This window comes from Triticum aestivum, chromosome 5A (assembly GCF_018294505.1).
Source record: "Triticum aestivum cultivar Chinese Spring chromosome 5A, IWGSC CS RefSeq v2.1, whole genome shotgun sequence".
NCBI classification, from domain to species: Eukaryota; Viridiplantae; Streptophyta; class Magnoliopsida; order Poales; family Poaceae; genus Triticum; species Triticum aestivum.
Window position 1 is genome coordinate 7,759,904 of NC_057806.1, and position 70,687 is coordinate 7,830,590.

Genomic DNA, 70,687 nt, shown 5'->3' on the forward strand with positions numbered 1-70,687 from the left:
CACAGGTCACATCGCCATGTGACCAACATCCAAGAGTCTACTAGACTCAATGATCTAGTTCACATCACTATGTGATAAACACTCAAAGAGTTCTGGGTTTGATCATGTTATGCTTGTGAGAGAGGTTGTAGTTGAACAGCACCATGGATATGGCCAGCCGCAGCCGCTTTCGACAACATCGCGGACAGCGCATCAACGACGAAGTTGAACAGTAGGGGTGACATCGGGTCACCTTGCCTGAGTCCGCGCTTGTTCCTGAAGAAATGCCCTACTTCTCCGTTCACCGAAACTGTCGTTTGGCCTCCCGAGACCAGTTGCATAACGCGATGAACCCACACCGCAGAGAAACCACGACCCAAGAGCACCTGACGCAGGAAATCCCAATTTACCCGGTCATAAGCCTTCTCGAAGTCTAGTTTCAGTAGGACAGTCGGTTCCTTCGTGCGTTTGAGCTCGTGCACAATCTCCTGGAGAGCCAGCGGACCCTCGAGGATATTGCGCCCACGAATAAAAGCGGGTTGATTACGATGGATCGAGCGTTGGGCTATCGGGCCTAACCGTGTGGCGCACGCTTTAGCGCAAATCTTAAAAGGGACATTGATGAGCACAATAGGACGGAACTGTCTAATGTTATCGACCCCCTGAACCTTCGGAATGAGCGATAAAAGTCCAAAGTTAAGGCGGGCAATATCTACCGTCCCTCGCATAAATCCAGATCTCAAACAAAGGGCCTCTAAGGATGGGCCAAAACCGCTTGAACATCGCCACCGGCCACCCGTCCGGGCCCGGCATTGTGTCCGCTTTCATCCCCATTAGGGTGGCGTCAATTTCTTCGGGTAGAAAGGCGAGCCCCAGCTCATCGTTCTCACACTCCGGGACGCATTGTGAGCCCTCCCACACATCCGCTCGAAGGCCAGCTCCCTGGGCCTCGCAAGATCCCATCAAGTTGATGTAAAACTCATAAATGTGTCGAGAGATGTCCTCTTGCCGCAATAGAAGCCCCTGCTCCGATTGCAACCTGAGAATAGCGCATTTACGACGACGACTGTTAGCGTAGGCGTGTAAGTATTTGGTATTGGCATCGCCCTTAAGGGTCCACTTGAGCCCACTACCACGGCGCCAATATTCTTCCTCCGCGCGGAGTAACGCCTCGACCTGTCCCTCAAGAGCATATCGATGTGCCCACTCCTGCTTCGAGAACACCCGGGCATCAGCCTGCGCATCAATCCTGGCAATCTCCTCCAGGATCACTGCTCTATGCTCTTTGTCATTCCTCCCTATGTTTTCGCCCCACCCCTTGAGGCTAGCCCTGAGTCGCCCCCCGATCGCGTTTCAAAATTCCATCGGGCCCCGCTGGGCCCAACCTGATGAACGCACGCCTGCCATTTCTCTTTGAAGATTTCCTCGAAGCCTGGCACATCAAACCAGACCGTTTCGAAGGAAAACCGCGGGCTACGTCGCAGCCTATCCTCCCCCGAGGAGTAAACTAGCGGGACATGGTCAGACCCAATGCGGGTCTCCGCGACCAACGTGAATAGAGGATAGCCAATTTCCCACTCCGGCAACATAAAGACCCTGTCCAGCACCGAGCAGACCGGATCAAGTTGTTTATTTGTCCATGTGAACCGCGCGCCCGTCCTAGTTAGGGCCATGGAGGCAATAGCAGTGTTGAACATTGACGCCATATCGCTCTTTAGATCTTCATTCTGTTATGAAGACGCCACTTTGTTCTATCTTCTCGACACACTGTCTATCTTCTCGACACACTGTCCGAGGAAGAGTTAGAGTCTTGCTCCAGATCACCGGTCTTTTCCCTGTACATGTCTTCGGTCATTGGTTTGAGCGTTTATGAGCCAATTCAAAATCTGGAAAAGCATGAAACCATAAAATGAGCAAATCGTCCAGAACACACAGATAACTACAGTTGTTGTGCAATTTGCAAGGTTCTATGTTTTGCATTGTACAATGATAGAATCTTTGAAGACAAGTAACAATATTTGCCATTTGTGTGAACAGCTTCTAGCATTTTTATTCGTGTTTCATGTACACAAGTGTATTCTTATGTTGTCAAGTTTATACGTATTGGGATATTTTTTGTCAGGATTAACATCAAGTATAGATCAATGATTCTACATGGGGAAATACAAAAGTATTACGTGACTCCTTGTCAAACCAGTGTGTCTTTCTAGCATTGACTTTTCAGAATCTTTTGGATAGTACCTGCAAAATTGTTGCGAAGAGCGATAAGGGCATCTCCGACGATGACCCGTAAATTTTCTTCCGCATTCGTCCTTGGACAGTGGGAATCAGTCCATGGACACGGATGCGGGAGGCTGCTATCCAACACTGTCTACATATATTTCAAACACTTTGGCAACAAAATGGACGAGTTCATACAAACACGATGGATTTCATACATACCGGACGACATTAATGTAAACACAGTGGATTTTAAACATGGACGTGACATGGCGAGCGAGTGACTGGTGCAACGCTCCGGCCGGCCGTATGTAAACGTTCCCATGTAAAAAGGCGTGGCGGCGGCTGCCTGCGAATAGTCTGTGTGTGTGTGTTTTCAGAAACACTAGATCATCAAAGGCGCGCGTTGCTGCGCCCGTTCATTTTGATGCTATAATGTTAGTGATTGATTCAATTATATGTAAGGGTAGTATTTTAATCATGTGGTACAATTATCACACTATACGCAAGGGAAGCATTTAAATCATAGAAATATATGTTTTTTGCCTGAATTTTAAAACCTGAAATTTATGGTGGTTTTGTTCCTATTTATGTTGACATGAGAATGTTAGCAATTGATAGAAAAAAACATCTAAGTTGATTAGTATTATTATTAGGGATATGTTAGATGGTAAGAAGGCTGGTAACAGTTTGATTTTTCATAAGAACAGCAAGGGTTCTCGACCACACAAGGGGGAGGAGGCAAGCAAGGTAAATAAAGTGTGGGTACTCATTATTGTAGGCTATATCAGCTATAGTAAAATGGCTGGCAATTATTTTTGCCCACAACACTGTAAACACACCACTATTGACTATCCTAATTGGCACCTCGTGTAGCAGAAATGGCAGCCATATGAAGTTCATATCACCGGCTGCAGTCCAGGTATAACTTTGGACGACTTCTGCTCCAGTTATTGAATTTCTTCGCAGTAGACTAAAGGCTGTGCCTCCTTCCAACAGTCTGTCATTTTATGTTCAGTTAAACAAGTGTTACCTTCCCAAGGAGCACATCCTACAGAAAGCTCATCTCCGCGGATACGGTCAAGGTACTGCTCATTTGTTATAACCATCGCTCCGCCGCTGCAGAAATAGAAACAGAATGAATTCTCAAAAGGAAGGACTGCAAGCTTTGCATTTTTCATGTAAAAGCAACTAGTATAAAACAGAAGAAAGACTAAGTAAAATGATAAAGGGTACATAATGTAAAAGAAAAATAATATCATCTGACACAGCTAACATCAAGAAAATTGGACAAATGAAACCTATAGGTTAAATACAACAGGATAGGAGATGTGGCTAACACCAAGAAAATTAGAGGCATGAAACACTTTAAGAATAACGTCAAACATCTAGAAAATGGTCTTTCTCGACTAACAAATACCTTTTGTGCAGTTTTTGAGTTTCATTATCTGCCAGGGCTATCACCGTGCTATGAAAAAATGGTTATAGAATATATTTAGTTGGAGAGGGTTGAAATCAAAAAACTGGTAGCATCAAACATGCACATGGGGTACTCGATAAGCATGTACAACCAACATGAATTCATGTCAATTCTACTAATTTACTAAACCATAGGATAAGCCTATTAGGGGCTACATAAAAGAACAACATCAGGGAACTACTGAGATTAGGCGGCTCCGCCATCTAAACATTCTCGAGCAAAAAATGCCTGTTCAAAGAGAGAATGCTATTAAATCCATGCAAACCTTGGAAGTTAACAGGGTCAAATGCACAGAAAGGCAGCAGTATTCAACTTTTTGGAACCCATGCAGCTCCCCTCCATATTCAACCAACAAATCAAATAAAACAATAATACCATTATTATCACCAGACAAACTTCACTCGTCCAGGTGGCTGGAAGCACCACGACAATTCGAAATTGTTCAAGTGATCAGGGCCAATATGGTTTGTGAGGCAACAGTCCCTGAGCATCGTTATTTCATTTGTAAATCAAGTGACTTGAAGCATTGTGCATTACTATAACTATGTGCTTACAAACTGGGTATATTGGTATTATTCTCTCAAACATATAAATGAATGGTTAGCTCTTCTTCCAAAAACTTTGGAGGCAAGCCTAGAATCTACAAAATACTCCCTCTGTTCATTAATATAAGACGATTTAGAGACTTGTATGGTCATTCTAAAACGTCCTGTATTGGTGAACAGAGGTGTGATATCAGAAATTTGAGAAGGATACAGACATCTTGCATTATTACTCCCTCCGTTCCAAAATAGATGACCCAACTTTGTACTAAATTTAGTATAAAGTTGAGTCATCTATTTTGGAACGGAGGGAGTAGTTGGTAACAGGAAAAACTATTTCAGCAAATGAAAAGTGAAAACAGTTCCACATAGATGTCTCGACATCTTAGAACAATACCAAAGTTCATAGCTTAGCACAAACAATAGATATACAGTTTAGCTGCAGGTTAGATACATACCAGAATTGTATATTTCTCTCAGTGCATCTGCACATAAATTGAATCACAGATTTTTATCATTTTCTCGGTAGCTTATTTTGTATTGAAATAACCCAAACACATTGAATTTCGGGTGTAGTTGTTGATTTATATGTACCACTAAATCTGCTAAGCATTCACAGGATGATGATTATAAGACCTCTAGTTTTATCATGTATCCGCTAAGATGCCCGTTCTATCTGTTCTATATAGCTTTTTAGTATAATTCTCCTTCTTTTGTAGTGTTACTTGCTTTCTGAAAAATGGAACATTATATGTATATAATATAATTCCAAGTCCAGGGAAAATTGCAGATATAACATCATTGTAAAATAATTTCTAGTTGTACTGGACGACCCACCTCCTCTACCTACTCATTGAGGCTATTTAAGATATGAAATATCACATCTTTCCTCTTCCTACAGCCACCATGCATGTGTGTAGTCCTACAGATTCAACTTTTTTTATGCAACCAAAAAGATTCATCCCATGGATCGAATTAATACACAATAATTATATCAGGACGGTTAAGGAGAAGAGGAGCTGTGGTGCCACGTCTGATTGTAGCTCACTTGGAGGATGCACTGTAGGCGTTGTATCTTCACCTTGGTTGTCCTCTCATCATCCAGCACTGGCTGTCCTTTAATGAGACAATTACAGAAGGCCCTTGAAAGCATCTTCGTTGAGGGGAGTTTCCGTACTGCTAAAGATAAATATGCTATGTTTAGTAAAAAAATGTTCCGACACCCTATAGGGAGAGTAATTTTTTAACACTGCACACTACATACAATCTATTCCCTATATATACTTTCTTTTGCTCAAATAATAATTCAAACATCAAGGTGATCTGAATAATTTCTGAAGTTGATAAAATGAAAAATACAGATAGTGTATGCATGACTTGTACTCCCTCTGTTCCTAAATATAAGTCTTTCTAAAGATTTCAATATGGACTACATACGGATGTATATAGACATAGTTTAGAGTGTAGATTCATCCATTTAGCTCTGTATGTAGTCCATATTGGAATCTCTAAAAAGACTTATATTTAGGAACGGAGGGAGTATAACAGATCGACATAACATCCATGGAAATCAAGTGAACATCCGTGGAAATTGGAGCATTCAAAATTCAGTTAAATGATAGACCATTGTACACTATGAACTTAATAGCATCAACCCTAATCATTGAACACTACGGGTATGGAAAATCCTAATTTATTACCCTAATATCTAGCATCTCAGACCGACGAACAGATTATTTAGCACCTTGATTTGTGGAGTTATTTATGCATTATTTTTTCTTAAAGTATCGGTCAAAATCAACACCGGACAATGTACATGAGTAGTAGAAAGTTGCTATGTCTAATCAACATTAGTGATGGTAACTTGATCACACATCATTAAAAAATAAAACCACCCAAACATCATTAGGGAGAATATAAGCTAATTTATGAGAATGAACCTCAGGGATTGACCAGAACCAGGATGGACACTGTCTGCACAAAATTCAGATTGGAAACATATTATTACAATGGAGTCATTGGATGAAAAGAGGGGGTTGCAAGGAAATTGTGCAGGAAAAACGAAGATAAATGGGTAACCTAGCCAACAACTATCGTTGTCATTCTGCAGCCTAGTTCAGAAGGGGAACGGGAGAGTGTGAGGCGAAGCAGTTGTAGGTTACAAAGACAGTAATGTATAAATCTGAGGAAAGAAGCACCAGGATCCTAATTTCGTTGATGGATCAGCTTCCCGCTTCCAATCTACCTGCCGCGTCATCTGCCCAAGCATGCTGCCTCGCCCTGCATGCCATAGATCTCAATCGCTCGACCTCCTGGTCGCTGGATGTTAAGCGTTTCCGGCCGGTGAACTCGGACTCCGGAACCAATCGCCGAGCAGGAAGGAGAGGAGGCTTAGATCCTGAAGCGAACAGGGAAAGGATGAATTTCGAAATAGGATTCAGATTTCTAAACCGGATAAAGGGTAGATGGGTAGCCCTTACCTGATTGATCTGGAACATCGTAGTCGTCATCGCCATGGTGCACAACACCACGGAGAGAGAGCAGTTGCCGCTGCCGCCGTCGTCGCCCACCACTACGTGCGTTCCTCTGGGAGGGGGTAGGGGCACCTTCGCTCCAAGTTGCTTTCGCCGGCGGCGGTGTCAGGAGTCGTAGCCCAAGAAGAAGTCGGGGAGGGGAGCGGAGCCGGAGGGGGCGCTGCGAGGGAGATCGTGCAGTGGAAGGGCCGAAGGAGGTCGAGGAAGGTCGTTACATGGGCTTGGTGCGGTCGACAGCCCAGTTAACCCCAGAACTCCGATTTTTCTACCGGAGTAGCGGCCCTCAAGGGAGGTAGCCCAGTTTGTAACTTAATTAGATGGACGGCCAGAAACGAGTGAACCACGAGATCGGACGATTGACATTGCTAGGGGCGTGAGAGGCCTCCTAAGGTGCACAGTTATAATGTGAATCGGGCACCGAGGCCATTTGCTTATGGGCCTTTCGGCCTTTTTAGTCTATCCACATTGCATTATTTATTTGATGGGTCAGCCTAATTTTTTTACTGGGTTCAAGCCTAAGAGCACCTCTAGCTGACCCCGTATAATGCCGACCCGTAAAATGCGTTTACAGTTCGCGGAAAAACAAATTTGCGGGTCGACGCGGGTTGCGACCGAGCAGACCCTCGTAGCCTACCTGTAAAAGAGCAGACCCTCGTGGCCGAGCAGACCCTTGTAACCGAAAAACCCCGGTAAGCGTTTGACAGCGATTTCAACAACTGAGTTCAAATCCAAACAATAAAATATAGTTCACGCGTAAATAAAATCATAGTTTTGTATGACAAACGCAAACCAGGGTCCACGGGCAGCCCAGGTCGAGTCAGTGACGGAAACAAGTCCCGCATCCATTGGTACAGCTTCTCGTCGCGGCAGTCTATAAAAGAAGAGGAGAGATTGAAAATCAAGACACGCACGCAGCCGCAGCCGCCTCAACCCCAAACCGTTGGACGATGCCGAAGGACAGGAGGAGGCGCAGGAGGGGGAATCCGGGGACGGAGACGGAGACGAAAGCGAGGAGGAAGAAGAAGAAGAAGATCAAGAGAAGCCTGGCAGTGATGTTCGCGGCCTTTGAGAGTGAAAAAGCCCAACCCCAACCAAAATTAGGTGCCCAACCTCCGCCCGATTCCCCTCCTAATCACGACATGAGTAGTACTACTACTAGCAGTATTGGTGTTTATATTTTCTGCATGTATGCAGATCGTGCGTACGACGATGATGTGGTCGAGTCCTCGGCGGAGGAATCCTCTTATCCACCCAGCCCTCTGCTCCACAAACCCTACATCCCCGACGAGCTAGCTCATAGGCCAGACATACGTGCCGCCTACAAGCATGCCGAAGCCGAATACCGAGCAGACAAATGTATTGATCCCTCTTTTTCTCGTCATTATCATCGTCGTTACCAAGACACTAATCTAGCTGAATTTTTTCCCCAGTGGTTCGAAATTTTCCTCCTCATCGTCGTTACCAAGACACTAACATAGCTAATTTCTTTTGTGTATGTGTATGTAGCTTGTCGGTTTGTCTTCACCTCGGACCGCTACTCTCCCCGTTCGTGCCTGTCCAACGACCGAAGCCTTCTTCATATCCGTGAGCCTGCAAAGGATGCCGTGCTTTTTGCCGCCAACTCTGTCGTCGCCCTTGTTGGAAATATACCCTAGAGGCAATAATAAAAAGATTATTATTATATTTCCTTGTTCATGATAATTGTCTTTTATTCATGCTATAATTGTGTTATCCGGAAATCGTAATACATGTGTGAATAATAGACACCAACATGTCCCTAGTAAGCCTCTAGTTGACTAGCTCGTTGATCAACAGATAGTCATGGTTTCCTGACTATGGACATTGGATGTCATTGATAACGAGATCACATCATTAGGAGAATGATGTGATGGACAAGACCCAATCCTAAACATAGCACAAGATCGTATAGTTCGTTTGCTAGAGTTTTCCAATGTCAAGTATCCTTTCCTTAGACCATGAGATCGTGTAACTCCCAGATACCGTAGGAGTGCTTTGGGTATACCAAACGTCACAACGTAACTGGGTGACTATAAAGGTATACTACGGGTATCTCCGAAAGTGTCTGTTGGGTTGACATGGATCAAGACTGGGATTTGTCACTCCGTATGACGGAGAGGTATCACTGGGCCCACTCGGTAATGCATCATCATAATGAGCTCAAAGTGACCAAGTGTCTGGTCACGGGATCATGCATTACGGTACGAGTAAAGTGACTTGCCGGTAACGAGATTGAACGAGGTATTGGGATACCGACGATCGAATCTCGGGCAAGTAACATACCGATTGACAAAGGGAATTGTATACGGGGTTGCTTGAATCCTCGACATCGTGGTTCATCCGATGAGATCATCGAGGAGCATGTGGGAGCCAACATGGGTATCCAGATCCCGCTGTTGGTTATTGACCGGAGAGCGATCTCGGTCATGTCTACATGTCTCCCGAACCCGTAGGGTCTACACACTTAAGGTTCGGTGACGCTAGGGTTGTAGGGATATGTATATGCAGTAACCCGAATGTTGTTCGGAGTCCCGGATGAGATCCCGGACGTCACGAGGAGTTCCGGAATGGTCCAGAGGTAAAGAATTATATATATGAAGTGCTATTTCGGCCATCGGGACAAGTTTCGGGGTCACCGGTATTGTACCGGGACCACCGAAAGGGTCCCGGGGGTCCACCGGGTGGGGCCACCTGCCCCGGGGGGGCACATGGACTGTAGGGGGTGCGCCTTGACCCATATGGGCCAAGGGTACCAGCCCCAAGAGGCCCATGCGCCAAGAGATAAGGAAGGGAAGAGTCCCAAAGGGGGAAGGCACCTCCTAGGTGCCTTGGGGAGGAGGGATTCCTCCCTTGGCCGCCGCCCCCCCTAGGAGATTGCATCTCCTAGGGACGGCGCCCCTCCCCCTTGGCTCCCTATATATAGTGGGGGAAGGAGGGCCTCTCACCCACGCCTTTGGTGCCTCCCTCTCCCTCTCCAACACATCCTCCTCTTCCATAGTGCTTGGCGAAGCCATGCCGGAGTACTATAGCTCCACCACCACCACGCCGTCGTGCTGCTGCTGGAGTCATCTTCCTCAACCTCTCCTTCCCCCTTGCTGGATCAAGAAGAAGGAGACGTTACGCTGATTGTACGTGTGTTGAACGCGGAGGTGTCGTCCGTTCGGCGCTAGGATCTTCGGTGATTTGGATCACGTCGAGTACGCCTTCCTCATCCCCGTTCTTTGAACGCTTCCGCGCGTGATCTACAAAGGTATGTAGATGCAATCCGATCACTCGTTGCTAGATGAACTCCTAGATGGATCTTGGTGAAACCGTAGGAAAATTTTGTTTTCTGCAACGTTCCCCAACAGTGGCATCATGAGCTAGGTCTATGGTAGTTCTCTTGCACGAGTAGAACACAATTTGTTGTGGGCGTTGATGTTGTCAACTTTCTTGCCGCTACTAGTCTTATCTTGCTTCAGCGGTATTGTAGGATGAAGCGGCCCGGACCAACCTTACACGTACGCTTACGTGAGACCGGTTCCACCGACTAACATACACAAGTTGCATAAGGTGGCTGGCGGGTGTCTGTCTCTCCCACTTTAGTTGGAGCGGATTCGATGAAAAGGGTCCTTATGAAGAGTAAATAGAAGTTGACAAATCACGTTGTGGCTTTCACCTAGGTAAGAAAACGTTCTTGCTAGAACCCTACTTCAGCCACGTAAAACTTGCAACAACAATTAGAGGACGTCTAACTTGTTTTTGCAGCAAGTGCTTTGTGATATGATATGGCCAAAGTTGTGATGAATGATGAATGATTTATATGTGATGTATGAGATGTTCATGCTATTGTAATAGGAATCACGACTTGCATGTCGATGAGTATGACAACCGGCAGGAGCCATAGGAGTTGTCTTTATTTTTTGTATGACCTGCGTGTCATTGAGAAACGCCATGTAAATTACTTTACTTTATTGCTAAACGCGTTAGCCATAGTAGTAGAAGTAATAGTTGGCGAGCAACTTCATGGAGACACGATGATGGAGATCATGATGATGGAGATTATGGTGTCATGCCGGTGACAAGATGATCATGGAGCCCCAAGATGGAGATCAAAGGAGCTATGTGATATTGGTCATATCATGTCACTATTATTATTTGATTGCATGTGATGTTTATCATGTTTTTGCATCTTGTTTACTTAGAACGACGGTAGTAAATAAGATGATCCCTCATAATAATTTCAAGAAAGTGTTCCCCCTAACTGTGCACCGTTGCGACAGTTCATTGTTTTGAAGCACCACGTAATGATCGGGTGTGATAGATTCTAACGTTCACATACAACGGGTGTAAGACAGATTTACACATGCAAACACTTAGGTTGACTTGACGAGCCTAGCATGTACAGACATGGCCTCGGAACACAGAAGACCGAAAGGTCGACCATGAGTCGTATAGAAGATACGATCAACATGAAGATGTTCACCGATGTTGACTAGTCCGTCTCACGTGATGATCGGACACGGCCTAGTTAACTCGGATCATGTTATACTTAGATTACAGGAGGGATGTCTATCTAAGTGGGAGTTCATTGAATAATTTGATTAGATGAACTTAATTATCATGAACTTAGTCTAAAATATTTACAAATATGTCTTGTAGATCAAATGGCCAACGTAGTCCTCAACTTCAACGCGTTCCTAGAGGAAACCAAGCTGAAAGACGATGGCAGCAACTACACGGACTGGGTCCGGAACCTGAGGATCATCCTCATAGCTGCCAAGAAAGATTATGTCCTACAAGCACCGCTGGGTGACGCACCTGTTCTCCCTGCAGAACAAGATGTTATGAACGCTTGGCAGGCACGTACCGATGACTACTCCCTCGTTCAGTGCGGCATGCTTTACAGCTTAGAGCCGGGGCTCCAAAAGCGTTTTGAGAGACACGGAGCATATGAGATGTTCGAAGAGCTGAAAATGGTTTTCCAAGCTCATGCCCGGGTCGAGAGATATCAAGTCTCCAACAAGTTCATCAGCTGTAAGATGGAGGAAAATAGTTCTGTCAGTGAGCACATACTCACTATTCTGGGTTGCATAATCGCTTGACTCAGCTGGGAGTTAATCTCCCAGATGACGCGGTCATTGACAGAATCCTTTAGTCGCTTCCACCGAGGTACAAGAGCTTTGTGATGAACTTCAATATGCAAGGGATGGAAAAGACCATTCCTGAAGTATTTGCAATGCTGAAATCAGCAGAGGTAGAAGTCAAAAAGGAACATCAAGTGTTGATGGTGAATAAAACCACTAAGTTCAAGAAAGGCAAGGGTAAGAAAACCTTCAAGAAAGACGGCAAGGGAGTTGCCGCGCCCGGCAAGCAAGCTGTCGGGAAGAAGCCAAAGAATGGACCCAAGCCCGAGACTGAGTGCTTTTATTGCAAGGAAAGTGGTCACTGGAAGCGGAACTGCCCCAAATACTTAGCGGACAAGAAGGCCGGCAAAACGAAAGGTATATGTGATATACATGTAATTGATGTGTACCTTACCAATACTCGTAGTAGCTCTTGGGTATTTGATACCGGTGCAGTTGCTCACATTTGTAACTCAAAGCAGTAGCTGCGGAATAAGCGGAGACTGGCGAAGGACGAGGTGACGATGCGCGTCGGGAATGGTTCCAAGGTCGATGTGATCGCCGTCGGCACGCTACCTCTATATTTACCTACGGGATTAGTTTTGAACCTCAATAATTGTTATTTAGTGCCAAGTTTGAGCATGAACATTGTATCAGGATCTCGTTTAATTCGAGATGACTACTCATTTAAATCCGAGAATAATGGTTGTTCTATTTATATGAGAGATATGTTTTATAGTCATGCTCCGATGGTGAATGGTTTATTCTTAATGAATCTCGAGCGTAATGCTACACATGTTCATAGTGTGAGTATCAAAAGATGTAAGATTGATAATGATAGTCCCACATACTTGTGGCACTGCCGCCTTGGTCACATAGGTGTCAAATGCATGAAGAAGCTCCATGCAGATGGACTTTTAGAGTCTCTTGATTACGAATCATTTGACACGTGCGAACCATGCCTCATGGGTAAAATGACCAAGACTCCATTCTCAGGAACAATGGAGCGAGCAACCAACTTATTGGAAATCATACATACTGATGTGTGCGGTCCAATGAGTGTTGAGGCTCGCGGTGGCTATCGTTATGTTCTCACCCTCACTGATGACTTGAGTAGATATGGGTATGTCTACTTAATGAAGCACAAGTCTGAGACCTTTGAAAAGTTCAAAGAATTTCAGAGTGAGGTTGAGAATCAACGTGACAGGAAAATCAAGTTCCTGCGATCAGATCGTGGAGGAGAATACTTGAGTCATGAGTTTGGCACACACTTAAGAAAATGTGGAATAGTTTCACAACTGACGCCGCCTGGAACACCTCAGCGTAATGGTGTGTCCGAACGTCGTAATCGCACTCTATTAGATATGGTGCGATCTATGATGTCTCTTACCAATTTACCGCTATCTTTTTGGGGCTATACTTTAGAGACTGCCGCATTCACTTTAAATAGGGCTCCGTCGAAATCCGTTGAGACGACACCGTATGAATTATGGTTTGGGAAGAAACCTAAGCTGTCGTTTCTAAAAGTTTGGGGATGCGATGCTTATGTCAAGAAACTTCAACCTGAAAAGCTCGAACCCAAATCGGAAAAATGCGTCTTCATAGGATATCCTAAAGAAACTATTGGGTATACCTTCTACCTCAGATCCGAAGGCAAGATCTTTGTTGCCAAGAATGGGTCCTTTCTAGAGAAAGAGTTTCTCTTGAAAGAAGTAAGTGGGAGGAAAGTAGAACTTGATGAAGTATTACCTCTTGAACCGGAAAATGGCACAACTCAAGAAAATGTTCCTGAGGTGCCTGCACCGACTAGAGAGGAAGTTAATGATGATGATCAAGATACTTCTGATCAAGCTCCTACTGAAATTCGAAGGTCCACAAGGACACGTTCCGCGCCAGAGTGGTACGGCAACCCTGTCTTGGAAATCATGTTGTTAGACAACGGTGAACCTTCGAACTATGAAGAAGCGATGGCGGGCCCGGATTCCGACAAATGGCTAGAAGCCATGAAATCCGAGATAGGATCCATGTATGAAAACGAAGTATGGACTTTGACTGACTTGCCCGTAGAGCGGCGAGCCATAAAAAATAAATGGATCTTTAAGAAGAAGACAGACGCGGATGGTAATGTGACCATCTATAAAGCTCGGCTTGTCGCTAAGGGTTATCGACAAGTTCAAGGGGTTGACTACGATGAGGCTTTCTCACCAGTAGCGAAGCTGAAGTCCGTCCGAATCATGTTAGAAATTGCCGCATTCTATGATTATGAAATATGGCAAATGGACGTCAAAATGGCATTCCTTAATGGTTTCCTTAAGGAAGAATTGTATATGATGCAGCCGGAAGGTTTTGTCGATCCTAAGTATGCTGACAAGGTGTGCAAGCTCCAACGCTCGATTTATGGGTTGGTGCAAGCATCTCGGAGTTGGAACATTCGCTTTGATGAGATGATCAAAGCGTTTGGGTTTACACAGACTTATAGAGAAGCCTGTGTTTACAAGAAAGTGAGTGGGAGCTCTGTAGCATTTCTCATATTATATGTAGATGACATACTTTTGATGGGAAATGATATAGAACTCTTGGACAGCATTAAGGCCTACTTGAATAAGAGTTTTTCAATGAAGGACCTTGGAGAAGCTGCTTATATATTAGGCATCAAGATCTACAGAGATAGATCAAGACGCCTCATAGGTCTTTCACAAAGCACATACCTTGATAAGATATTGAAGAAGTTCAATATGGATCAGTCTAAGAAGGGGTTCTTGCCTGTGTTGCAAGGTGTGAAATTGAGCTCAGCTCAATGTCCAACCACGGCAGAAGATATAGAAGAGATGAGTGTCATCCCCTATGCCTCAGCCATAGGTTCTATTATGTATGCCATGCTGTGTACCAGACCTGATGTAAATCTTGTCATAAGTTTGGTAGGAAGGTACCAAAGTAATCCCGGCAAGGAACACTGGACAGCGGTCAAGAATATCCTGAAGTACCTGAAAAGGACTAAGGAAATGTTTCTCGTCTATGAAGGTGACGAAGAGCTCGTCATAAAGGGTTACGTCGACGCTAGCTTCGACACAAATCTGGATGACTCAAAGTCACAAACCGGATACGTGTATATTTTGAATGGTGGGGCAGTAAGCTGGTGCAGTTGCAAGCAGAGCGTCGTGGCGGGATCTACATGTGAAGCGGAGTACATGGCAGCCTCGGAGGCAGCGCATGAAGCAATTTGGGTGAAGGAGTTCATCACCGACCTAGGAGTCATGCCCAATGCGTCGGGGCCAATCAAACTCTTTTGTGACAACACTGGAGCTATTGCACTTACCAAGGAGCCCAAGTTTCATAAGAAGACAAGGCACATCAAGCGTCGCTTCAACTCCATTCATGAAAATGTTCAAGATGGAGACATAGATATTTGTAAAGTACATACGGACCTGAATGTAGCAGATCCGTTGACTAAACCTCTCCCTAGAGCAAAACATGATCAACACCAGAATTCCATGGGTGTTCGATTCATCACAATGTAACTAGATTATTGACTCTAGTGCAAGTGGGAGACTGTTGGAAATATGCTCTAGAGGCAATAATAAAAGGATTATTATTATATTTCCTTGTTCATGATAATTGTCTTTTATTCATGCTATAATTGTGTTATCCGGAAATCGTAATACATGTGTGAATAATAGACACCAACATGTCCCTAGTAAGCCTCTAGTTGACTAGCTCGTTGATCAACAGATAGTCATGATTTCCTGACTATGGACATTGGATGTCATTGATAACGAGATCACATCATTAGGAGAATGATGTGATGGACAAGACCCAATCCTAAACATAGCACAAGATCGTATAGTTTGTTTGCTAGAGTTTTCCAATGTCAAGTATCCTTTCCTTAGACCATGAGATCGTGTAACTCCCGGATACCGTAGGAGTGCTTTGGGTATACCAAACGTCACAACGTAACTGGGTGACTATAAAGGTATACTACGGGTATCTCCGAAAGTGTCTGTTGGGTTGACATGGATCAAGACTGGGATTTGTCACTCCGTATGACGGAGAGGTATCACTGGGCCCACTCGGTAATGCATCATCATAATGAGCTCAAAGTGACCAAGTGTCTGGTCACGGATCATGCATTACGGTATGAGTAAAGTGACTTGCTGGTAACGAGATTGAACGAGGTATTGGGATACCGACGATCGAATCTCGGGCAAGTAACATACCGATTAACAAAGGGAATTGTATACGGGGTTGCTTGAATCCTCGACATCGTGGTTCATCCGATGAGATCATCGAGGAGCATGTGGGAGCCAACATGGGTATCCAGATCTCGCTGTTGGTTATTGACCGGAGAGCGATCTCGGTCATGTCTACATGTCTCCCGAACCCGTAGGGTCTACACACTTAAGGTTCGGTGACGCTAGTGTTGTAGGGATATGTATATGCAGTAACCCGAATGTTGTTCGGAGTCCCGGATGAGATCCCGGACGTCACGAGGAGTTCCGGAATGATCCGGAGGTAAAGAATTATATATAGGAAGTGCTATTTCGGCCATCGGGACAAGTTTCGGGGTCACCGGTATTGTACCGGGACCACCGGAAGGGTCCCGGGGGTCCACCGGGTGGGGCCACCTGCCCCGGGGGGCCACATGGGCTGTAGGGGGTGCGCCTTGGCCCATATGCGCCAAGGGCACCAGCCCCAAGAGGCCCATGCGCCAAGAGATAAGGAAGGGAAGAGTCCCAAAGGGGGAAGGCACCTCCTAGGTGCCTTGGGGAGGAGGGATTCCTCCCTTGGCCGCCGCCCCCCCTAGGAGATTGCATCTCCTAGGGCCGGCGCCCCTCCCCCTTGGCTCCCTATATATAGTGGGGGAAGGAGGGTCTCTCACCCACGCCTTTGGTGCCTCCCTCTCCCTCTCCAACACATCCTCCTCCTCCATAGTGCTTGGCGAAGCCCTGCCGGAGTACTGCAGCTCCACCACCACCACGCCGTCGTGCTGCTGCTGGAGCCATCTTCCTCAACCTCTCCTTCCCCCTTGCTGGATCAAGAAGAAGGAGACGTTACGCTGACCGTACGTGTGTTGAACGCGGAGGTGCCGTCCGTTTGGCGCTAGGATCTCCGGTGATTTGGATCACGTCGAGTACGCCTTCTTCATCCCCGTTCTTTGAACGCTTCCACGCGTGATCTACAAAGGTATATAGATGCAATCCGATCACTCGTTGCTAGATGAACTCCTAGATGGATCTTGGTGAAATCGTAGGAAAATTTTTGTTTTCTGCAACGTTCCCCAACAACCCTCTCGTCCTATCTTGGTACATAACTAAACATAAATATTGATAATATTTTTCTAGGACATCGACCGAGTGTTGTGACTTCCGGTTTTTCTTTAATTGCAGACGATGAGCCGCTGAATAGGTGTTCTGGTTTGTGGATTCAATGGGACGACAAGAAGAATACCGCCGTGGTTTTGACGTCTGCGCATCTCATTCGCGCAAAGGAATACGATGAGTGGAAGAATGAGTGGACGGATGAATATCATCGCGAGGCTGAGGTGAGCTTCCTAACACTAACTCACTATTCTAAGTATATGTCATCTTCATTCACTAGTTTTTTTTGTTGTTGCCCTTTTTCCTTTCATCTCAAAATTTAATCATTTGCAATGCCTCAATCCACAACGGTTACCATTAATTGTGGTCTCCCCAATTTTCGTAGAAGAAAAATGAACTAGCTAGCTAGTATGTATGCACACTCCGTACTTCCAATAATAGACTTGATTTGGTGTGGCGTTTTTTTAATAGTTCATCTCTCGAAAATGGTTTCATCAAATATTATGAAAATTCTATCATTGTGTCATAATTTTTGCGGTTGTATTTCCAGGTCATTGTTCGCTTGTTGGACGACACAACCGCAGAAGCCAGTCTCCTCTACCTACAGGAGCATTATGAATTTGCTCTTTATGAGGTTGTAGTGGACAAACCGGTTCAGCTATCCACTTTTAACGACAATGTAAACTCTGGTCAAGACGGTTTCCGACTTGGAAGAGATGAAAATCTTGATCTAAGGATAACCCATGGTAGGGTGGAATATAGGATTCCAATCCGTCATGAGAGATGTCACTACATGTATTTTTCCAACGATGAACATAGAGTACGTACTATGATTTAATTCTAAATTTATGTTTTCTATTTCAATGTTGCTATTTTCCTAGTACAAATTATAATGTCTGTTATTGTTACCATGTTGTAGTTCCGTGACGATGGAGGCCCCATCATTGACTTAGAAGGGAAGGTTGTGGGAATTGTCAACAATCAAATCAATGAGACCTTTTTACCCTCATCTATATTGCATAAGTGCTTGAATTCATGGAGAAAGTTGAAGTACGACCCTTATTCCCAATTCCTTTTTTGTGTTGTTAATTAAGATAATGCATTCTCTTATACTCCAGATTACGATTGAACAACTACAAAGTTATTATGTCCGGATTACGATTGCTTAACAATTACTACGTTTGAAAGAATTGCTAAAATATGGTTTATAAAAATCATTATGTTTAGGTCTAGGTGCTATACATAAAATGGGTCTAACATTATAGAGAAAATGTGTGTTGACCACCTTATCAAATTATGAAAGAATTGCTAAAATATGGTTTATAAAAATCATTATGTTTAGGCCTAGGTGCTATATATAAAATGGGTCTAACATTACAGAGAAAATGTGTGTTGATCACCTTATCAAATTATGCGTGCCTTCCCAACTATTTCTATGCAGGGTATAGGAACTCAATTTGGTGTAAAGATTTAGTTTTTCTATTTAACCTAGTGACTTATTTTTCAAGCTTAATCCTCTTTGAGAAGGGCGTGAACTAATGTCTTATTATGGTATTAATTCTATAGTGGTCTTGCCTAAGTTTTGTGTGATACTCAATTTGGTATCTTTTCTAATGAATATGTTGTTTTACTTCTAACATAAGCCTGTAAGACAATTACAATCTTAGTGATTATATTTTTTATAGGTGCGTCCCTCGTGCCCACCTTGGAATGACCTTTACTTCCATCAAGCTTCTAGATCCTATTTGTATTGAGAGGATAAGGCGTAAGCATAACATTTCATCCGGTATTATTGTTGAACAGGTATATTGTGTTGTTTAACATTATCTATATATTGTCACACTTGCTATTAGTTTTCATAAAAAAATGTTCCTCGTGCATATTATGGTTTAATGATGGTCAATTAAACATTAGGTGTCAAAAGAATCGAATGCTGAGAAACTTGGAATCCGCAAGGGTGATATTATTGAACGTTTCAATGGAGAGTATATTTCTAGTACAACCGAGGTAAGGTATTTTTTTAGGTAAAATGGAGAAAATATTTTTTTTATGTGACACTTTATGCTCTCGACTTTTGTACCTTGTTAGTTGGAAAAGATGTTGCTAGATATAGGCGGGGACCAATTTGATCAAGCAAAAGTCTTAAATGCTGAAATAGGTGTTCAAGTAAGTTACTATTATGCTTTAACTATGGAATGCTTAAATTTATGTCGACCATAGAAATTTGAAATAATATTGTTGACTTTACAGATTCAAATATTTCGTGCCACGAAACTTTGCCGAAGAGTTAGAAACTTGACCGTAATTGTATCGGATTGTGGAGAGAATATCATAGAAGGTAATCATCTTCCTAATGTAGTAGTAGATTTTTGTTATGATGAATTTAAGTCATCACATTTCTCTCTTGTGTCGATTCAATTTGTCTGTTCCCCCAATTTCCCTGAGCCTTTATTATAGTTTTTTAAATTTCTTGAATTCTTCCTGCCCCTTGCTTCATTGAATATAAATGTGATAATCACCAATATACCTGGCGTATTTGTTTGAACCTTGATGTTTTTATTTGTGTAGGCACTTACCCTATCACTGATGGCCTTTGGAAATGAGTGAATCAACACATACATTCGATTAACTGATTCTTTCATGAAGCAGATGGAATTAACACAATGCCAATTAAAGGCATAATTTTCAAATTATTTGTGTATCCTCAATCAAAATTTTAGAATCATGGTTCCTATTTAAATGTAATTCATGGAACGTGGAAGGAACATGGCTATAGTAGAATCTAGCTACTTCTTTTGAGTTTTGTGAGACTCGCAACTTGTACGATATGGACGATGAATTGAACTTCATAATCATGTTAGAGTTAAATGTTTGGCACAAGATTAATGTATTTACATAAAAATGTATATGTATGTGAACAAATATATAGGGGCTGTTTTGATGGTAGCCCACAGCCGCCCTACCAAATTATGGGCATTGACTGATGGACTATGCCTTTGCTTGGATGTTACCCAAAAATTCTGATCTTGCCAATATGTTTGTTGCCACTCCTAATTTTGTGCCCAGGCCAATTCTTGGCGGCGAACTCGCTTGCCAATAATTTTGGGACACCCACATTTGGTAAGGCCTATATTATTACTTTAAAGTGGCCCTTCTTTAGAATATTATGCTCAAATCACAAGCTAACACATATAGTAATTGCATTTATCCTTACAAAATATTTCTTCTTCGACCCCATCACCCACCATCTAAGCTTTATATTGCATTTCCTGCTATACCTCCTCTCATGTATCAAATGTCAAACTATAAGCTATAACCCCAACCTCTTTAAGGCATGTTATTCTTCTGCCACTATGAGTTTTACAAATGATATCACCCCCACCAAATCATGTGTTAGTGGTCTTGGATCAGATGTACCATCATCTAGTCATCCGGTTCACGGATTCATAGTCCGAAGATGTCATGTTGTCGTTGAGAGGGGCACCGACACTATAGATGTCATCGTCGTTGACGCGGAGGAAGTTTGCATAGGCATTCAGAACTGAGAGGCTAATGTCGGGGTGTTGTAGGCCCAGCGTCAGCAATCATCATCTGGTCCACTCGTTCTGGAAGCCAACAGGCACCTGACCAACATTCATAGTCCCAATACTAGCTAGCTCTCGACTCATTTAGCTGGCTGGTATCGCAAACCCAAGCCATAACGCCCTTTAGGTCTTCAAATCTCTTATGAAGATGGCACTTTTTTCTTGCTTCTCGGCACATTGTCGGAGGAAGAGTTGGAGGCTTGCTCTAGATCACCGGTCTCTTCTTTGTACATGTCTACAGTCACTGGTTTCAAAAGGCGACACGTGCGTTTATGAGCCAATCCAAATCTAGAAAAGCATGAAACCATAAGATGAGCAAATCCTCGAAGAAACACATATAACTATATATGTTTTACAATTTGCAAGGTTTTATTTTGTGCACTGTGCAATGATAGAATCTTTGAAGACAAGTAACAATTTTTGCCATTTGTCTGGACAACTTCTAGCATTGGCATTCAGGTTCATGTACAAAGATGTAAATAATTATTACTCCCTCCGATCCAAATTAATTGTCGCAACTTTAGTTACGACAATTAATTTGGGTCGGAGGGAGTATGATATTACCACTTTATACAAATTGGAAGAATGTTTTCTCAAAATTAACGTCACATACAGATCTGATGTTCTTGAAAGAAAAAAAGAGAACAAAAGAATTACTATAAAGAAATTTATGTGGCCACCTTGCTTCGATCTGCTTTGTTGTGCCCTAGGAGCGCCAGCCTCCTCTTTCGAGCACAAGATCTCATTAAATTCCACAAAGATCAGTCATGCCATGTCCATCCTAGCTTGCAAATCACAAATGTAATCCCAAGATTTATTTTTATCCTCCCACTTGGGCTCCGCATAGAACTTCATAGTGGCGGAGGCAGGGGGGTGCTGGCAGGGGCCAAGCCCCCCCCCCCCCCTATGCTCTCACAAATACATCTATATGTACTCCTAATCTTCCATTTGTCAAACAAAATTAGCTAGGTTTAGGTGATTTGGCCCCCTCTAACATTATATAACATGTTTTGGCCCCTTCTATATTTAGTTTCTGGCTCTGCCACTGGAACCTCGTGAGCAGCCATTCAGTCCCATTGTTCACAATCGCATCAATAAATTTTGTTATAGTGTCTTCACCACTATTTTGCAATCCTTCTTCCTCCACAACAGTAACAAACCTCCACTTCTTCCATCACTCTCATGGATTAGCATCTCATCAAACTTATGTTTGTGCATCATTTCCCGCCTTGGTCTTCCCAAGGTATGATTCAGACAGGAATATCACATCGGAGTTTGATTGCCTCCGAAGATCCATAATGCGACCGAAGATCACCAATCGCTCTCACCACATCAAACCCGGACTAGGCCCGATCACAACTTCACGATCCAGCAACAAATCCCACAACACATGCTTCATCGGCCGAAGATGAGGAAGCAGTGAAATAGTCTACTCCTGGGACATGGTGCAAAACCAACATGGAATTTTGCAGTAGAGATTGGAGAACCAGCCGCGACGACACAAGGTTGCCGCCCTGGAACAAGAACGCCAACACCAATGCCTCCACCGGGAGCCGCGCGATGTGGACCTGTAAATCCTAGTCGCCTGGGTGATCACCTCTCATTAGAATAAAAGATGGTTTGGTAGGTTATGTTTGATGAATGTCAACTTTTCTCCAACTTAGGCTACTTCTTCCTTCTCTTAGATGGAATCCAAAACCTATTCATATTTGGCGGGGATGGATTTACACGGGACTAGCAGGGAGGAATCCCGCGACAATTATATAAGAGAGAATGTGAGACACGGAATTCGACTGACAACGGTTCGAACTCTAGTCGGCTGGGCGGCACCGCTGTGCTTCCACCACCGGAATATTCATGCACCTTGATCCTATCTCAGGCTCATGCCATGACTTCACGCCAACATTTATCGAGGCATCACTTTAGTTACTTTGTTTTTGCGTAGAGATCTCTTTAGTTACTTTATTAATGGGATTCGTCTTCGGAAAATTGGACTCAATTTGGTAGGATAGTGGATGCATTTCTTCCCAAAAGGGGGCATACATAATCGCCGTCGAAGAGGAAATCAGTAAATCAAGTTTAAATTCAGAATTCAAAACTTGAATTGAAAAGCAAAGCAAGGGAAGGGAAGGGACGACGGCACCCAACCCCAACCCCTCCCTTTTCCCGCCCTTCTCCAGAAGATTCCCTCGTCCTTTGCCTTCCTCCGCCACCGCCGCCGCCGCCGCCGCCGCCGCCGGCGGCGGCGAAGGAAGAGAGTGAGGGGAGGATGGGGAGCCGGGAGTGGCCGCTGCCTCGCCTGTACGAGCTCTTCCTCGGTAAAGGCGACTGACACCCCAACCTAACCTAACCCAATCGACCGTCGACCCTCCCTCCGCCGGCCGTCTCATCGTTCGATTTCGCTTGCTGTGCAGAGCGCGACCGGTGGCCGCCGGAGGCCAGGTTCATCGAAGCCGCCCACCACGGCGACGTCCTCGAGATCAAGAGTAAGCGCCGCATTTCACCAAATCCCCGCACCTCCCTCCCTCCCTCTCTCTCCCCGGCGTCCCGGGTCATTTCGCTCGCTAGATCTGGCCGGAGGCTTAGGGTTTGGCTGTGCTCTGCTTCCGATTTACCGCAGATTGTGGGCGAGATACGGCTCCAGGGGTCTCAATTTTGCTTGTGATTTAGGCTGGAGCGCTGGGGCTTGGGGTTTTTTCTGGTCGCAAATGGGGGTTTACAGACCAAATTCTTGGCCCCCTTCCTAAGAATCAGCTGCGATTTTTTTCCGATTCTGATTGCAGTATTCACATACCACGTTCTTGTCCCAATTGGTAACTAAAAGTGTCCCCCTTTTTTTGTATAAACTGAAGAGATTGCAAAGGAGCTGGACGTGGAGGGACATGGGATCCCAGCGACAGTGGCCAACACTACCTACATGGGCATGAATGCCCTCCACGCCGCCGGTGGACTCGGCAGGCTGCCAGTCTACCGGTACCTCGTCGAGGAGGTCAAGATGGACATCCACAAGCCTGACACCCTTGTTGGTAATCTGCTTCCTGATCCTAATGAAAATGCATTGTCCTCTCCACTTGGACAATTTGCGTGGCTTTAACTTATGATTATGATGACTTGACCATCGACTTTGACCTGGCCATGTGGATCTTGCTGCTAGATTTTACGCCCGTGGAGCATGCTGTCAAACATGGCCACCTCCCTGCCATCAAGTACCTTCTTGACCATGGTGCTGATCTGCATCTGCAACGCGGAGATGGCACTCTTCTTCATTCAGCTACATCTCGTGGTACAAACAAATATGAAATTGCTGCTGTGATAAATATCTCTTCTTCCACGTCTGCATATCAATCAGTCTAATGATGTGTTGAGCATAGTTTTTTCTTTTGCGGGGAAGAAAGTTTAAGCATGTCACATTAATTCGAAATCCTGCTCAGTTATGAATGAAAAAACATTGTAGACATTACATTTACGAATTTGTCCGCTGATCTTCTTATATGTTGTATTTTATTTTGTTCTAGCCATTGAAACTAGTTACCCCAAAATGTCTGTTTACTTGGTATTTAAATATAACTATCTTCTTATGTAAGTCTCGCTTGATAAGTAACTATTTAATATACCATCTAGTTCAAGCTGTTAAAAGTAGTCTGTTTCCCCCTAAATGAGTATGTATTCAGTATGACTACCAACTTATGGTAACTGATCATAGTAATTCTTTGTTTTCCTTATATTTATATTCAGTGAAAAGTGAACCATCAAAGTTGCTTTCCTCCTCTAGCTATTGAAACTTTCTTGCCAAGAAACAGTCGTAGAACACTACAATGTAGTAGCAGATATTATGTTAGAGAGCCTTCCATTGAATGTGGAGAGGAATGCAGTAGCGATGCAAGTGGATTTATTTTACCAAGAGCTAAGCTAACCTACGATAAACAATTTTATTTGTTGCTGTAAAAAAGAAACAGATTTTTGTTGCCATAAATCAGAACAACACCAACCTTAGTTGCTTCTCATGTTCATGAGCATCTGCATATTCTTCAGTCTTAAGAAACTTCTAAACATAGTTGTTACATTAATTCGGGTTTCTGTCTCACAAATGTGAAAATAGTCCCTGTGCCGTCAGGTTGGTACCAATTTTTTAAGGCACTGTATATACTCTTTTAGTCCGTGGATCTTCTTGCACGATATCTATTTCATATGCTATTTTGTTCTAGCCATTGAAACGGATTTCCCAAAAAATGTCTGTTTACTTAGTAGATTAACTGTCTTTTTATGCAAATCTCCTGAGATAGCTATTTGATACACTATCTTGTTATGGCTGTTAGAAGTAATTTCCCCTTAAATGACTGTTTACTTAGTATGACTACGTCTTATGGTACTCTGATCATGGTAATTCTTTGTTTGCCATAAGTTTATTCAGGGAAATGTGGACCAGCAATAATGCTTTTCCCTCCTAGATATTTTAAACTTCCTTGCCCAAAAATGTTTTCTCGTGTACTATTAACACTGTTATGATCTTTGTTTGCCTTCTTTTTCTCCAGGGCAATCTGAAATAGTAAAGTTTCTCCTTTCTAAAGGAGCTGATGTTGATGCAATATCAGATCTTGGGACACCACTCCTTCTTGCTGCTCTTAAAGGACATCCTAGTACTCTCAAGATCCTTTTGCAGCACGGTGCAGATGTACTATTCAAATGTTTTGTTGATATGTTGTCTTTTTAGTCCAGTTCTCTCTTTGCCGGGTCTTTGCTACATTCTCCAATTGCACACACCTGTATTTGAGGGTCTTTTTGGCCGGTAACTAACCATGCCACGCCAAAAGTTAGACAATTTGTTTGGCAACCGCACTTGTGGCAAGATTCTTTGCCGCAACATGGGTACCACGTGTCACTGACTCACAAAAATTGGGTAGGGTTCCTTAGGCTTGGCAAAGTATGGCAATCATTTTCATCATCCAACCATAGACATGCTTAGGCAAAAGTGTGGCAAATTTTGGCAACCTTCAGAAGAGTGGCAAATTTTGGCAACCTTCAGAAACCAACTAAGCAGAAATTGCTCATAGCTGTTACTGTTTGAGCCACATCAGGCATGGTGGGACTGGTGAACTACACAACAACTCTGAAAAATCACTGGGAACAAAGGGATATATAACTATATAAGCTATACTCTTAGAAAAGAAGTATCAGCTCAGCCCATTTTCCCTTCCAAATTCATTTTTCTCTTGAAACTGTGTCATATTTTGTCATGAAAATGAAGTACTTTGTTTAAATTTTCCAGCCCAACAAGGTTGCTGGTCTGTTTGGAATTATAGACGTGGCATTACACAAATCTTCTGTGTCCTGTGTGAAGCTATTGATTCAGGTATGGCATCCTTTGTTTATTATACTTCAGTAGGAATGTAGGATATCTATAAACTTATGTCTGATCTAGTTATCTCTGTATTAGCAACTAGACAACGGTATGATGGCTTGCCTTCTATATTTGATCTGATAGGGTGGAGCTAATGTGAGCGGTATTAATCATTTGGCAAAGGCTGCAGAGAAGGGCTTAACTGAAGCTATTAAGTGCTTGTTGGAAGCTGGTGCAAACCCAAATGTTGTTGACAGGGTGAGAATGCTTCTTTTTTTCACATATTCTCGTGTCTTGCTTGGCTATATAGTTTCAGTATACGTCTTATACTGATGTGCAACAACCATACGAGTTATGATGTAAGTACAGCTGCATCATGCTATCTGCAAAATAACAATAGAAGGCTGTGCTAAGTTACCTTTTTTTTTGCATAACTTGTTGCTGTTTCGCCTTTTCCCCTTGGTGTCGTGTCTTTGTTATTTTGGTCAGGTGAATAATATGGTTTGCATTAATCGTGCCTGGAACATTGCTTATTTACCTTTTTCCTCAACAGTTTGGTAGATTGCCAATAGAGTTGGCTGTTGAGTATGGTACACGGGAAGATGTCGAGATTCTCTTTCCTTTCACCTCTCCCATTTCAACTGTGGCCCATTGGAGCGTTGATGGAATCATTAGTCATGTGCAGATGGAAATCAAGCAACTTGAGGTATGTCAGTGTAGCAATTTTCTTGCACACCCAAGGCGATTTTGATTCCATGTTAATTCTCTGAGAAGTTTTGGCATCAAGTCGATGTTTAACTAAACTTCATAGATCAAGAATTGCCCAAGCTTAGTTTCCTCATCCTGCTAGTCAAATGCACATGTATTTTCTTGCATATGCATAGCTGTTAAAGCTCTGCTCTGAAAACTCTTTTATTTTACTTATTTTGCTCAAATGGTAATTCGCAAAGTCGTTTTATTTGAATGACGCTTTATTAAATAACATTTTGTTTGAATTATAGTTCATTTAATCTGATTCTGTTAAAAATAACGAGGAGACAAATTCATTTTTTAAATAGTGATCTCCTTCTAAAGTCTGAGTAGCAAGTGAAAACTGGATTTTCAGATCTTGCATTGATTAGAACATTTGTTTCTTGTATTCATTCACTTCACCTTAACATCTTGCTAGAGTACTGATTTTTCCCTCACACGCATCTGACCTCTTAAGTTATGTATATATATCTGACTCATGTTATTGCGAGTTGCCCAGGATGATAATTTTGTGGAGAAGAGGATCTCTGACCTAAAGCAACAAGCAGCTGAAGCATTTAAGAAGCAGGATTACCTAAATGCATCAGTGTTCTACACACAGGTACGCTGCTGAAGTATTTTTTGTTTCTAGACTGGAGGCACAACCATGAAACATGCTCCTCCATTACAATTTAGTTGATTTATTATGAAAATTGATTGGCCTTAACCATGTGTAAAAAATGACCAGTTACCTTGTAATGCTATCACATGTACTTGTTGAAAGACTAGTCACTAGTGTGTGCATCCTGTCGCACACACTAGTGTCTAGTCTGGAATGTCTAAACTGATCAGTGCTTCTGGAATGTGGCAGCAACAACAATTTTCCTCTGTTTTGTCTGTTGCAGGCACTGAAGATGGATAACTTTGACGCAAAGTTGTTATCAAACAGGAGCCTCTGCTGGCTTCGAATGGGTGATGGAGAAAGGTCTTATGATGATGCAACTGAATGCAAAAAGCTGCAGCCAATGTGGGCAAAGGCGTACTATCGGCAAGGAGCAGCTCAAATTTTAATGGAGGTGCACCGGGATGGTTCAAACTGACAATTTCATTGCTCCTTTCACATGTGCCGTGTCATTTGATTCCACCGTGCGCTTGTGTTCCGTAGGATTATAATGATGCTTATCACTCACTCTTGCGTGCTTTGGAGTTGGACCCGGGAAGTCAAGAGATTGCGAAATTACTCTTGTAAGAGATTTCATCTTTAATCTTGTTTTTCCTTGACTGATTGATAACATTGTCAGCTGTTTCGGATTCTTAACAGGTATATTACATGTTTATATCCACTGATTCTTGCAGGGAGACTATTGAGGTGGAACTGGTATGATCAACCCCGCATGCATCTGCGGAGAGAAGTTCCTTTTTTTGTGGGTGTGTGTTCTCGGATTAAAACCCTGAACTTCAAATTATGGCGCCTTTCTGTACGTGATCTGTGGATTGTAGCAGCAGCTTAGAGCAGAACATCTTACTGGCTACCTATTTTGAGTTCTCTGAAACTCGCATCCTGTTAGTATGGAAGTGTGACAGTGGATGATGAACTGACTACCTATCCTATGAAAAGTGTAGCAATGTACTCCCTCCGTTTCTAAATATAGGTCTTTTTAGAGATTTTAGTACGGACTACAGGGGCATCCCTAAATGCTGCCATCCCCCAAATATTGTGTAAGTGGTCCTGATGTATCACCACTGAGGCTGGAAAATCATGCACAAGAGGTGATTGCTCGAACCATTGCCATTGATCCGTTCATAGATTTTGGAACCTTGGCTTCTGCCGTTTGGGTTCCCTAGGGATATGGCCGCGGGCATGCTGGGCACGCCCATGAGCCACCTTGGTAGGCTTGGGTACGAAGGTTCGCTCTCGAGATTCGACAAGTTTTTGGCATAAATGAAGGTAGCCATTGTTGGACTTGAACTCTAATCCAGGCTGGCGTGAAGATTGGAGGGACGGGTGTTGGGCGAATTGGTATAGCGGGAGGAAAATAGGAAGATTCTCTCAAATCTTTATAAGGAGAGAGTAATGAAAATAAAAATTATGTTGTGATACTCATCTTGTTGCTTTCATTGCACAAACCTGATATATTCGTCCAAAGACTACTTTTTATTTAGAGAAACGGGCCTCCTCATCGTCACTAGTGGCTGGAAAAAAATTACACGTTTTTTCTTGTTGAGGGAACTACGGCGGGCAAATCCATCCTGAACTCATTTTATTGATTTTTGTATTACAGAAAGTATTTACAAAGAAGGCCAAGGGAGAAAGAGGGAAATGAAAAACTTGTTGGCACATAATAGGTTTGTCCTTGTACCCAAAAAACACCAATACGGTCCTCGCTTTACACCACCAATCATTTGTCATTTGTCCACAGTATACTGACCCAAGAACAAAAACTGGTAAAAATAGCATCTCCCACCTGAAATTTCTCCCAATGAAATGGCAGACCGACACCAATGCATCCTTATTTTACTTTGAACAAAATTATCACCATGTTTTAATACCACTGACTCTAGGCATGCAATTTGTCCAGTCTGTGCTGTCCAGATAACCCTGTACAACAAGCTACTTAACTAGCATCTGCCCTACAACTTTCAGCTTGTCGCAATAAGGTCTAATTTTTTTCCCATGCGATCCAAAATGGACCAAAAGATAAAGGAACACAATAAGGTCTGAATATACTGATCTTCTGCCAAACATTTCACTCTAGCGCAGTTAGGAATTTCATCATCCACTGCTGCCACACTTCGGCATACTAACAGGATGCAAGTTTCAGATAACTCAAAATAAGTAGCCAGCAACATGATTTGCCCTAAGCATCTGCTAAGGTCCTCCATGAATCGCGCACAGAAAGGCGCCATAATTTAAAGTCCAGTATTTTGTCTGAGAACACACACACACACACACACACACACACGAAAGAGCTCCCATTCTGCCTGAGCTTCCCTCCGCAGTTGCACGATGATCACTTCAGCTCCATCGCCTCCCTGCAAAATTCGGTTGACCAAAACATTTAAGCAAGGAACAGATTCTACCAGTTACAGCAACAACAAGAATCTGCAGCAGCTAGCAGTGTTAACCTCAAGAAAGCACAAGATGGAAGATGGATTCCTTACCAGAATAGTTTCTCGATCTCTTCGCTTTCCGGGTCCAACTCCAGAGCCCGCGACAGTGAGGAATACGCAGCATCATACTCCTGCGCAACACAAGAGCACGGTGGAATCAAATGACGTGACACATGTGAAAGCAGCAATGAAATCGTCAGTTTCAACCCTCCCACTGCATGCACCTTCATGAACATTAGAGCTGCCCCTGCCCGATAGTGCGCCTTTGCCCACTTCGGGCGCAGCTTTGTGCAGTCAGCTGCATCCTCATAAGCCCTTCGCCCTTCACCCATGCGAAGCAAGCAGAGGCTCCTGTTTGATAACAGCTTGGTGTCGAAGTTATCCATCTTCAGTGCCTACACCAGATGATACGGTGAAAACTTGCTCTAGTTGCCACATTCCAGAAATGCTTGGATCACTTTACACGACCAATCATTTGTCATTTGTCCTCGTACAATGACCAAGAAACGAAAACAGTGATAGAAGGCCATCTGCCACCTGAAATTTATTGGCCCAGACAACGCCACCGAATACTTTCCGATGACACGCGACGACCGACACGAAAGACAACGAACGCTGAGCTTTATTCCGCTACCGATCAACCTCGCTGTTGGTCGTGCACGTAAACAGCAAAAGCAGCGCACCAGATTGATTAGTCCGGCAGAAGCTCACGTACGTATAGCTAACTGATCAATTGAAGTATCGATCTAACAGTAGCACTAGTACTCACACACACGGAGGCTTGGCTTATTGCCACAGGCTCGTCTAGCTCTTTACCTATTCGGAGTTCTAATCGACACATAGTATGAGTCAGGTTTAATTCCAACAAAATTCCTCCCGACGAAATGGAAGATCGACATCAATGCATTCTTGTTTTATTTTCAATGAAAGTGTCCCCATTGTTTTTTACCACTAGCTCTAGAATGGAACTTCTCAAGACTATGCTGTCCAGCTAATACTACATACTGTGACAAGATGCACACACCAGTGACTAATCTCTCAACAAGTTCATGTGATAGCATTACAAGATAACTGGTCAGTTTTTACACATTGCAAAGGTCAATCAATTTTAATAATATGGATCAGCCAAATTGTAATGGAGGAACATGTTTCATGGCTGTACCTCCAGTCTAGAAAGAAAAAAATAGCCTGACAATATACCTGTGTGTAGAACACTGATGCATTTTGATAATCCTGCTTCTTAAATGCTTCATCCCCTTGTTGTTTTAAGTCAGACATCTTCTTTTTCACAAAACTACCATCCTGGACAACTCACAATAGCTTGAGTCAGACCTCTTATATACATATTCAACTTGGGAGGTCAGATGCATTTGAGGAAGAATCATTACTCTACTAAGATGTTAATGTGAAGTGAATGAATCCAAGAAATAGTTGTAATCAATGCAAGATTTAAAAAATCAGTTCTCACTTGCTAAGCAGACAGGAAATGGAGAGAACTATTTAAGAAGATGAATCTGCCTCCTTGTTATTTTTGAAAAAAAAAACAGACTTCATGAATTACAATTTGAGCAGAGTGACATATGAGAAAAACAAGATATCCAATAAACATCATTCCAATAAAATGAGTTTTCAGAACAGAGCTTAAACAGTGATGCAGATGCAAGAAAATACATGTGCGTTTGACGAGCAGGAATAGGAAACTAAGCTTCGGGAAATTCAGATTCTTGTTCTATGAAGTTTTAGTTAAATGCCTACTCGATGCCAACATCGTCCAGAGAGTTAAGGTGGACAAAATTGCCATGGGCATGCAAGAAATTTGCCACAACTACGTACCTCGAGTTGCTTGATTTCCATCTCCACATGCTTAATGATTCCATCAACAGTCCAATTGGCCACGGTTGAAATGGGAGAGGTGAAAGGAAAGAGAATCTCGACGTCTTCTCGTGTACCATACTCAGCAGCCAACTCTATTGGCAATCTACCAAACTGGTGAGGGACAAGCGAAGCTTTAGCAAAGAGATTTTCAACATTTAGGAAATAAGCAATGTTGTCGACACTACTACTTAAAACCGTATTACTCAACTGACCAAATTAACAAAATACATGGCACAAAGGGGGAAAGGCGAAACAGCGACAAGCTTATGTAAAAAAATGCAGCTTAGCATAATGTTGCTGTACTTATGTCATAACTGGTAAGGATGTTGCATATCAATTTAAGACATGTATACTGAAACTACAAAGCCAAGCAAGACACAAGAATATGTGGCAAAAAGAGAGCATTCTCACCCTGTCAATAACATTTGGGTTTGCACCAGCTTCCACCAAACACTTAATAGCTTCAGTTAGGCCCTTCTCTGCAGCCTTTGCCAAAGGATTATCGCCGTTCACATTAGTCCCACCCTATCAGATGCAAACATAGAAGACAAGCCCATCAAACAATTTTCTAGTTGCTAATACAGAGATAACTAAATCAAACATCGGTTTATAGAAATCCTATATTCCTACTGAAATATCATTAATAAACAGAGGATACTGTACCTGAACCAATAGCTTCACACAGGAGACAAAGGATTTGTTTAATGCCACGTCTAAAGGTACAAACACACCATTACCCTTGTTGGGCTGGAAAAATAAATAAAAGAAATTAATGCCATGTCAAAATATGACCCAAGAGAAAGACAACATTTGTAAGGGGAAAAAAAAGCTGAGCTGATACTTCTTTCTAAGAGCATAGCTTATATAGTGTGGGTCACCAGTGATTTTTCAGAGTTCTTGTGTGGGTCACCAGTGCCACCACGCCTGGTGTGGCTCACACATAACAGCTATTAGCAGAGCATGCTTGACTGGTTTGCGAAGGTTGCTGATATTTGCCATACTTTTTACTAAGCATGTCGATGATGAAAATGAGTGTCATACTTTGCCAAGCCTAAGGGAAGCCGACCACACTTTTTTGGAGTCAGTAACATAGGACACATGTTGCAGGAAAAGAATAATGCGGCAAGCGCAGATGTCGAACAAACAGGTAAGTAACTAAGTCAAAGTCACTAACCAAAAAGACCCTCAAATACAGGTGGGGCAATTGGACAGCATAGCAAAAACCCAGCAAAAAAGAGAACAGGAGTTAAAAGATGACATAACAAAAGATTTGAAAAGTACATCTGCATTGTGCTGCAAAAGGATCTTCAGAATACTAGCATGTCCTCTAAGAGAAGCAAGAGTGAGTGGTGTCCCAGCATCTGATAGTGCATCAACATCAGCTCCTTTAGAAAGAAGAAACTTTACTATTTCAGACCGCCCTGGAGAAAAAGAAGGAAAACAAAGATTATACCACTAATAACAGTACATGAAAATGTTTTTGGGCAAGAAAGTTTCAGTATGTAGAAGGGATAAGCAATATTGCTGCTCCACAATTCCCTGAATAAGCATATGGCAAACAAAGAATTACCATCATCGGTTACCATAAGACATAGTCATAGTAAATAAACAGTCATCTGAGAGAAAACTACTTCTAACAGCCAGAACAAGATAGTGTATCAAATAGTTATCCCGAAAGACTTGCATAAATAGACAGTTAACATACTAAGTAAACAGACATTTTTTGGGAACTTGTTTCACTGGCTAGAACAAAATAGTATGTGAAATAGATATCCTGCAAGAAGATCCACAGACAAATAAGGTATATACAATGCCTAAAGAAATTGGTACCACCATGATGACAAATGGAGTATTTTACATTTGTGAGAGACAGAAACCCAAATTAATGTGACGACTATGTTAAAAGTTTACGGCTAAAAAGACTCAATATGCAGATGCTGATGAACATGAGAAGCAAATAAGATCTGAGTTGTTTTAATTTATGGCAACAAGAAAGCTATTCTTTTACAGCAGCATTTTTTTTATCTTAGGATAGCTTAGCTCTTGGTAAAGTAAATTCAAGTGTATCCCCACAGCATTTATCTCCACATTCAACAGAAGGCTCTCCGACATAACGCCTGCTGGTACATGGTAGAATTCTACTCCCTCCGTAAACTAATATAAGAGCGTTTAGAATACTAAAGTAGTTATCTAAACACTCTTATATTAGTTTACAGAGGGAGTACAACTGTTTTTGGGTAACCAGGTTTCAATTGCTAGAGGGGGGAAGCAACTTTGTTGGTTCACATTTCACTGAGTAAACATTCGGAATACGAAGAATTACTATGAGCAGTTACCACAACTTGGGATTTCATACTTTTGTTGTTATACCTCTCAGGTCTCATCTATGCTGCTGCTAACAACATATATTTCAGAAACAGACATTCATAACATCGATAAGAAACATAATAAGTAAACAGACATTTACTAGTTTCAATGGCTAGAACAAAATGAAATATGACATATATATATAAGAAGAAAACAGACATTAGCAAGTTTCAGTGGCCGCTAGAACAAAATAAAATATGGCATATAAGTACATCAACCGACAAATGTGGTAAATATACTGCCTTCAAAAACTGGTAGCAATATGATGGCACATGGATTTTCATTTTCGCATATCTGAGAGCAGCAGAAAATTTTACAAGATTGGCCCTTATGCAGATGCTGATAAACATGAGAAGCCAAAAAGATCAGAGTTGTTATAATTTAGAGCAACAAGAAAAGAAAAAGTGTTCGGTTTACAGCAGTAGGAAAATTGTTTATCTTAGGTTAGCTTAGCCCTTGTAAAATGATTTCACTTCATCGCCACATCATTCGTCTCCACATTCAACTAACCTCTGCTGCTACACAGTGCAGTTCTACGACTGTTTTTGGGCAACAAAGTTTCAGTAGCTAGAGGGGGAAAGCAGCTTTCAAGCTTTGTTGGTTCACATTTGACTGAGCAAACATTCGGAACGCGAAGAATTACTATTATCAGTTACCATAAGTTGGTAGTCATGAATGCTCGTTTAGGTAGGTGTAAACTGCTTTTAACAGCTTGAAGCAAAACAAGGACAGATATCTCAGAAACCAATCCTGGCACTGAAGGAAGGCCAGATATATAACAACAAAGGGAAAAGATCCTCTTGTCTGTACCATGAACTGCAGCTGTATGAAGAAGAGTGAGGGTGGAACGTTCCTGGTGCAGATCGGCGCCGTGGTCAAGAAGGTACCTGACGGCAGGGAGGTGTCCATTCTGGACAGCATACTCCAAGGGCGTAAAACCTAGAAGCCAGTTGATGGTTAAGTCATAAATTAGACCCATTTTCTCACATTGTAGTAAGTACCCACCATGTAGTGATCTAAACGATCTGATATTTCTTCACAGAGGGAGTACATTTTATCTAAGACGAGAAAGGAAATGCACGTGTTCATTAGCACAGATTACCCTGAGCGGTGTCGGGTTTCCCGGCGTCCATCTTGAGCTCCTCGACGAGGTACCGGTAGACCGGCAGGCTGCCACAGCCGCCGGCGGCGTCCAGCACGTTCATTCCCATGTAGGTGGTGTTGGCCACCGTCGCCGGGATGCCGTGCCCATGCACGTCCAGCTCCTTTGCGATCTCTGCAGTTCAGACATGAAAAAGGGGGCACTTTTTTTAGCTACGAATCGTAGCAAGAATCCCATGGTATACTGCAGTTCCATCAAATTGGAGTACTAATTAAGAAATGTCACTGCTCTGCAACTAGAAAAGCCCCCCAAATTCCCAGCTTCGCTGCTAATCGTAGAAATCGCAGCAAGAATCCCGTAGCAAAAAAAGAAAGAAATCGGCACTGGTCTGCAGCTAGAAAACCCCAGCATCAGGCACCCGGAGCCGCCGCATGTCGGCCAACGAAATGGGAAGGCAGCGGCCGGCGCGCGCACGTACGGTGGCTGAATCGACCCTATGCGCCCGGCCCGGACAGATCTAGAGCAGACGGACGGCGGCGAGGGCAGAGAGGGGGGGTGGGGGGGCTTACTCTTGAGTTTGCGGACGCTGCCGTTGTGGGCGGCGCAGATGAGCCTGGCCTCCAGCGGCCACCGGTCACGCTCTGCACAATAACAAGAAAAATCAATCGAACGGTGAGACGTACGGCCGGCCGGCGAAGGGAGGCACAGACAGAGCGACGGATTCGGTCACCTTTGCCGAGGAGGAGCTCGAAGCACATCGGCAGCGGCAGCTCCCGGGTCCCCATCCTCTCTCTTCGCCGGCGGTGAAGATGGCGGTGGGCGGCAGAGCCAGGCGAGGAACTGAGGAAGGGAGGAAGCTTCTGGAGTCGGGGAGAAGGGCGGGAAACGGGGGAGCGCGTGGGTGGGGGACGCAATGGGAGGTCGACACGCGCCCTCCCGCTGACCGTACGATCTGACACTCGTGACACAAGCCACGGGCACGCCCTCTCCCCTCCCCTTTGCTCTGCCTCTTCGGTTCAAATTTCGAAATTTGAACTTCCCTCTCGCCACCGCTTCTACTTCTTGGACGGGCAGTTGGGGGAGAAAACACCTTAGGCCTCTTTTGGTTCATAGGATTGAAAAATCATAGGAACAGAAAAGTCATAGAAAATGAGATGACATGCATCTCAAATCCTATGCATAGAAATAAAAAAAAGATGCCCTTTGATTCACACCATAAGATTTTTTCCATTCAGGCCTCCTTTGGTTTGTAAGATTTTTGTAGGAATTTCATAGGATAGGGTTTTTGTAGGAAAAATTCCTTTAGAGCCCTTTGGTTTGTAGGAATGGAATCCTATTCCTATGGAGGAATTCTTCCTATCCTTCACATTTCATAGGAAAAAAAACATTAGCCTAAACTCAATGAAAAAAATCCTATGAAGTGAATCAAATGACATATTCTTTCCTATTCCTACTTATAAGATTTGAGATGCATGCCATCTCATTTCCTATGACTTTTCTATTCCTATGATTTTCCTACCCTATGAACCAAAGGAGGCCTCAGTCTAGGCTAATGTTTATTTACTTATGAAATGTGGAGGATAGGAAGAATTCTTCCATAGGAATAGGATTCCATTCCTACAAACCAAAGAGCTATGAAGGAATTTTTCCTATAGAAATCCTATCCTATGAAAATCCTACAAAATTCCTCCAAAACCAAAGGAGGCCTTAGCTTTGATGGTTCATGCTTGTACCAAAAAAACGTCTTAGGCCTTCTTTGGTTCATAGGATAGGAATTTTATAGGAATAGAAAAATTATAGGAAGTGAGATGACATGCATGTCTTCCCAATTCCTATAGAGAAAGATTTGGTGCATAGGATAGGATTTTTTTCCGTTAAGTCTAGCCTAATGTTTTTTTCCTTTCAAAATGTGAAGGATTGATTCCTATCCTACACAGGAATAGGAATCCATTCCTATAAACCAAAGGGCTTCAAAGGAATTTTTCCTTTGCAAATCTCATCCTATAGAATTCCTACAAAAATCCTACAAACCAAAGGAGGCCTTATATCCCACACAAAGGGAGTAGTAGTTCTTTATAAGGGCATCTTCGATGCCGACCCTCAAACCATCCGGACTGCGCGGTCAGGACGTGTTTTGCTACCCAACGCGGTGTTGTATCGGTTCAAAGGCCGGTCCGGACGTGCTTCCGTGGCCTATCCAAAACCCTCCTCCCTCGCCCGTGTGCGTTCCTGCCCGGTATCAGCTGCCCGCATTCATACCGCTGTAGAGCGGCCGCTGTACATTGATGCTGGCCCAGAGCGGACACGGCCTCTCATTGGCGTCATCATTGAAGCGACACACCGGCCGAGAGAGCGCAGCCCGCTGCATGTCCGGCTGAACACGCCTCCTCACATGTCTCCATTAAATCCACACGTGTGCCGAGAGACCTACTCCGGCCACACGTCCATTCGTGAAACTAGTCGGCATTAAACACAATTCCGGTTGGCTTCTCGCTCCATTGGCTATTTAAAAGAGCCCAAACACGGGGCAAGAACCGCACCACAACTCCGCTCTCCATCTCCTCGGTGCACCGTATTCTCACACTCTACATGTCACTTTAAAAAATCCGGTGAGCAGGAAGAAGGGTTCTCCGGCATAAATGTCGGCTGGGTGGCCCATGTCGAGCCCGCCGGATATGAGCTAGCCGCCAGTACCATGAGTGAGGTTGCAGGCTGGTGCACAGAGGAACAAGTGGCCGCTCCAAGCCGGCGCGTGGTTCCGCAACTCGCCGCTTCAAACCAGCTCACCGAGGAGCGGCGAGTTGCTCCAGGCCGGCACGCGGTGGAACACGGCGACATGGGCGAAGTTGCTGGCGTGGACGAGGCAGTGTCGTACCGCTCCTCTCACGCCATCATCCATCAACGTGCGCAGAACGGCGCCCTACCGGCGGAGAAAGAAGTCGGCTTCGCGGAGATCAACAACGCGGCCAGCACCTTCGTGGCCGTCACCGCTTGGGTCCCATGAAGGCCACTGTCGGCACGTCGCCGACGTGCATAGCCGGTGTCCTACACGCTTCGCAGGCCACCGTTGTCCCCCGCCCCAAAAACCAACTCTGATTCATGCTTCACGGAGGGAGCTAAAAATAAAAAAGGGTCTTCACATATTTGGAGGGCCATCCTGCATGGCAGAGAGGGTCTGAAAGTAGTAGGCTTAATAAAAAGAGTTGGGGATGGATCGTCACGACCAGTACAACGGGCTACGATGGGGTCAAGGGCTCTAACCTTGGGGGCCCAGCGCACAGCGAATCAGGCGAGCGGGAGGAGAAGAAGACGCTGAAGAGTGGGCCAGGCAGCGAGTGAGAGTGTGTGTGTGAGCTGGCCTGCGTGCCGGGCTGGTGTTATATGAGGCGTGCGTTGAGTGAGTCAGGGCATCGAGAATTATTGTAACCGAATATCCTTAAGAGAAGCTGATCTTGTCTGGCCTCCTTCCTCTCCTCCCTGCTACCTACTCCTCCTTTCCCAGATCTAGATCGGACCCATTACATGGATCTTCTATCAGGCCTTGGGACGGTCTGTGGATTCCATCTAATAATGGACCCATTACAGTTGGTATCAGAGGTCAGCCGACCTGGAGACAGCGTACCCCCGACCACGCTACACCACCAAGCAGGCGCTCAAGACGGCGGCGATGGAGGAGCAACTCGCGGTGTTGATCCTGTCGGTCAAGGAGGGTCGCGCCGCCAACAACGCCAAGCTAGAGGCGATCCAGCGGTCGCTGGAGCTTTGGCGACCAGCGGTCCAGAACCTGCAAGGTCAGATCGATGAGCTCCGAACTCAAGTGGGTCGAATCGCGCTGCATCCCGTACTCGCGGATCCAGCGGCCACCGAGGAAGGAACCACGCGGGCGCCACCGCCTGCCGCGTCGGAGCACTCAGGGCCAAGTGGCCACGACGAGATCGACGACTCCGGGGGCTTGGTTCACGGGGTGGTCACCACCTTGGTACCGCCTCCGATCAAGGGTGCGTTACCTTCTTCTCTGCTAATCCAGTACAAGGGGATCTGGAGTTGGTTCGTGGGTCTATGAGTGAAGGGCTACAACATCACACCCAGTGTGCGCCGCTCGCGCATTGGGCCCTGCCCAAACTTGATTTTCCACAATTCGATGGGGATAACCCTCAATTCTGGAAAACTAAGTGTGAAAAGTATTTTGATGTCTATGGAGTCAGTAAAGATGTGTGGGTGCGGGTGGCGACCTTGCACTTCACGGGTAACGCTGCCCGATGGCTGCAATTGTATGAGTCGAGGATGAAAACAATAGAGTGGGAAGAGTTGTGTGCTGCACTCTGTAGCAAATTCGGACGCGGCCAATATCAGGCGCAACTCCATCAATTTGCTCAGTTATCGCAGACGGGTTCGGTGTCGGATTACATGACCCAATTCGAGGAGTTGATGCATAATCTGCTAGCACACAATCCTGGGTTTGATCCACTGTATTTCACTACCAAGTTCTTAGATGGGTTGCGTTCAGATATTCGATCTGGTGTGGTTTTGCACCGTCCAAAAGACCTCGATGCTGCCTATTCCTTGTCTCTGTTACAGGAGGATCTATTGGAAGCACAGCCGCGGTGCGATTATCGGCGGCAGGAGCAGCCGTCGGCGCGGGGACAACCACGTCTGGTGCTGGCACCACCGCCCCAGAGAGCCTTGCTGCCTGCACCACCAGCAATAGCAGAAGATCGTCGGGGGTTGGACGGAGCCCGGGGGGCGGGTGTCTCTACTATTCCCAAAACTTTGTGTGATTTGCTAGATTTCCATAATTTTGATGATTGCTCTCTAAACTTGCATCTTGCGGATTCCACTATTAAGAAACCTATGGGAAGAATTAATGATGTTCTTATTGTTGCAAATAGGAATTATGTGCCCGTAGATTTTATCGTTCTTGATATAGATTGCAATCCTTCCTGCCCTATTATTCTCGGTAGACCTTTCCTTAGAACGGTTGGTGCAATTATTGATATGAAGGAAGGGAACATTAGATTTCAATTTCCATTAAAAAAGGGCATGGAACACTTCCCTAGAAAGAAAATAAAATTACCATATGAATCTATATTGAGAGCCACTTATGGATTGCCTACCAAAGATGGCAATACCTAGATCTATTCTTGCTTGTTATGCCTAGCTAGGGGCGTTAAACGATAGCGCTTGTTGGGAGGCAACCCAATTTTATTTTTATTCCTTGCCTTTTGCTCCTGTTTAGTAATAAATAATTTATTTAGCCTCTGTTTTGGTTGTGTTTTTTGTGTTTAATTAGTGTTTGTGCCAAGTAGAACCGTTGGGAAGACTTGGGGAAAGCCTTGTTGAACTTGCTGTAAAAAACAGAAACTTTAGCGCTCACGAGAACTGCTGTAATTTTTATTTGGAGAGTGATATTTAGTTAATTCTTTTTGCAGATTATTAATAGCTAAATTCCTCACGTCCAGCAATTTATTTTAGAATTTTTGGGGTTCCAGATCTTGCGCTAGCTACAGATTACTACAGACTGTTCTGTTTTTGACAGATTCTGTTTTTCGTGTGTTGTTTGCTTATTTTGATGAATCTATGGCTAGTAAAATATTTTATAATCCATATAGAAGTTGGAATATAGTAGGTATAGCACCCATATAAATAAAGAATGAGTTCATTACAGTACCTTGAAGTGGTCTTTTGTTTTCTTTCGCTAACGGAGCTCACGAGTTTTCTACTTTAAGTTTTATGTTGTGAAGTTTTCAAGTTTTGGGTAAAGATTTGATGGACTATGGAACAAGGAGTGGAAAGAGCCTAAGCTTGGGGATGCCCATGGCACCCCCAAGATAATCTAAGGACACATAAAAGCCAAAGCTTGGGGATTCCCCGGAAGACATCCCCTCTTTCGTCTACTTCTATCGGTAACTTTACTTGGAGCTATATTTTTATTCACCACATTATATGTGTTTTGCTTGGAGCGTCTTTTATGATTTGAGTCTTTGCTTGTTAGTTTACCACAATAATCCTTGCTGTACACACCTTTTGAGAGAGCCATACATGATTTGGAATTTGATAGAATACTCTATGTGCTTCACTTATATCTTTTGAGCTTTATAATTTTGCTCTAGTGCTTCACTTCTATCTTTTAGAGTACGATGGTGGATTTGTTTTATAGAAACTATTGATATCTCATGCTTCACTTAGATTATTTTGAGAGTCTTAATAGCATGGTAATTTGCTTAAAATCCTAATATGCTTGGTATGCAAGATTAATAATAAAACTTTCGTATGAGTTTATTGAATACTAAGAAAAGTTTAATGCTTGATGATTGTTTTGAGATATGGAGGTAATAATATCAAAGTCATGCTAGTTGAGTAGTTGTGAAATTGAGAAATACTTGTGTTGAGGTTTGCAAGTCCCGTAGCATGCACGTATGGTAAACGTTATGCAACAAATTTGAAACATGAGGTGTTATTTGATTGTCTTCCTTATGAGTGGCGGTCGGGGACGAGCGATGGTCTTTTCCTACCAATCTATCCCCAAGCTTTTATGATTTGAGTCTTTTATGATTTGCGTAGTGCCAAGGTTTTTGATGACTTTTAGATTTTTGTAATAAATATGTGAGTTCTTTATGACTAATGTTGAGTCCATGGATTATACGCACTCTCACCCTTCCATCCTTGCTAGCCTCTTCGGTACCGTGCATTGCCCTTTCTCACATTGAGAGTTGGCGCAAACTTCGCCAGTGCATCCAAACCCCGTGATATGATACGCTCTTTCACACATAAACCTCCTTATATCTTCCTCAAAACAGCCACCATACCTACCTATTATGGCATTTTCATAGCCATTCCGAGATATATTGTCACGCAACTTTCCATCATTCCGTCCATCATGACACATTCATCATTGTCATATTGCTTAGCATGATCATGTAGTTGACATAGTATTTGTGGCAAAGCCACCGTTCATAATTCTTTCATACATGTCACTCTTGGTTCATTGCATATCCCGGTACACCGCCGAAGGCATTCATATAGAGTCATCTTTGTTCTAGTATCGAGTTGTAATCATTGAGTTGTAAATAAATAGAAGTGTGATGATCATCATTATTAGAGCATTGTCCCAAGTGAGGAATAAATAAAAAAAGAGAAAGGCCATAAAAAAGAGAAGGCCCAAAAAAGTCCATAAAAAAGAAAAGGCCCCAAAAAATGAGAGAAAAAGAGAGAAGGGACAATGTTACTATCATTTTACCACACTTGTGCTTCAAAGTAGCACCATGATCTTCATAGTAGAGAGTCTCTCATGTTATCACTTTCATATACTAGTGGGACAATTATAGAACTTGGCTTGTATATTCCAACAATGGGCCTCCTCAAGTGCCCTAGGTCTTTGTGAGCAAGCAAGTTTGATGCACACCCACTAGTTTCTTTTGTTGAGCTTTCATACATTTATAGCTTTAGTGCATCCATCGCATGGCAATCCATACTCCTTGCATTAACATCAATCAGTGGGCATCTCCATAGCCCATTGATTAGCCTCGTTGATGTGAGACTTTCTTTTTTTTTGTCTTCTCCACATAACCCCCCTCATTATATTCTGTTCCACCTATAGTGCTATGTCCATGGCTCGCGCTCATATATTGCGTGAAAGTTTATAGGTTTGAGATTACTAAAGTATGAAACAATTGATTGACATGTCATCGGGGTTGTGCATGATGAGAGCATTCTTGTGTGACGAAAATGAAGCATGACTAAACCATATGATTTTGTAGGGATGAACTTTCTTTGGCCATATTATTTTGAGAAGACATAATTACTTAGTTAGTATGCTTGAAGTATTATCATTTTTATGTCAATATGAACTTTTGTCTTGAATCTTTCGGATCTGAATATTCATATCACAATTAAGAAGAATTATATTAAAATTATGCCAAGTAGCACTCCGCATCAAAAATTCTCTTTATCATTTACCTACTCGAGGACGAGCAGGAATTAAGCTTGGGGATGCTTGATACGTCTCCAACGTATCTATAATTTTTGATTGCTCCATGCTATATTATCTACTGTTTTAGACATTATTGGGCTTTATTATCCACTTTTATATTATTTTTGAGACTAATCTATTAACCGGAGGCCCAACCCAGAATTGTTGTTTTTTGCCTGTTTTAGGGTTTCAAAGAAAAGGAATATCAAACGGAGTCCAAACGGAATGAAACCTTCGGAAACGTGATTTTCTCATCAGATAAGATCCAGAAGACTTGGACCCTCCGTCAAGAAAGCCACGAGGCGGCCACGAGGGTGGAGGGCGCCCCCCTAGGGCGCGCCCCCTGCCTCGTGGGCCCCTCGAAGCTCCACCGACGTACTTCTTCCTCCTATATATATCCACGTACCCCCAAACGATCGGGGACGGAGCCAAAAACCTAATTCCACCGCCGCAAACTTTCTATATCCACGAGATCCCATCTTGGGGCCTGTTCCGGAGCTCTGCCGGAGGGGGCATCGATCACGGAGGGCTTCTACATCATCATCCAAGCCTCTCCGATGAAGTGTGAGTAGTTTACTTCAGACCTACGGGTCCATAGTTAGTAGCTAGATGGCTTCTTCTCTCTTTTTGGATCTCAATACAATGTTCTCCCCCTCTCTCGTGGAGATCTATTTGATGTAATCTTCTTTTTGCGGTGTGTTTGTTGAGACTGATGAATTGTGGGTTTATGATCAAGTCTATCTATGAATAATATTTGAATCTTCTCTGAATTCTTTTATGTATGATTGGTTATCTTTGCAAGTCTCTTCGAATTATCAGTTTGGTTTGGCCTACTAGATTGGTTGTTCTTGCTATGGGAGAAGTGCTTAGCTTTGGGTTCGATCTTGCGGTGTCCTTTCCCAGTGACAGAAGGGGCGGGAAGGCACGTATTGTATCGTTGCCATCAAGGATAACAAGATGGTTTTTTTATCATATTGCATGAAACTATCCCTCTACATCATGTCATCTTGCTTAAGGTGTTACTCTGTTTTTAACTTCATACTCTAGATGCATGCTGGATAGCGGTCGATGAGTGGAGTAATAGTAGTAGATGCAGGCAGGAGTCGGTCTACTTGTCTCGGACGTGATGCCTATATACATGATCATACCTAGATATTCTCATAACTATGCTCAATTCTGTCAATTGCTCAACAGTAATTTGTTCACCCACCGTAGAATACTTATGCTCTTGAGAGAAGCCACTAGTGAAACCTATGACCCCCGGGTCTCTTTCTCATCATATCAATCTCCATCACTTTATTATTACTTTGCTTTTACTTTTCTTTTACTTTTTACTTTGCATCTCTATACCAAAAATACCAAAAATATTATTTATCATCTCTATCAGATCTCACTTCCGTAAGTGACCGTGAAGGGATTGACAACCCCTAAGCGCATTGGTTGCGTTGAGCTATTGTTTTTGTGTAGGTACAAGGGACTTGTGCGTGGCCTCCTACTGGATCGATACCTTGGTTCTGAAAAACTGAGGGAAATACTTACGCTACTTTGCTGCATCATACTCTCCTCTTCGGGGAAATCCAACGCAGTGCTCAAGAGGTAGCAGGTGCGCAAGACACTGACATTTCAGCACAAAGGGAATACAGTGCTGCTGGAAGGGCTGTGTCCGAAGATGCAACAGCCAACCCAGATTTCTCTATCCCAGTTGGAAGAAATGGAACGTAATGACTCTATTGTGCATGTGGTGCTGTTGTACACGAGTGAAGTTGATGACCAGCAACAAATTCCTTCCTCCCTCCAAGCAGTGCTCGACCGATACGTTGGGTGGTAGGTGCGACATATGCCAACGGGTGGCTTATCATTGTGGGAGCCAGTAAGACATCGCCGGTGCCTGGAAACAGGATGAGGCGAAGACATGCACGCCGGCAGATCTTACCCAGCTTCGGGGCTCTCCGTGGAGATAATACCCCTACTGCTGCTCTGCGGGGTATCCGCATGATCACTAGATGGATAAGTAGCTACACAATGCTCCTTGAGCTGTTTTGGTGGAAGGTGGAAGAAGGGCTCGGCTAGCTTGCTTCTTCTCCTCGTATGGTGTCTAAAACTAGCTAGGGGTCCAACCCTTTGCATGGGTGCACCGGGGGGTTTATATAGGCCTATCCCCGGGGGTACAATGGTAATCCGACTGGGCGCGGGGCCCAGCCGTCTGTGACTGTGCTCGCCGGCTTCTGCGCCGGCCACGGGGGCCCGCCGACTGGTGGGTCCCGCCGGCTGCCGGCTCCTCGGTCGACAGGCAGGCCCCATTGGTCAGGGCCCGGTCGGTGGTTGGTTACTGTTGCTCCATTCTGGTGACGTGGGCCTCGTCGTGGTAAGCGTGGCTATAGTACCGCCGCCTGGCGGGCGATTACTGTAGCCTCACCGTGTCTTGTCTCCTTAATGGGGCGTCCCCTTCGAGGGCGACGACAAGCCGGCTGCGGGGAGCCGGCTTTCCCTTGGGCCGACTGGGGGAGGCGTGGCCGCCTTCGGGTGTCTCTCTACCCGAAGGGACCCACCGCCCGTGGGCCGCACTGGTAGTCCGTCGTGGATGGCGTCAGGGTCGACATGGCAACAGTGTTGCGCCGGGCGGGTCATGGTCACCTGTATGGTGCACTGTGTCGGTCGTGCTCCGGGATTCGGGGGTGGCAGGCTTCACTGTAGCCACGCCCCGTCTTATCGCCGCCAGGTAGATGCAAACTTTGAGGGTACGGTCTTGACCACTTTATGGGAGCCGGCTTCTTGGAGTCAGCCTTCTGGCGGCCGGCTTCTTGAAGTCGGCCCTCCCATGGCTTTCTTCATGAGGGTTAAAGTCAGGCCGCCTTTCGGAAGCCGGCCTGGGTGACAGCCGGCAAGGGGAAGGCGGCCCCATGTCTTGGGTTCTTGAGAGCCGGACGGGCTCGTGATTTTTTCAGAAGGGCCTGGGGAAGCTGGCTAGGCTACCCATGGCCATTTACTCCGACAGTAGTCCCCGAAGTTGATCGAGCTTCCAAGCAGACAGAGGGACGAGAAGCTTGGTCAGCTTCTTACCCTGAGGAGCCGGCTTTGCTGGTGTGGGCCGATTTCAGAGAGCCCCTGTGTCTTGCAGACGGGATGGTGGTTGACCCGCGTGTGGACCGCGGGCCCTCCCGCGGGCCACGTGGCGGCGGAAACCTGCCAGTGCGCGCGACGGGACGCCGCCGCAGGCCCGGGCCCGCCACTCCTTGGCCTCGGCCCGAGCGCTGATCTTCTGCGGCCCAGGGGGACTGCTCGCCTTCCTGTGGCGACTTTATTTCTCCGTTAGTGCGTAATAAACGCGGAACGTGGGAGGAGTGGGCACGATCGATCCCCACGTTCCCCCACGCCGCGCCTCCTCGGCTCCGCCACGCGAGCCTATAAGTGGGGGGGAGGAGGGGGAGAGGCAGAGGTTCGCTCGCTCTCCCCCGCTCCGTCCCTCCTCGTCTTCCTTGTTCTTCCTCTCGCTGCCGTCGCAGCTTCCCATCACAGTGCCCTCACATCGCCTGCTTCCATGGCGCTGTCAAGCTCGTGGGATGGCTCCAACGTCAACGAGGACCATGTGGAGTTCCTCCGCCAGACTCGGTGCCTGCCCGACGCCACCCTGGTGCGGGTCCGCCTGGCGCCGGAGACGGAGATCTCGCCGGCACCGGAGGAGGGCGAGCGGGTCGTCTTCCGCTCTCACTTCCTGCGCGTCTTCGGCCTTCCGGCGAGCGGATTCCTGCGCTCCTTCCTCGAGTTCTACAACCTCCAGCCGCATCACCTCATGCCCAACGCGGTGATGCTGCTGTCGGCCTTCGTCTCTCTCTGCGAAGGCTTCTTGGGAGTGCTCCCCACGCTGGAGCTCTGGGGAGAATTCTTCCAGAGCAAACTCGGCACCGTCGTCGCGGGCGTGCCCGCCCCCTGCGGGGCCTACATCGCCATGAGGAGGTCAGTCGAGAACAATCCGTTCCCGTCCATCCCCCTAATCCAATCGGTGAAGGTCTGGCAGAAGTCGTACTTCTATGTGAAGAACGCCGTCCCGCAAGGAGACCACGTCAACCTGCCGGCTTACGTAGCCAGCCCGCCGGCTGGGAGGCAGCCCTCATGGGGCTTCCGATCCAGGTCCCTGTCTCAGGCTGGGAACGCCGCCGTCTCCCGTCTTCGGGTGATGATCCAGTCGGAAGGCCTGCGCGGGGCCAACTTGGTGGCCGCCTTCGTGGAGCGCCGGATTCTTCCTCTCCAAAGCCGGCCCCACATGATGTGTCAGATGAGCGGCCGCTTCGACCCAAGTCGGCTGAGCACATGGGAAATGCCTCCTGCGGAGGTGGCGCTCATGGTCAATTACATCGCCAATTGCAAGCTCGCCGGGGACTGGCAGTACGGCAAGGCGCCGTATTCTCGCGCCAATCCTCCGCCCGTGGTAAGCTTTCATCTCTATCTCCTTTTTGTTGTCAGCCGGCTTCATGATGGCCGGCTTCTGATCAGTCGGCTCTTTTTGCAGAACCCCCTTCTTTCGCCATCGGCCGGGGCGGCAGGGATTGAACGCCAGTACGCCCCCGATCGCACGGTGGATGACGTTGACGACCCGGACTTGGGGGCGACCGCCATGGAAGACGCCGGCGCGGGGGACAACGCCGAGCCTGGAGGCACAGGGCTCTCCGCCAGCTTCGAGGACTGGCTGGATGATGCTGAAGCCGAAGAAGTCCCGCGTCGTCAGCCGGCGGCCGACCGTCAAAGCGCCGGCTCGTCCGCCGCGCCGGCTGCCGGCGGCGGCACGCAGAAGCGCCGGGCCGTGTCAACCCTCTTTGGCAGTCGGCCGAAGAAGTCCAAAGCCTCCGCCGCAGCGACCAAACGAGACGAGGCGGCCGCGAAGGTGGCCCGCTTCCGGAAAGCGGTGAAGCAGCCTCAGGCGGTCTCAACGTAAGTCATCGATTGCTTGTATGCATGCTTTTATTGTTTTCTTCTGTTCGAACATTCTTCCTGACCTTTCTCCGCTTGCTGAACAGGGCGCCGCTTTCCCTTGAGCGGGGCCCAGGCGGCTCCATGGTAGGGCCGATTGGAGGGTCTTCAGGCCCTCGCCGCGTGGATCCTCGCGCCGACCTTATGGAAGCCACAGAGCAGAATGCTCGTGAGGCGCGGGAAGAGAGGGAGGCGGCGGAGCGGGAGGCCGCTCAGGCGGCGAAGGAGCCGGCGGAGGCGGCGACCGTGGAGACGGAGGCGGAGGGTTCGCGCAACCAGCCTCCGCTGCTCGCCATCCCCCTCCGAGCCATGGCCCCCGACACCCCATTGCCCCTAGCGGAGGAGATCGTCCAAGACCCGCCGCCGGTGCAAAGGGAGGAGCTCTTCGTGGTCTTCGCGGGGAGGGCGCCGCCGGCAGCACCAACCGGGGCGGTCCAAGGCGGCCAGTCGGCGGCGCCAGAGGAGCCGGCCGCGGGTGAGCGGGAGGTCGGAGCCGGCCTCGAGGTACAGCCGGTGACGCATCAGCGCGCAGGGGGAAGTGCCGCTCCGCCGGAGTCGCGCCAAGTTGCGGGCGCCGGTCAGTCGGCGGAGGCTCTGGAGGCGGCCAGCACCGCCACGTCCGAGTGGACTCCCAGCGGGGGGACTGGCAAGCTGAATGTGGCGGCCCAAGAGGTCCGGAGCCGGCTTCAAGCGCAAGCCGCCCTGCTGCAGCAGTATACCCAGGAGTTTCTGTCGACGCGGGCCGCCATCTGGGTAAGTCTTTCATTCTTGACCGCTCTGGTCTCTTGATTTCTTCCGTGGGGGCACGTCGGTGCACCCACTTGGTGTAGTCCCCGAGATTCGGGCCGACTGCTGAGCAGTCGGGTCGGATCTTTCTTGACGACTATCTTATTTTTGCTTTCCGTCTGAACTTCGAGGAATATCACAACTCCCGTGCTGCCGCCTTCAACTCCCAGGCTCAGGAGTTGGGTCGGAAGACCGACGACCTGGTCAACAGCCGAAGTAAGTGCTTGTTCTTATCCGTCTCCTGTGGGGGCGCGTCAGCGCACCCACTGGGTGTAGTCCCCGAGATTCGGGCTGACTGCTGAGCAGTCGGGTCAGATCTTCCTTGACGACCTTTTCCTTATTGGGTTTTTTTGTCTTTCGTTCTTGCAGGGGCCAGCGCCGACTTGAGAAGGGAGCTCGACAAGGCGCAGGCCGCCCTTCGCGCCAAGGACGCTGAGTACGCTGCCTTGGTCCAGGAGCGCGACCGCCTGGCCAAGAAACTGGCTGACCAAGAGGAGAGCCACAAGGCGGCCCTGCAAAAAGCGTAGGATAGCGAGGCCGCCCTGAAGGCAGAGTTTGAGACCGAGGCGGCGAGCTGGGCTGAGACTCGTCGGGCGCTGGATGAAGGCTTCGGCCGCATCGAGGACTTGATCGACGGTAAGCCGCCTTCCTCGCCCTTCTCCTGCCCCTGGCCGCCTGGAGTTTTGGCCTGACTTGTGTTGTTGCCCGTTTTCTTGTACAGACTACTTTCCCGGCTACTCCGCCCTCGCCGCCCAAACCATCGAGGCTCATCGCGAGGCGCGCCGTCAGGCGGGAGTCAACATTGCACCGGACGCAAATCGGACGCTGGAGGAGCAGCTCTTGGCCGTCCAAGCGTGGCTGCAGCCGGCTCACCGGATGCTTCGCCGGCTCCAACGTGCCGGGGCGCAGGTGCTGGCCGCCCTCTGGCCCGGCGAGACGATCCCCCGCACCCCAAGCCGGACCGCCGACTAGCTGGAGGTCGCAGTCGGCCGTTTCGAAGCTTGGAAGGCGTTGGCGGCCCGTCTTGGAGCCGGGCGGGTGTTGGAGTTCGTTCGCGCTTGGTACCCAGGGCTGAACCTGGACCAGCTGCGCACTTGGCGGCTGGAGGCCGACGCGGAGCTGGAGGAAGTGCGGCCGGCTATCGCCCAGCGTGCCTCGACGATCGCCGAGTGCACCGACATCAACGTCTTCGCGCCTGAAATCAACGATGATGGCATTGCCCAGCCGGAGGAGTGGTTCGGTCTGAACCCGGTAGTGGGTGAGGACTCGGCCGAGGAGATCGCCTCCAGTGATGAGGGCAAAGATGACGAGGAAGAGGATGGTGAAGACACCGAGCCGGCTAGTGGAACAACCGGCCGGCCTCAAGCTGATCGTGCCTCCAGCAACGAGGCGCGTGGAAGCGCGCCCTTTGCGGGAGGCAGTGATCAAGCCGAGGTTCGCCAGCCGGCACAACCGTCTCCACCGACCAGCCCAGCTCGGCAGCCGCTCCGCCAGTTTGACCTGCCGTCCTTATTTTTCCTGCTTGTTGTCTTTTGAACAATCTTTAAGTTTTCGCAGTTCCACCCACTGGGGGTGTATCAAACTATGTTGAATGCTGGCCTCTTGGAGGTCTTTTATGTAAATATTATTATGTGCATGTTTGGTTTCCACTCGCGTATGCTTTTTGTCCTTAGGCTTTTTCCTTTGCCGCCTTCCCTCTTTGGGGAGGCAAGTACTCGAGCTTTCTTGGATTGAAGCGAAGTGAATGGAAACCGGCCGGCCGGCTACTCTGGTAGTCGGTCGGTGATAGGCGGCAAACCGGCTTTCGTTATATTAGTCTGTTGGTCCCTAGCCATTTTTTGTGTGCGCATCCTTTCCTGCTTTTGACTCTTGCCAACCGAACAGCCGGTTCTTCGAACTGCGACTTTGGCGAGAGTTAAGCCTGGGTGTCGGCACACTACTTGTCTGACCGCGGGTAGGACTTCTAATATAACTCCAGTCGGCCAGTCCCTGGGCCGACTAATCAAACCTGGTGCCAGACGGAATAAGTAAATGAAATGACAAGGTCATAAGCATGATACTTTTCATTCATAGATAAAAGATGGCAGTCCCCGAGCCCTCCTCGGGGGGCCTATTGTCTCGTACTTAGTACAAAAGTTAGCGTGATACATACTGCATTTCAACTGTAAAATCTTCGAAGGAGGTTGGCGTTCCATGGTCGTTCCGACTCCTTGCCGGAGTCGTCTCTCTTGCGTGCCTTGGGCTTCTGCGCGTCGATTAGGTAGTAGGAGTCGTTGCCTAGAGCTCTGCTGATGACGAAGGGGCCCTCCCAGGGGGCCGAGAGCTTGTGCTGGCCGGCTGATCGCTGGATCAGCCGGAGCACAAGGTCACCCTCTTGGAAAGATCTTGGCTTGACCTTCCGACTGTGGTAGCGGCACAAACCCTGCTGGTAGATGGCAGACCGGCTGAGGGCTAACAGCCGGCCTTCTTCCAGCAGGTCGACGTCGTCTTCTCGTGGTTCCTTGGCCTCCGCCTTCGTGTACATGGTTACCCGGGGCGAGTCGAACTCGATGTCAGTTGGGATGATCGCCTCGGCGTCGTACACGAGGAAGAAAGGAGTGAAGCCGGTTGACTTGTTTGGGGTAGTGCGTAGACTCCAGAGGACAGCCGGCAGCTCGTCGAGCCAACAGCCGGCTGAACGCTCCAGTGGTACGACCAGGCGGGGTTTGATGCCGGAGAGGATGAGGCCGTTGGCTCGCTCGACCTGGCCGTTTGACTGCGGGTGGGCGACGGACGCTAGGTCCAGCCGGATACCTTGCGCCGCGCAGAATCGTGCCAAGGCTCCTTTGGCAAAATTCGTGCCGTTGTCGGTGATGATGCTGTGTGGCACGCCGTACCGAGTTGTTATGTCTGTGATGAATGTCACCGCAGTCGGCCCATTCAGCTTCTTGATCGGCTTTGCCTCGATCCACTTGGTGAATTTGTCCACGGTGACGAGCAAATGCGTCATGCCGCCGCGCGCCGTCTTGAATGGGCCCACCATGTCCAGTCCCCAAACGGCGAAGGGCCAAGTAAGGGGAATGGTCTTGAGTGCCGAAGCCGGCATGTGTTGCTTGGAGCTGAAAAGTTGGCAGCCTTTGCAATATTTAACTAATTCTTTGGCGTCGTCCAAAGCAGTCGGCCAGAAGAAACCATGGCGGAAAGCTTTGGCGACGATTGATCTTGAAGCCGCATGGTGGCCGCATTCTCCTTGGTGAATGTCTCTGAGGATTGCAATGCCCTTCTCTTGCTCGATGCACCACTGGAGGACTCCAGTGACACTAGCTTGACGAGTTCTCTGTTGACGATTGTGTATGCTCCGGCTCGACGTTGGACTTGTCTCGCCTCTGTTTCGTCAGCTGGCAGATCTTGGTTTATTAGGAAGTTGAGGATGGACTGAGCCCATGACGGGGCTGCGACTTCTCCTACTGCCAATGTGGCTACTGCCACCAGGGTGGGCGGGCTGGGTGATGAAGTGCTGGAGTCAGCCGCCGGCTGTTGTGTTGGTGCAGTCCCCGGGCCGGCTACCGCAGTCCTGGAGCCGGGTGCGGCAGTCCCCGAGCCGGCTACCGAAGTCCCGGGGTCGCCTGCTTGGTTCTTCGAGCCGGACCCGGCCGCGTCGGGGTCAGGCGGTATGAAGATGGAGTCAGACTCTGGAGACAGCTTGATGGACGGCTTGAGGAGGCGTTGCAGAGCGACGCCAGTTGGTATTGCTTGCCGAGTGGAGCCTATTCGAGCCAGGGCATCGGCTGGCTCGTTGTCGGCTCGCGGTACGTGGAGGAACTCGCATCCTTCAAAGTATCTGCTGAGTTGCTGAACCAGGAAGCGGTAGCCTGCCATATTTGCGTCCTTGGCGTCCCAATCGCCGGATGATTGCTGAACCACCAAGTCCGAGTCGCCATAACATAGGATCCGGCGAATGCCGAGTTCCTTGGCAAGCCGGAGCCCGTGTATGAGTGCCTCGTACTCGGCTACATTGTTGGAGGCGGCGAAGTGGATCTGTAGCGTGTATCTGAGCTTGTCGCCTTTGGGAGAGGTAAGGACGACGCCGGCTCCCAAGCCGGTGCGCATCTTGGACCCGTCAAAGTGCATGCGCCAATGGGTGGAGTCGGGAGCCGGCGGCAGGTACTGGGTCTCGGCCCAGTCGACGAGGAAGTCGGCCAGCGCTTGGGACTTGATGGCGGTGCGGGGCTGGTAGAAGATCGTGTAAGGGGCCAGTTCGATGGCCCATTTCGCCACCCGGCCGGATGCATCCCGGCTGCCTATGATCTCGGCCAGCGGGGCGGTGCATACGACCGTGATGGGATGCTCTTGAAAGTAGGGCTTCAGCTTCTTGGCGGTGAAGTACACGCCGTAGCACATCTTCTGGTAGTGCGGGTAGTTCTGCTTTGAGGCGGACAGCACCTCGCTCAAATAATACACCGGCCTCTGGACCGGCTGTGCTCGGCCTTCTTCTGGGCGTTGGACTACGATGACGGTGCTGACCACCCGGCTGGTTGCGGCAATGTAAAGGAGCATGGGCTCTTTCTCAGTCGGCGCCGCTAGGACAGGCGGCGTGGCCAGCATCTTCTTCAGCTCGTGAAAAGCTTGGTCGGCCTGGTCGTTCCACTCGAAGTGAGTGCTCTTCTTCATGAGGCGGTAGAGGGGGAGAGCTTTCTCTCCAAGCCGGCTGATGAAGCGGTTCAAGGAGGCCAAGCATCCGGTGAACTTCTGGATTTCTCGCAGCTTGGTGGGGATCGCCATTCTCTCGATGGCCTTGATCTTCACTGGGTTGCATTCGATGCCGCGTTCGGAGACCAGGAAGCCTAGGAGCTGGCCGGCTGGCACTCCGAACACGCATTTCTCGGGGTTGAGCTTGATTTGGAAGCGGCGCAGGTTCTCAAATGTTTCTTTGAGGTCTTCCAGCAAGGTGCCGCGCTTCTCCGTCTTCACCACAATGTCGTCCACATAGACGTGGGCGTTTCTGCCGAGTTGCTTGAGGAGGCACTTCTGCATGCAACGCTGAAAAGTGGCACCGGCATTTCTCAAGCCGAATGTCATAGTCAGGTAGCAGAAGGCTCCAAATGGCGTGATGAAGGCGGTCTTCAGGCGGTCGGCCGGGTCTAGCTTTATCTGGTGATATCTTGAGTAAGCATCCAAGAAACTCAACAGCTCGCATCCGGCCGTGGAGTCTATCACTTGGTCACTTCTTGGCAGGGCGAAGGGATCCTTAGGGCAGGCCTTGTTGAGGCTTGTGTAGTCTATACACATGCGCCACTTGTTGTTCTTCTTCAGCACGAGGACCGGGTTGGCAAGCCATTCTGGAAAGAAAACTTCCATAATGAAGCCGGCTGCCAGAAGCCGGGCTATCTCCTCCCCTACAATCCTTCTCTTCTCCTCTGATAGTCGACGGAGGGGCTGCTTGACCGGCTTTGCATCTTCTCGGACGTGTAGTTTGTGCTCGGCGAATTCCTTCGGTACACCCGGCATGTCCTTGGGGGACCATGCGAAGATGTCCCGATTCTCACGGAGGAAATCGGCGAGCTCGCCTTCCTATTTGCTGTTCAGGCTTGCCCCGATGACGGCAAACCTCTCGGGGTGCTCGGGGTCAAGGGGTATCTTCTTGGTTTCCTTGGCCGGCTGGAAAGATCCTTGGGCATCATACTCCTTGGAGTCGGGGGACTGGTTCGGCTGCTTGCTGGCCATGGCCACGACCCGGTCCAACATCTTCTTCTCTTCGGCGATCACAAGGGACTCGGCCAGCCGGCTGCTGGCTGCAGCGCACTCGGAAGACTTCTTGTAATCGCCGGCTATGGTGATGACGCCCTTGGAACTCGGTATCTTCATCTTGAGGTATGCATAGTGGGGAACTGCCATGAACCTGGCCAAGGCGGGTCGGCCAAGCAACGCATGGTAGGGGCTCTCCAGGTCCACCACTTCAAACCAGATTGCTTCCCGGCGGAAATGCTCCTTGTCCCCAAAGAGTACATCAATCTTGATCTTGCCAATGGGGGCGCAGGACAAGCCGGGAACGATGCCATGAAACACTGTCCGAGTTGGCACGAGCTGCTTCGTCTTGACATTTAGCTTCTCCAGGGTATCACGGTACAGGATGTTGATGCTGCTCCCGTCGTCTATCAGCACGCGGGAGAAGCGGGCGGCGCGTCTGTCCGTCGCGAGGGTGGCTTCCAGGACCAACGCATAGGAGCCGGGAGACGGCATCACCTCTGGGTGGTCGGCCCGGCTCCAGCTGATGGGCTTTTTTGACCAATGCATGTGTCCGACCGGGTTGGCAGCGACCACGCTGACTTCCTGGTGCTCTCGGCGTTTGTCGCGCTGGTCTTCAAGCTGGCTTGTAAAGACGATGTAGGTTGCTTGCTCGTCGGGGAACTCGTCGTGCACGACTCCGACTGCGGGCCGAGCGGCCGGGGGTGGCGGAGCCGGAGGCGGCGGGCCGGCAGGCGGAGGCGGCGCGAGCCCTTCGCCTTTGGAGATTCGGGTGAGCCAATGGCACTAACGGGTTGTGTGGTTGGACGGCTTCGCGCCGCTATGGAACTTGCACGAGGCGTCAAGAGTTTGCTCGTAGGAAAAAGTCGGCTGCCAAGCCGGCCTGCTGCCCTTGGGTTTCTTGGGCGCGGGCCGCCCTTCAGGCGGCGCGTCTTCGACCGTGGCCACCTGCCGACTGGCGGGAGGCGGCGCAGGGCCCTTGCGCTTGTGGTCGTTCGGGTGTGGGCGTCGGCCGGAATCCCCTGCCGGCGTCTTGGGCGCCGGGTTGAGTACTTTCCCGGACGCGTCTACCCGGAGCTCGGTCTTCGTCGAAGAGTCGGCGGTGGCGTATTTGTCGGCTATGTCCAGAAGCTCGTCGAGGGTAGTCAGCTCGTCGCAGAGGAGCTTGTGCTTGAGGAGGGTACCTTCTCGGCACCCGGCAGTGAAGTATTCGATGGCTTGCACCTCGTGCACCCCTTCGCAAGAATTGCAGAGCTCGGCCCAGCGCGTGAGGTAGTCGCGAGTGGACTCGGCTGGGCCCTGTACGCACAGGGAGAGCTGCCTGGGCTTGGGAGCCCGCTTGTAGGTGCTGGTGAAGTTGCGAACGAAAGCTTCGGTGAAATCTAGCCAGCTGTTGATGCTGAGAGGCTTGAGGCTGTTGAGCCAGGTCCGCGCCGTGCCTTGCAGCATGAGGGGCACGTACTTCACGGCAACGCGCCGGTTGCCGTTGGCTATGCTGACCGCCATGGAGTAATCAATCAACCAATAATCCGGCTTCACGGAGCCGTTGTACTTGGGCGTGTCTCTTGGGAGCGAGAACCCTTTGGGGAAAGGCTCGTCGCGGATGCGGGGGCCGAAACAAGGCGGGCCGACATCGTCTTCCTCTTCTAGCGCCAGGGATCGCGCTAGGCGGTCGATCCGATAGCGTGTGTTGTTCTCGCCGACTCCTTCGCGGCGACCTAGTCGGCCGCTGAGAGTCGGGTGCGCCACGGGCGGCGGGGTGGGATATCTCTCTCCACGGGGTCGAGGCGGAGGCGGATTGCCCCGCCATTCCATGGCTCGGGGATGGCCGTCCGCGTCTCGCTCGATGGAGATTCGGGTCCGGCTTCGGCTGGCCGCCGGTTCTCTCTCGCGCCGCGCGTGGGTGTTGCTCGTAGTCGGCGTCCGGGACGTCGCACCGTGATCTCGGCGCGGGGGAGGGCTTCCCGCGTGGGCGTCGGCTTCGTGCCGCTGCGCGGCCGCGTCAATCAGCTGCTGGATGTGCCGGGTCATGTGGGGGAGTTCTTCGGCCTCCAAGCCGTCCAACTCGTCCACGGCCGCCTGGGCGGCGCGCACGTTCTCGAGCGGAGTGGCATAGACCGGGCGGTCGACTCCCAGCGTGTCGGTGATGACGGCGCCGCGTTGCTTGATGACGCCGGCCCGGCTGGGCCCAGCCGGGGCCAGCGTGCCGAAGGCGGCGCGGTCAGCTTCGCGCTAGTAGGCTTCAGTGAGGCATCTTACGGAAGCCAGCCTCCGGCCCTCCGCGAGGAGGGCGAGGCGGCGTGCCTCCAGTGCTTCATCGTCGGCATCAGCCGGGAGGGGGACGGACAAGTCGCGGGCCGCCGCGTGCGGGGCATCGTGGGCGCTCTCGTCGGCCGGGCCGCCGTGGCCGATGACCATCACCTCGGTGGTGACAGTATCACGGCCGTCGGTCCGAGGAAGTGGGTCGTTGTAGATCACGATGTTGGTGGGGAAGGTGTCGAAGGAGGCCGTGTCAGAGTCGACAAGCATCGGGTCGGTGGAGCCAACCGACTCCAGATCCGCAGCGGGCTCGCTGGAGACATGGAGCTGGCTGAGGAGGCAGGCGAGGTGGTCGGTGCCCGCATCGGAGGCGAGCTCGTCGGAGATGCGGGTTTCGTCGAGGAGATCGGCGAGGCCGCTCGCCGCGCAGATGCTGGTGACGCCTTGCAGCGCGTCGTGGCAAGCGCCATCAGGCGTGCCGGGCTGGCTACGCTCGCTGGGGAGGAAGAGGGTTCCCGTCCAGAACAGGTCTCCGGACGACGGTGCACCTGGCCCCACGGTGGGCGCCAAATGTCGCGTGGTAGGTGCGACATATGCCAACGGGTGGCTTATCATTGTGGGAGCCAGTAAGACATCGCCGGTGCCTGGAAACGGGATGAGGCGAAGACATGCACGTCGGCGGATCTTACCCAGCTTCGGGGCTCTCCGTGGAGATAACACCCCTACTGCTGCTCTGCGGGGTCTCCGCATGATCACTAGATGGATAAGTAGCTACACAATGCTCCTTGAGCTGTTTTGGTGGAAGGTGGAAGAAGGGCTCGGCTAGCTTGCTTCTTCTCCTCGTATGGTGTCTAAAACTAGCTAGGGGTCCAACCCTTTGCATGGGTGCACCGGGGGGTTTATATAGGCCTACCCCCCGGGGGTACAATGGTAATCCGACTGGGCGTGGGGCCCAGCCGTCTGTGACTGCGCTCGCCGGCTTCTGCGCCGGCCACGAGGGCCCGCCGACTGGTGGGTCCCGCCAGCTGCCGGCTCCTCGGTCGACAGGCAGGCCCCATTAGTCAGGGCCCGGTCGGCGGCTGGTTACTGTTGCTCCATTCTGGTGATGTGGGCCTCGTCGTGGTAAGCGTGGCTACAGTACCGCCGCCTGGCGGGCGATTACTATAGCCTCACCGTGTCTTGTCTCCTTAATGGGGCGTCCCCTTCGAGGGCGACGACAAGCCGGCTGCGGGGAGCCGGCTTTCCCTTGGGCCGACTGGGGGAGGCGTGGCCGCCTTCGGGTGTCTCTCTGCCCGAAGGGACCCACCGCCCGTGGGCCGCGCTGGTAGTCCGTCGTGGATGGCGTCAGGGTCGACATGGCAACAGTGTTGTGCTGGGCGGGTCATGGTCACCCGTACGGCGCACTGTGTCGGTCGTGCTCCGGGATTCGGGGGTGGCAGGCTTCACTGTAGCCACGCCCCGTCTTATCGCCGCCAGGTAGATGCAAACTTTGAGGGTACGGTCTTGACCACTTTATGGGAGCCGGCTTCTTGGAGTCGGCCTTCTGGCGGCCGGCTTCTTGAAGTCGGCCCTCCCATGGCTTTCTTCATGAGGGCTAAAGTCGGGCCGCCTTCCGGAAGCCGGCCTGGGTGACAGCCGGCAAGGGGAAGGCGGCCCCATGTCTTGGGTTCTTGAGAGCCGGACGGGCTCCCGATTTTTTCAGAAGGGCCTGGGGAAGCCGGCTAGACTACCCATGGCCATTTACTCCGACACGATACCCGCAGATGTTTGAGGAACCATCAGAATTACCACCGAGGAGGCCGTGGGATCATGCGATTCCGTTGATGCCAGGGACCAAACCAGTGAATATACGGCCCTGTCGTTACACACCAGAGCAGAAGAACGAGATAGAAAAGCAAGTGGAGGAGATGTTGCGAATGGGATTGATCCTTCCAAGTACCAGTCCTTTCTCTTCTCCGGTGCTCCTAGTCAAGAAAAAAGACATGACATGGCGTTTCTGTGTGGATTTTCGCCATTTGAACGCGATTACAGTGAAGTCCAGCTATCCTATGCCATTTATTGATGAGTTTCTCGATGAGCTCGCAGGATCGCGTTGGTTCTCGAAGCTAGATTTGCGAGCAGGATACCACCAAATCCGGCTCTTGCCAGAGGATAAGCACAAAACAGCGTTCAAGACGCACCAAGGGCACTTTCAATTCCGCGTTCTTCCTTACGGAGTGACGAGTGGCCCTCCCACTTTCCAAGGGGGAATGAACACGGTCCTGGCCCCACTCCTGTGACATGGTGTATTGGTGTTCATGGATGACATCTTAGTGCATTCGGTAACCTTGGAGGAGCATATGCACAACTTTTGGAGCAAGTCCTGTGCCGGCTGGATCAGCATAAGTTGTACGCGAAACGATCCAAGTGCACGTTTGCACAACCGAAGATCCATTACTTGGGCATGTGATTAGTCAAGAAGGGGTAGCCACCGATGACAGCAAAGTACAAGCAGTCCAAGATTGACCGGTCCCAGAGACAGTCAAAGAACTGCGAGGATTTTTGGGTCTTGCTGGGTACTATCACAAGTTCGTCAGAAACTTTGGGGTGCTGAGCAAACCGCTCACTGATTTGCTACGCAAATGTGCTGTCTTCGTGTGGACACCGACGACAGATGCCGCGTTTGGTGCACTCAAGAAAGCACTCATGGAAGCGCCGGTCCTCGCATTGCCAGATTTTACCAAAACCTTCGTGGTGGAGACGGATGCTAGCGCACTGGGGATAGGGGATGTGCTGATGCAGGATTTTCACCCCATTGCATACCTGAGTAAGGCTTTGGCACCCAAGAACTTGGGACTCTCGGCTTACGAGAAGGAGTGCCTAGCGCTGCTGCTGGCAATTGATCATTGGCGCCCGTACTTGCAGCATGCTGAATTCATCGTCCGGATGGATCAGAAGAGTCTCCTGCACCTTACGGACCAGCGGTTCAATACCCAATCCAGCAACGAGCCTTCACTAAGTTAGTGGGACTGCAGCTCATGATCCAGTACAAAGCTGGGATGCTGAACCGAGCTGCGGACGCCTTGTCTCGTCGGACCCACATGGAAGAACCATCCCTATCAGCGCTGTCGGTGTGTAAACCAGCATGGTTGGAAGCAGTTCACTCCAATTATCACGAGGATCAAGCGACCAAAGACCTCCTCACCCGCATGGCAATCGATCCGGACAATGAGTCAGACTACAAACTTGTCAATGGCATTCTTTGGTTCAAGGGGCGTGTGTGGATTGGGGCAGACACAGAGACTCAAATGCACATCATTCAGGCACTGCATGCCAGTGCAGTGGGGGACATTCAGGGTTTCATGCAACGTACAATAGAGTGAAGCGCTTGTTTGCTTGGAAAGGATTGAAACAGCAAGTCAAGCAGTTTGTGCAGCAGTGTATGACTTGCCAGCAGGCAAAAACGGAACGCATTTCACCGGCTGGACTGTTGCAGCCATTTCCCATTCCTCGGCGACCGTGGGCAGTGATATCCTTGGACTTCATCGAAGGACTGCCCAAGTCTGGGGGCTACAACACCATCTTGGTCGTGGTCGACAAATTCTCGAAGTATGTTCACTTTATTCCTCTTGCCCACCCCTTCACAGCGTTGGATGTGGCAAAAGTGTTCATGCAAGATATCTACAAACTGCACGGACTACCACCGGGGATCATTTCAGATCGGGACCGGATCTTTACAAGTCAGGTATGGCAAGAGTTGTTCCGATTGTGCCGTACGGAGTTGAACATGAGTTCATCATATCACCCGCACACGGATGGGCAAACGGAGCGGGTGAATCAGTGCTTGGAAACATACCTGCGTTGCTCAGTGCACTCATGCCCGGGGAATTGGGCGCGATGGCTAGCCCTTGCAGAATACTGGTATAATACTTGCTTTCACTCGACTCTGGGACGTACTCCATTCGAGGTGATCTATGGACACTTGCCCAGGGAGTTTGGCATCTCACAGGTGGATGAGAGCACCGTTCCGGATCTGGCAGCCTGGCTACAAGAACGGGAGGTTCTTATGGAGCACCTACATCAACAACTTAAGAAAGCACAAGATAGGATGAAAGCTCAAGCAGACAAGCACCGCACCGATCGTTCGTTCGAGGTGGGAGACAAAGTGTTGCTCAAGCTTCAGCCCTTCATCCATACTTCAGTAGCCAAGCGTCCATTCCAAAAGCTTGCGTTCCGGTACTACGAACCATTCACGATCCAGGCCAAGATTGGTGCGGCAGCATACCGTTTGAACCTGCCAGCCACTAGCAAGATCCACCGGGTGGTGCACGTTTCCTTGCTAAAACGAGCACTGGGAGCCACAGTTCCGGTAAGTGCTGAACTACCACCGACTAACGCTGTCCTGCAGGCGGAACACGTGCCCACACGCATCTTGGAACGGAAGGGCGTCCAAAAGCTCGGCAAACACCAAGCGCGGGTGCTAGTGCAATGGGATGGCCTTCCGTCGTCATTGGCAACATGGGAGGACCCGAACCAGTTGCAGAAGGCGTTTCCAGCTACGCCACCTTGGGGGCAAGGCGGCCTACAAGGGGGGGGGGAGAGAATGTCACGACGAGTACAGCGGGCTACGACGGGGTCAAGGGCTCTGGCCTTGGGGGCCCAGCGCACAGCGAATCAGGCGAGCGGGAGGAGAAGAAGATGTTGAAGAGTGGGCCAGGCAGCGAGTGAGAGCGTGTGTGTGTGAGCTGGCCTGCGTGCCGGGCTGGTGTTATATGAGGCATGCGTTGAGTGAGTCAGGGCATCGAGAATTATTGTAACCGGATATCCTTAAGAGAAGCTGATCTTGTCCGGCCTCCTTCCTCTCCTCCCTGCTACCTACTCCTCCTTTCCCAGATCTAGATCAGACCCATTACATGGATCTTCTATCAGGCCTTGGGACGGTCCATGGATTCCATCTAATAATGGTTTTGAACCATTTGTAAAGCTACCAGGTGCAGCCATAAACAGAGTGGGAAGACCTGATTGATATTGACAGCGGTGAATGGAACATCAACTTAACCAATCTGCGCTTCGTGGAACCTGACGTGAGCGCTATATGTAGAATTCCCCTTGGAAGAAAATGTGGAAACTTGAGGTGCCTCCTAAAGTAAAGAATCTCTGATGCCGTATTATCCATGATTTTATTCCCTGTCGTGCAATTCTAAAACGACGACATATGGGGTTAAATTGATTTCTAAGAGAACTATGGACAACAAGGAACTACTACCTTGCATGCTATCTTTCATTGTACCTGGGCAAAGCTCTTTCAGGAGCGGGTGAAAATTCTGACAGGCATCAAGGTACCCAAGCCACACCCGAATTCCCGGTTCTTCGATTTGGTGGATGGAACTAAGGTGACTCAGATGGATGCTTGTGTTACATTATATGTGGTGCATGGGCGATCAGGACTGAACGCAATGCAAGGAAACATGGGGAGGCTGGGCGCCCGAAGTTGAATGTAGATGCCTCCTTCGATGAGGACTCTAATCAGGGTTCGACTGGACTGGTAATTCGTCCGGGATATGATTGGGTGCGTTAATACAAGCACAAACATTATGGTATGACTTTGCTGCAAGTCTTTGTTCTTGCGAAATAACTCTTATATTACTCAATCAAATGGGATTACAATCTCGCGAGGCAATACATAAGACTTCATCAGGAGCTGAGCCGAGCCAAACCATGGTTCGACCCTGCCCACTACCAAAACTAGCCATGGCATGACTAACACAATTGCCCGAGCGGTGGATATGAGTAATAGAAGAGCCCCGTTCCCCCATACTTTGCTTGATATCTCCAATCATAAAGGCATATCTTGAGAAGTTGCGACCCGCATCCTTGACCATTTGGACGGCCTCGAGACAATAAGACTCAACATCTATAGGTAGAGAAATCCATTGCAACGCCAAGCTGATGCCCTCCTTGATAGCCAATATCTCAGACTCGAGTACATCTTCACAATCGCACACAAATCTGCAAGCACTGAAAATAATATTTCCACCATGATCCCACAAAACCATACCAGTTCCCGCATTACCATTCAAGACAGAGCCATCAGTATTTAGCTTCACTCTTCCTTCACTTGGGGGGATCCAAGGGCTAATGTTCTGCAACTGGACAGCGCGGACCGCGCTCGATTTTAGGAGGCATTCAGCGGGAACCATCTTGCCCTTGGCATAAACAGCATCTTGGGTAGCAGACAAGCTTGACAAGGAATTCAAATAACTCTCCAGGAACCGGGCAGAGACATCCATCGAAGGAGCTGGCTTTGCATGAACAACTTCATTCCTGACATGCCAAATTCTCCATAAGAGCATCATTAAACGGACATGTTGTGGTACTTCGGCTTCACATATTACCTGGATGAACCAATCATCATGCCGTTTGATCTCAGTGAGTTTAGGCAGCTCCCACACGGTCGCCATTGCACCCCAAAGCTGCTAAGCATTCTCACATACACAAAACACATGAAACGCGTCCTCAACTTCTCTACCACAGACTGGGCAAGTGTCCCGTTCCTCCAAGGTTCGCCACTTCTTGTTCTTCCACGTCGCCAGAGAGTTCGTTGCTAAACGCCATGCAAATGACTTAACCTTAGGCGGGGCCGAACAAGACCAGACATGCTTCCACACTTCCCTGCTACTGTCCGCACCAGAGCTCGACGAAGGGATCGATGGTTGTAGCATTTCATGTGCAGCAAGCCAATAAGCGCTCTTAACTGTGAAAACTCCGCTCCTCTCAGGCGCCCACGCCAGAAAATCCTCCCCAAGCCGTGGCGAAGGTTTTATCTTGCAAATTTGTGCAACATCAGCCGGTAAGAAGAATTGTTGGAGCTTTTGAAAATCCCAGTTGCCATTATGATCAAGTAACTCAGCCACCCATGTTAGGCGACACTGGCCTCTTCTGGACAGAAGCAAGTTTGTATTGCCTCTCATTAACCATTGGTCATGCCATATTCTCATGTTCTGGCCATTCGCTATGCGCCACACAAGCCCTTTCTTCAGCAACTCAAGCCCATGACAGACCCCTTGCCATGACTGAGAGGGATTATCCGAAAAGACAGTATCCTCTAGCCTCCCATTCAGGTAGTATTTCTTTAGCAACCTTGCACACAGACTATCAGGGTGGATCAGCAGTCTCCACACTTGCCTTGCAAGTAAAGCTTGATTAAAAAGTCTGAAATCCCTAAAGCCAAGCCCCCCTTGTGCTTTTGCTCGCAGCATTTTCTCCCAAGCATACCAATGCGTTTTACGCTTCCCCTTCTCTGAACCCCAGAAATAGTTACGGATCATGCGGTTCAAATCATCACAGACACCCAGTGGCACCTTGAAGACACTCATAATAAAGGTGGGGATCGCTTGAGCTAGGGATTTTATCAACGTTTCTTTCCTAGCCTGCGTTGGATACCCATTGAACGCAAACAGCCTCTTACTAACTTTCTCCTACAGATTTTGAAGCTTGCCTTTGGTAAGCCGGCCATCCGGCGTTGGTAAGCCCAAATATTTCTCCTCGAAACCCGATCTGCCCACCTCCAACACACCCTTTATTTCAGCTGCTATGCTTGCTGGGCAAGAATCTCCAAAGAGGATAGAGGACTTTGCCGGATTCATCAATTGACCAGTGGCTTGCTCATAAGTCTTGATAATTCGCTTAACAACAGTCGCCTGTTGCCCAGTGGCCTTAAAGAATAAGAGAGTGTCATCGCGAATAATAGATGTGATATTCCTGGGGCTCTCCTCGTGATCTTCAACGGGGACAACTCGGAAGAGTTTATCCCGTTGTTAAACAGAATTGACAAACCATCAGCCACCATTAGAAATAAGTATGGGGATAAAGGATCACCTTGCTGTAGTCCACAAGATGGTGCAAATGAATCAGAGATGGCTCCATTAAATTTTATTGAATATCTCACCGAGGTTACGCATGACATTATCCAGTCAACCCACCGATGAGCAAAGCCAAGCTTTTGCATCATTTGCTTAAGATAACCCCAATCAACTCGATCATAAGCTTTGGATAAGTCCAGCTTATAGGCACAAAAACTCCTTGTAGGATCCTTCTCCTGCTTGATATGAAGAATACATTCAAAAGCAATCAAAGAGTTATCCGTTATCATTCGCCCAGGAATAAAAGCACTCTGCGTGGGAGAGATAATCCCATCCAAAACCAGCCTTAACCGGTTCACAAGGCACTTGGAAACCACCTTGTAGATTACATTACAGAGGCTAATAGGCCGGAAATCCGTAATCTTAACAGGGTTCTTAATTTTTGGAATTAAGACTATATTAGTACTGTTTACCTCAGCTGGCATTATTCCTGTCCGAAAGAACTCCTGAACCGCAGCCACAATACTCTCCTTAATAGTGCCCCAATTCCTCTGAAAAAACTGCGCCGGAAACCCATCCGGGCCCGGTGCCTTCAAAGGCCCGATTTGGAATAAAGCATCTGAAATCTCCTTCTCGGTAAAATCAGCACACAAGGAAGCATTTGTATCTTCATCAATAACAGATTGAACTAGATTAATGATTGGGCTTGGATCAACCGAAGGAACAGAAGTAAAGATGTTCTTAAAGTAATCCATTGTTGCTCGGCCCATAGCTTCCTCACCCGTGAAAACCCGACCACTAGTGTCTTCAAGTTTTTTTATGCGGTTCTTTCTAGCTCTCCATACAGCCTTTGATTGGAAAAAATTTGTATTCCGATCCCCTTCTTTGAGCCAAGTAATACGGAATCGTTGCATCCACATTAACTCTTCTCTGTAAAGTAACTCATTCATTTTATCTGTTACCTTACGAATCTCACATCTGTCTGCATTCATCAACATGAGTTCCTCAAGCTGTGTCCGTGACTTTTCAATTTCCCGAGCTACACTACCAAAGTTTTCCTTACTCCACTTGCACAATGTTTTCATAGTATCCCTTAAAGCCGCATGCACGTCCCCTAGGGATGCCTTCTCTCCCGCCTCCAGCCAGGCCTTTGCAAACTAATCAGGGTTCGACTGGACTGGTAATCCGTCTGGGATATGATTGGGTGCGTTAATACGAGCACAAGCATTATGGTATGACTTTGCTGCAAGTCCACGGCCAATGGAAGCAAAAGAGATTCGTGATGGGGTTAGAATGGCCACTGAGGGAGGATTTCACAAAGTTGTGGTGGAGACAGATGCTCAAGCTATTGTAAAATTGTGGGAGACACATGATTTTGAGCGCACGGAGATGGCTGGGGTTCTTCCTCGGATCAGGGAGCCAAGTGCTCATTTTCAAAGTTTTAAGCTGAAATTCGTATGAAGAGAAGCTAATGAAGCGGCTCATTTTCAGAGTTTTAAGCTGAAATTCGGACAAAGAGAAGCTGATGAAGCGGCTCATTTATGTGCGAGCGAGGCAGGCGACGAGTGTTAGGAGGAGGTGTTTATGGTGGAATTACACTCCAGTTTTCCTGATGAACACGTTGTATCGTGATTGTACGCCTGCTTAAGTAAGCAATAAAGCTCTTTTATATTATACTTGCCAAAAAAAACATGGGATTCGTTCTGTTTAGTTGGAGGGTTGCAAGAGACCAAATGATTTCTTTATATGAAATCCAAAGGGGACTTACAATATTTCTCTACTCCTAATGGACGAGTTGGTTGAATAGTCCCCCCACTTTCGTCTGGTTTTTTTTCGTCCGGTTTATTTTCGTCTCACCTTCCACCACCACTCCCACATTAATTTTTTCTTATTCACACTTGAAACCGAATCGTGTCTGATACTCCTTCCATTTATTCGTGCTTGCTTTGGCAGGTGTCGATTTAATTCAATCATGTAAATATTTGGTAATTAAGAATTCTGAAATAATACCATATACAGGAGATCACCTTCCAAACAAATCACCTCCCTCTCCGATTTATTTCTCCCACCGATTTCCTTCCATACTTAGCTTCGCTCGGAAAAAAACACAACCGTCGAAGCCACAGATCTCTTTCCATACTTAGCTCCACCTTCGCTCCCTCCCACACACTTTTACGTAGCCCAAGAAATCCTCTCGCACGATCCTCGCAATAACTACAGAATATATCCTTCCCCAATTATCGCTTTCCTTGCCCGAGCGAGATCGTGGTCCCTTCTCCCCTCCTCCCTCCCACAGCTCGCTCAGGTTTTCTTCCGCTACACCTATCCTCTTCTGGCCTCTTCCTGGAGCCCTCGGCTTCGTGCTCGTAGGAATCGGAGGCGGTGACGCTCGACGTTGTCACGTCGAGGCTGGATCTAGGGGACAGGCAGGCGGCGCTCGTCACGGGAAGAGGAGCATGTAATTCATGGAGTCAAAGCTTGTGTGGGGCCGTTTGGCGACGCTCGACCGCGGCAGGGAGGCGAGGACGCGTGAACGCATATGTGCCTGCTCGCCGAGCGTCGTGACGTTGACGGGCTGGGGCTTGATGTCGAGGCCCTCCGCTTCCTGCACCTCTTCGTGTCGATGGCCAGAGGCACACACCGGTACTAGAAACACGATGGCCAGAGGTATACCGTTACTGGAAACACAATCCTGAATCTCTTTCGTGTATGTTCCCAAGGGTGTATATTTAGTTGTTTACCTCATATCTTATCTTTGTCTATAGTCACCAATAGGATTAGAAGTCTGACTGCGCAGAATCTGTATTAAACAGTACATGCCCTTATTATTTCTAACATAAAATCTTGTTTTGTTGACAGTAAGCAACCACCTAATTTTAGGAAGTACCGTGTGGTGGCAAAAAAACTGATATTCAAGACTTCGTTTTCTACAGATGATGATCCAAAATGCATAGAAACGTGGATAGAGATGGGAAACTGTGAAAGCGATGGGAACTATCTGGTACGAACAATGTCATCATCTTATAATGCTTCATCTATGTACACCATAATGATGCATCTTACGTATCTATCTATTGTATCTGAAACCTTAATGCAATTAACTGTTGATTTTGCCCTACAACAGGAATACAGGATTGAGCGATCTAGCAGATACTTATGAACTTCTGAAGCTCGGTTGTTCAGATTATCATGGATGAGATGATAAGGAAGCGCCTGATATAGTAAGTGTCGATCTTCCGGTCTTGGCATTTTTAGATTCCTTGAGGTAGCTCAACAAATTTGCTGCAATGCTTTGTAGGATCATTTTGCAGAGTTTACTGAAATGGTACCTGGTTTGAATTTAGTTATTTGCTCTATTTGTTTATTTATTTTCCTAGGAACAATCTGCTGTTACAAGCTTTGCTCTGAATTTTGATGTAAATCTCATGTTACCAGGTCCGCCATGACATGAATGCACCGTTGTCCCACTATTTCGTTACACCGCATTACTCATATTTTACTAGCAATCAGCTAATCAGTGACTGCAGTGACGTTCCCATCACCATGGCTCTGCAAATAGGTGTCCGTGTAATTAAATTAGACATGGTGCTAAATTCTTCTAAAGATGATACTGATATTCTCCATCGAAGTACTGAATATGACTTCCATGGATAGTACTCATATTTATGCCTACCAATCTTTCTAAGTGTGGAACCTATATAATTATCTTCGTATAAAATACTACTCCATCCATCTCAAAATACTAAAGTTGGACTCAACCAGCGATACTTATTTTGGGATGAATTGAGTACTATTTTGGGAAAGGCATCTAGCTGAGTTTTAATAAAACTCTTCAGGTTTGTATGTTGAGATTGTCTTCAGCAAATAATATTTCTATGAGATGTAGATTAACGACAACTAACAAGGACTGCCATGATTAGAGCTACGATTTTGCCCCATGTTTTAGTATGCATTCTTGCAAGCAACAAAGGTAAGGACATTGGCATCATGGCTCATGGTGATGGTGATGGTTGATTAAATGTGTATGTGCATTGAACAAATTGGTCAGAACTGACAACATCATTAAATTCAGAAATTCTGATACAAATAAAGAAGGAGAACAAATGAGCTTCGTATGAATGAGAAAAGTGAGAATGAGCTTCGTATGAATGATGCATGACAAAGTTATTGTATTTACATGCCTGAGTACAGTATATCCTATACACAATATTGTATAGTTCAATGTTAAGTGAGTAAATATACATTTGACACCAACATGTTTGGAAATCCCAAGTCAATCTATTATTTTATAACGAAAATTGGTGATTACATGAAGGCATATATAATAAATTCAAGTCATTTATCGAACATTTTCTGAACGGGATGTGGCTGCACCGAGATGGCCTGAGCAGGGGAGCACGACGACAATGCTGACACTCTCTCATTTGATTTCAGATTACTGTGCTCACTCCTATCTCTCGCTTGCTTGCAGGCTTTCAAAATTGAAGTTGGGTCGCCGAATTGAGGCCAAGGCCCATGTTGTTCTGCATTTTTACAGATGGTCTTCTGCGATCAAATTGGCGTCTCAATGTAAGGACTGAAGTGATATAGTTATCTTGTTTCAGTTGTTTGCTTTTGCTTATTGATAGAGATAATTATTCCCTATTCAGTAGAGATGCTGTCCAATGAGAGAGTGTCCATGGCGATTTTATCCCGTCCACCCAGCAGTATGAAACGAGCACACACATATGTGTTCTATTCCATCCACCTAAGTTTATGAATCGATCTTTCTTCAAGATATTTATGGAATTTCACCGGTTTCTATGATTTAGTGTTGTGTTGTCAATGTCATCAGGCTCTGGATGATTAGCATTCCACCAACTATATTCCATATATATATGTGTATTCTTCAGTTCAACAAGGATGCTGATATGATGATTGAGGAAATGAAGCTTAGAGTTGTCTACACATTGCCCAGTGGAAGCTCAGACAACAACGGAGTTACATCTTTGGCATACAGGAGCTTCAGGAACTTCAGGCAGGGCACTATGATTTCTCGGTGAGATTGGCTAGCTTTATGTTCTATGTAGGAAACATATGTTTTGCTAATAAATTTGTAGTGCAAAGGCTAACTGTATCTGCACAAGAGCCGAACCTGAAGAAGTTGAGGGCCCATGCAGCGATTTCAGAACCTAGGGAAAACTAGACTGACTGGTCTTCAAGATATAAAGGGCAACAGTAAAAAATTATCCATTTATATTAAATTAGGAACAATCTTCTAGCACACACATCTGGTTTGACATTTTGACATTTATATGGATAGAAACATGAGCAGACGCCTACGACCAGACGCCATCGCTTCACACGGTCGCCTTTCGGCCATAAGATTCACCGGCGGGGTACTTGGAGCAGGGAGCCACGGATATAAACTGACACACCTTATATGCATTATGCGGAACAATCGGTACTACTTGTTTTAGGAGTATGGTTCAAAAATTTGGTACCAACAATGATTAGGTTCCAACGATTCAGTAACCCTTATTTATATGCAGGATAAATTCAGTAGGAAAAGTAACCAACAGAATCTGGGTACAATAAAATGGAAACAAATTACTTCTAGCCCGAACATTAAATTCCAGCATAATTCTTTTGTGTCATTATGTGTGTCTGGGTGTAACATATGCAACTTTGAAGGTGACGCTGGCGAGGCATTACTATATCTTTCTAAGCTTCCACTCTGTGTTATTTTGTTTGTTCTGGAGATTCATAAATATTTCTATTTTCCGCTTCAGTATTCACTGAAAGGCTGGACTACGTTTACCTTTTGTTCTTTAAAATGGTAGTTTTTGTAATTCGTTTCCCGAC

The 70,687-nt window shown here is 47.4% G+C and overlaps 4 protein-coding genes across 6 annotated transcripts in view; 3 read left to right on the forward strand and 1 right to left on the reverse strand.

The window, feature by feature from the left end:
- Nucleotides 1-7,702: 7,702 nt before the first annotated feature.
- Nucleotides 7,703-19,800, forward strand: LOC123101113 (probable periplasmic serine endoprotease DegP-like). Its single transcript, XM_044522721.1, has 9 exons — nucleotides 7,703-7,856; nucleotides 7,950-8,111; nucleotides 17,263-17,417; nucleotides 17,744-18,013; nucleotides 18,113-18,243; nucleotides 18,879-18,996; nucleotides 19,108-19,200; nucleotides 19,282-19,359; nucleotides 19,762-19,800. Exons 1-9 carry the CDS (start codon nucleotides 7,703-7,705, stop codon nucleotides 19,798-19,800), a joined length of 1,200 nt encoding a protein of 399 aa, XP_044378656.1.
- Nucleotides 19,801-22,839: 3,039 nt separating this feature from the next.
- LOC123101974 (ankyrin-1) lies at nucleotides 22,840-28,627 on the forward strand. 3 transcript variants are annotated; one of them, XM_044523221.1, is made up of 12 exons: nucleotides 22,840-23,095; nucleotides 23,192-23,263; nucleotides 23,630-23,803; nucleotides 23,932-24,060; nucleotides 25,310-25,449; nucleotides 26,044-26,127; nucleotides 26,260-26,373; nucleotides 26,669-26,821; nucleotides 27,365-27,466; nucleotides 27,750-27,920; nucleotides 28,010-28,089; nucleotides 28,201-28,627. In XM_044523221.1, exons 1-12 carry the CDS (start codon nucleotides 23,047-23,049, stop codon nucleotides 28,226-28,228), a joined length of 1,296 nt encoding a protein of 431 aa, XP_044379156.1. In that variant the 5' UTR covers nucleotides 22,840-23,046; the 3' UTR covers nucleotides 28,229-28,627. The 3 variants fall into 3 exon arrangements, with proteins under 3 accessions (XP_044379156.1, XP_044379157.1, XP_044379158.1); XM_044523222.1 differs by lacking the exon at nucleotides 23,630-23,803; XM_044523223.1 differs by lacking the exons at nucleotides 23,630-23,803; nucleotides 23,932-24,060 and having other exon boundaries at nucleotides 22,841-23,095.
- A 936-nt stretch (nucleotides 28,628-29,563) lies between these two features.
- LOC123101973 (ankyrin-1) lies at nucleotides 29,564-36,248 on the reverse strand. The gene is made up of 12 exons (XM_044523220.1): nucleotides 36,030-36,248; nucleotides 35,869-35,940; nucleotides 35,300-35,473; nucleotides 35,008-35,136; nucleotides 33,112-33,251; nucleotides 32,494-32,577; nucleotides 32,242-32,355; nucleotides 31,789-31,941; nucleotides 31,156-31,257; nucleotides 30,180-30,350; nucleotides 30,007-30,086; nucleotides 29,564-29,877 (listed from the first exon to the last, which is right to left on the reverse strand). The coding sequence occupies exons 1-12, from the start codon at nucleotides 36,082-36,084 to the stop codon at nucleotides 29,856-29,858; spliced, it is 1,296 nt and encodes a 431-aa protein (XP_044379155.1). The 5' UTR covers nucleotides 36,085-36,248; the 3' UTR covers nucleotides 29,564-29,855.
- A 33,151-nt stretch (nucleotides 36,249-69,399) lies between these two features.
- Nucleotides 69,400-70,687, forward strand: part of LOC123106314 (uncharacterized) — a 2,516-nt gene continuing 1,228 nt past the window's right edge. Inside the window, exon 1 of the mRNA XM_044528513.1 lies at nucleotides 69,400-69,881. Coding sequence (XP_044384448.1) covers nucleotides 69,685-69,881 — 197 coding nt within the window. The 5' untranslated portion in view covers nucleotides 69,400-69,684. The remainder of the gene's footprint in view (nucleotides 69,882-70,687) is intronic.

Excerpts from the sequence above, each read along its gene's own strand:
- LOC123101113 (XM_044522721.1), top strand. The coding sequence starts at position 7,703 with ATGCCGAAGGACAGGAGGAGGCGCAGGAGGGGGAATCCGGGGACGGAG. Across the intron at positions 17,418-17,743 it reads AATATCATCGCGAGGCTGAG|GTCATTGTTCGCTTGTTGGA; the intron begins GTGAGCTTCCTA and ends TTGTATTTCCAG. Across the intron at positions 18,014-18,112 it reads TTTCCAACGATGAACATAGA|TTCCGTGACGATGGAGGCCC; the intron begins GTACGTACTATG and ends ACCATGTTGTAG.
- LOC123101973 (XM_044523220.1), bottom strand. The coding sequence starts at position 36,084 with ATGGGGACCCGGGAGCTGCCGCTGCCGATGTGCTTCGAGCTCCTCCTC. Across the intron at positions 32,578-33,111 it reads TTTTGCAGCACAATGCAGAT|CCCAACAAGGGTAATGGTGT; the intron begins GTACTTTTCAAA and ends TTATTTTTCCAG. Across the intron at positions 30,087-30,179 it reads CAGCTCTAATGTTCATGAAG|GAGTATGATGCTGCGTATTC; the intron begins GTGCATGCAGTG and ends TGTGTTGCGCAG.
- LOC123101974 (XM_044523221.1), top strand. The coding sequence starts at position 23,047 with ATGGGGAGCCGGGAGTGGCCGCTGCCTCGCCTGTACGAGCTCTTCCTC. Across the intron at positions 23,804-23,931 it reads CAAGCCTGACACCCTTGTTG|ATTTTACGCCCGTGGAGCAT; the intron begins GTAATCTGCTTC and ends TCTTGCTGCTAG. Across the intron at positions 24,061-25,309 it reads TCATTCAGCTACATCTCGTG|GGCAATCTGAAATAGTAAAG; the intron begins GTACAAACAAAT and ends CTTTTTCTCCAG.